General features: G+C 35.5%; 4 protein-coding genes across 5 annotated transcripts in view; 2 read left to right on the plus strand and 2 right to left on the minus strand.

Moving 5' to 3' along the window:
* Positions 1-7,664, plus strand: part of LOC128244059 (protein flightless-1 homolog) — a 9,006-nt gene extending 1,342 nt beyond the window's left edge. Inside the window, exons 2-5 of the mRNA XM_052962075.1 lie at positions 3,304-3,414; positions 3,659-3,811; positions 3,996-4,081; positions 7,430-7,664. Coding sequence (XP_052818035.1) covers positions 3,304-3,414; positions 3,659-3,811; positions 3,996-4,081; positions 7,430-7,664 — 585 coding nt within the window. The remainder of the gene's footprint in view (positions 1-3,303; positions 3,415-3,658; positions 3,812-3,995; positions 4,082-7,429) is intronic.
* A 15,510-nt stretch (positions 7,665-23,174) lies between these two features.
* Positions 23,175-27,139, minus strand: LOC128242873 (uncharacterized). Its single transcript, XM_052960273.1, has 3 exons — positions 25,873-27,139; positions 25,420-25,620; positions 23,175-25,116 (listed from the first exon to the last, which is right to left on the minus strand). The coding sequence occupies exons 1-3, from the start codon at positions 26,753-26,755 to the stop codon at positions 23,684-23,686; spliced, it is 2,517 nt and encodes an 838-aa protein (XP_052816233.1). The 5' UTR covers positions 26,756-27,139; the 3' UTR covers positions 23,175-23,683.
* Positions 27,140-27,974: 835 nt separating this feature from the next.
* Positions 27,975-42,482, minus strand: LOC128242872 (patched domain-containing protein 3-like). The gene is made up of 6 exons (XM_052960272.1): positions 42,263-42,482; positions 32,658-32,744; positions 31,639-32,497; positions 31,282-31,413; positions 30,816-31,016; positions 27,975-30,681 (listed from the first exon to the last, which is right to left on the minus strand). The coding sequence occupies exons 2-6, from the start codon at positions 32,670-32,672 to the stop codon at positions 29,081-29,083; spliced, it is 2,808 nt and encodes a 935-aa protein (XP_052816232.1). The 5' UTR covers positions 32,673-32,744; positions 42,263-42,482; the 3' UTR covers positions 27,975-29,080.
* On the plus strand, positions 33,595-58,299 carry LOC128242871 (phenolphthiocerol/phthiocerol polyketide synthase subunit C-like). 2 transcript variants are annotated; one of them, XM_052960271.1, is made up of 11 exons: positions 33,596-33,835; positions 37,489-37,579; positions 38,636-38,763; positions 39,065-39,225; positions 41,333-41,536; positions 47,187-47,265; positions 47,381-47,483; positions 47,911-48,085; positions 55,200-55,301; positions 55,654-55,836; positions 56,300-58,299. In XM_052960271.1, exons 2-11 carry the CDS (start codon positions 37,499-37,501, stop codon positions 56,422-56,424), a joined length of 1,341 nt encoding a protein of 446 aa, XP_052816231.1. In that variant the 5' UTR covers positions 33,596-33,835; positions 37,489-37,498; the 3' UTR covers positions 56,425-58,299. The 2 variants fall into 2 exon arrangements, with proteins under 2 accessions (XP_052816230.1, XP_052816231.1); XM_052960270.1 differs by lacking the exons at positions 55,200-55,301; positions 55,654-55,836; positions 56,300-58,299 and adding an exon at positions 48,593-52,841 and having other exon boundaries at positions 33,595-33,835.
* Positions 58,300-72,089: the final 13,790 nt, after the last annotated feature.

Genomic DNA, 72,089 nt, shown 5'->3' on the forward strand with positions numbered 1-72,089 from the left:
GAAATTAAGACCTTTAATTTGATATATTTATAAATAAAATCCATCAACAAATGACTTTCACATGTTAAATTTAAGTTCAAAGGTCACGATCTTGAGCGCGTGACCCGAGGTGAGAGTTCGACGCTATGTTGTCAAAAATTGACTCGATGATAACATATGTTGGAAAACCAATAACTCCGTCCCTATATATACTTTAGGTATATTATATTACGAAGTTACCCATCTATATCCTATCCAGTACTGAAAACAACAAAAATGATGCCTTTATATATAATAGTTATTACGAAATGCCCACAAAAGTTACATGCCCTAAATAAAAATCCCGACCAAAAAAAAAATTCTAAAAAATACTCGTAAATTCGTTAAATGAACGACTGCAATGTGTACAATAAAGTTTGTTATGTCAGAAGTAAATCTTCATCAAATAAACAACTGTTTTTATTGAATATATGAAAATTCATGCTGCAAATTTATCTTGGACATTGACAACTTGTACGCATTTCGGATATGAAATAGGATAGGAATTTTACACATTTTGGGAAATTTGCATTTTCGTTTTGTCGATTACATTTATAGACAGTATAGAGCAGTATTTTATCATCCAATAGAACAATCAATCAAAATACATTATACTGTCTTACACACATTTTATTTGTTTATATGAAATGTGACATGAATGAAATAGATATATATTCTTTAACAATTCCAGGACGGCAGCAAACAGTCACAATTGACCCTTCGGAACAGCATCGGTCACCATTGATGGATCATCCTGGACCGTTCTGTGAGAACACCAATTTCACATCCAAAGACTTGGACCTTAACCGAATGCGCTACCAGATGGGAAACTAAAACGATGTGTAGTGGTCAAAGTTCACAAGGATGTGATGAAAAACAAACAGACTAATGCGAAAATAGTTGAGTGGATATGATCCTTACAACCTGGTCTCAAACTCTGGGAGACAGTGGTTTTTTCCTACATACTGTGCAGTTGACCTTAAATATCGAGGATATTAAGAGTTGTTTTTTTAAGTTGAATGTCATGTGATACTAGTATGTGCTTTTTATAGTGTACTGCAGTAGCTTGTATTTTTTTTGCCAGAGATGGCAATTGGCAATTTTGTTTCTGTGATTTAGTGCTATTTTATTTCAATAAAATGTGAATAGCATTGTTAATGACTTATACAATAGAAGAATTTTGTTTAATGTAATTAAAGTTATAAGCTATCATTGAAATAATTTCTTTTGATATTCCAGTTGATTTTATATATGTTTTTTCCAGTAATACTATCGATTTGATCACCTTAATAAAATGTAAAATCTGTATTATTTTTGGGTGTGTTTTTTTTATTTTTCTATATTAAGCTATGTCTTAAGAAATAAATAAGTAGAAACAATAGAAAGAGGAGAAAAAACAACACAAGACTGCCAAGTTTCATGAATATAACTTTGTTTAAACAAAAGTTATGAAAAAAATTGTGAAAATTCTTGAAAAACGAGTTCCGCGACTCGCGAATCGCTATATAGGATTGTATAGGGGCAAAAATTCATAAAAGCCGCCCGAAATTGTTGACTTTAAAATGCCATATTTTTTTTATTAATTAAAATATTTAAAAAAAATCAAAATGTTCTGTAAAGGTCTTAATAAGCTGCTTCCAATGGTGTTCATGAATAATCTATTTTTTACTTTTAAAAAAATGGTCTGGGGTTGCTATAGAGAGTTGTAGCGTTACAGAGATACATAAGAAATGTCAAATAATGAAAAAGGATCCCTGATTGCTCATTATTGTAGCTAAACCGAACCCTAACATAGCTTATCCAAATAAGCTGGCAGAGCGGCTCATCTTGTAGTCCAAATAATTGTACGTTTACGGATCTTTTTATGATTTTTCATATGGCAAATCCTTCACATACAAATTGTTTTGTACCGAAAGTGGGTAGTTATTCAGATTGGGATTCCTGGTTAAAGCATATTGTGTCTTTAAAATATCATAAAAACAAGAAATATTACCAGATGCTATTTTACATTAGTTCTGTACACACAAAAAATAAATATCCAACAAATTATTATGAGTTTGATGCGTTTTTCTTCCTCAACAAGAATGCATTAATTTAAAAAACAATATGTACATTCAACTCAAACTATTCTTATTAAAAGTTAGATTCAGAATGGATCATTGAAAAATAAATTGCCTAGTTTTAACTCGGGTATTTGTATGTTTTTGTTGGGCAAGAAGACAAAAAGGTATTTCACTAAAGTTTTGTTCCAGAATGCTTTATAAATATGATATTTATGCACTTGACATCTTATTGTGACAGTCTACAATGAAACGAACGCTGGGCTACATAAACAGCCTAAAAATCTTGGGAGTCATGTGACAGTGGTCAACATTTGCACTAGCCCTGTACTGGTGAAATTCTCTCCAGGCTTGCTCAAATTCTGAATTTTATATAGCAGGGCTTGTTTATTATTTTTTAACAATAGGTTCAGGCTTGTTCATCCAAAAGTTAAATTTCAAGACAGAAATGAAATTAGACATTCAGCATATTAATAACCTTGCAACTCTTAATCCAAGCAATTTACTTCTCTGGTCAATGAGTTTACAGTTAGCCTTCTTTTTTGTAGTGGAAATAGATGGAGGAATTTCTGTAGGTAACTTCCAAATTTGGGGGGGGGGGGGGGGTGCATGTTTTCAAAGAAACTGTTATTCTATAGAGTTAATTGAGTAAAAACACTGTCTGTGGTAGGAATTGGGAATAGAAAATGAATATCAGTACTTGCCTCTATTCATCAAACAGGCTCAACCATTATCACAACCAAGCTTAATTGAATGTGGTTACACCAGTTACATTGAAATAAAATCCTAACATTTAGATAGCATTAATTAAACTGTTGAAAAACTACATTCACACGTTAAAATACAACAACTAATAGTATTTAATTACGTATATAAATGCCATGTATATACAGCTTTCCTAGGGTATTTTGTTTAGAATTCCTTGGGAATTTGACATTAGCCCAAGATTTATATTTTAATAATTATAAATCAAACAGAATTTCAAGATAATTGTAGACGCCAGACCAATTTAATCTGTACACAGTTATTTTTTGCCCTGAGATAAAATTGTATTTAAACTAGCTTTGAAAAGCACTGTATTGAGTATAAATATTGTAAAAAATATTGTAGTGTCATCCCCAGGACGCATAAAACACTTGGGTGATTTTCCCTCATCTTTGCAAGGGGATTTAGTATGAACATGTATGTATATATTTATTTATTTATATAAAAACATTTTTTTCAGGAGTCCAAATTTCCTAAGCATATTGCTGATATGACAGGACTGAGATGGCTCAAGTTGAACAGGACTGGGCTCACAGAAATGCCAAAAGAAATGGGAAATCTAACAAAACTGGTAAAAAACAGTCAGCGAGGCTTAATTTCAATTCATTTTAAATATATTTTTTCAATTGGGTTCATAGTAGGCTGATGAATGTTACTCTCTATTGAAAAATAGTTTGAGAATTATGTATAAAGCTATTTTGAGTCTGATAAATAGACTATAGATCATAATACTATACTGAGCATAAGTAGTATGTAGCAAGGAGCTGCCCGCCACTTCATGTTTATTTGTACACTTAATGTCTTTGTATCTACAGGAACACCTGTCTCTTATAAAGAACAACATCAGCTCTCTAGGTAAATACGTAGAGAAGCTTACATCGTTGCGCACCATCAACTGTAGACACAACAAACTCACAGACAAGGGTATTCCTAACAAAGTCTTTCAACTGCAAGATCTTTCTGTGGTGGTAAGGAACTGTCTATATTCTGTGACCGTAGCAAGCTATTACTGGTGTTCTCTTTCATTTGTATCTCAGCCTTTTCATTAATTAAGCTATTTTATTGGATAAAACAGTCAAATTATCAAAGTGTATACAGTCATGTATAACATACACCTGTGTTTTCTGATGCATTGTTTTTCTCCTACTTCAGAACTTCAGCCACAACGAGCTGAATGAAGTACCCCCTGAGTTAGAAAATGCAAAAGGGGTCATAGTGCTTAATCTTAGCAATAACAAGTAAGATTTTATGTTGAATTGCTTTATTTTAGCAATATCAAGTAAGGTTGTTATGCCCCCGAAGGTGGGCATATTAAAATCGCACCGTCTGTCCGTCCGTCCGTGTGTCCGGCTCAATAACTCGTGTCCGGGCTGTAACTTTCCCTTGTATGGACGTATTTTAAAATAACTTGCCACATGTGTTCCATATACAAAGAGGACGTGTCGCGTGCAAGACCCATGTCCCTACCTCTAAGATCAAGGTCACAATTAGTGTTTATTCACAATGGAGTGCTGCATATCGTGTCCGGGCTGTAACTTTCCCTTGTATGGACAGATTTTAAAATAACTTGCCACATGTGTTCCACATACTAAGACGACGTGTCGAGTGCAAGACCCGTGTCCCTACCTCTAAGTTCAAGGTCACATTTAGTGTTTATTCACAATGGGTTGCTGCATATAAAGACATAGAGTATCGGTTGTCATGTCCGGGCTGTAACTTTTCCTTGTATGGACAGATTTTAAAATAACTTGTCACATATGTTTGACATACTAAGACGACGTGTCGCGTGCAAGACACGTGCCCCTACCTCTAAGGTCAAGGTCACACTTAGTGTTTATTCACAATGGAGTGCTGCATATAAAGACATAGAGTATAGGTTGTCGTGTCCGGGCTGTAACTTTCCCTTGTAAGGACAGATTTGAAAAATAACTTGCTACATGTGTTCCACAAACCAAGACGACGTGTCGCGTGCAAGACCTGTGTCCCTACCTCTAAGGTCAGGGTCACACTTAGGTGTTTATTCACAATGGAGTGCTGCATATAAGGACATAGAGTATAGGTTGTCGTTTCCGGGCTGTAACTTTCCCTTGTATGGACAGACTTTAAAATAACTTGCCACATGTGTTCCACATACCAAGACGATGTGTCGCGTGCAAGACCCGTGTTCCTACCTCTAAGTTCAAAGTCACACTTAGTGTTTATTCACAATGGAATGCGGCTAATAAGGACACAGGCTATAGTTTGGCGTGTCCGGACTGTAACTTGTTGTTTAGATGATTCCACGTTCAATCCTTGCCGCTTTTCGGTACTGTTTTTCGAACTGTCCAATCAAATCCCGGTCCTTGGACTTACCGAAATACGATTATTTACCGAAAGACGGATACAATTACCGAAATACGCATGAAAGTTACCGAAAGACCCCTCCTAATGCATTTATTTTATTGTTTTTATATTAATATTATACAAATACATTACCAAACCAAATTTTAGAGAAAAATATTAAAATATAATGATGTAATAGGCAGTTGAAATTTCAGTGTTCGAGATCGAATTCCGCGTGCCGACTCGCCAACGGAAAGACAGATAAAAGCTTCCAAAATAAACAATTATTCCAATTTATGATGATCTCATAATATTCATATAACTATGATATTGTCTTTATTCAATTGAACAATAAGTAAATATTTTCATGAACTTTTTCATTTTTATGAGTGTATTTTAGTTATATGAATATTATGAGATCATCATTAATTGGAATAATTGTTATATATTATATGTCATTGAAATAGTTGTCTCCCTTAGCCAACCGAAAGACGATTTAACGCAGGTAAAAATAACTTATTAGTTGTTGTATTATTAAAATGATTATGAATTTGGATTCAAATAATAGCATTTATATTCTTATGGAAATGTTAGATCAATAAACAGCATTTGAAAGTATTTTGGAATATACTTGAAACATTGCCTTTGAAATAGGTCGAAAATGTCGCTAAAATCATTTACTTTTAAACTAACTTAGATCTAAAGTATAGTTTAGGGCTTTCAAATTATAATATTGTTTTATATGAAAATTGAAAAAAGAAGTTTTTAAACAGCAAAGTTCTCATCTTCAGATAAATTAGCTTACTTATGGACAATAATAACCAGACCACACCAAATACACAAAATCAGGCGTTGTTTAAAACAACATAATTATCACCCGGTATATGACACCCCACAAAGTAGCGGCACGTTTTTGGGGGACAGTTTGGTATTATTGAAAGTGTGTTAATTTGGGTACTAAACCCTTTTTGGCTCTGTGTCACGTGTTGAGTAAATACCATAATAATTACGCGATAAAGGACCGAAGTACGTGTACATTTATAATTGCGGGTGATTTCACACAAATTGACGGCTTCATTTGAAGATTCATAAATAACAATCGCGAGTAAAAAGGTAAGTTATTGCTGTAAGTATTAAAGAAGTCCAAATTAATAGAACGTTACACTCTGAAATCATTAATGATGGATGAGTTTCCTTGTGCTATATGTGTTGTTGACTGAAGTAGTGATCAATGCATACATTGTTCTAATTGTAGGAATTGGGTTCATGCTAAATGTTCTGAATTGTCCGAGCAAGACCTTAAGTCTTGGAGTGCCAAAAACCTCAAATTTGTTTTTAAATCGTGTGCATATAGTGGATTATCATATGATGCACTTGCAAGGTAAGTACCTGTTATATTGAAGGAGTAGACATATAGAGTGTCTTCTCATTCATTTTGTTATTGCAATGATATATCTATATATATGCCATTAGAAGAAACTTTTATCATATGATGTAAATGTTAATAGGTAAAACACAATTTTTTTATAATTTTTGGCTACAATGCGTATAATCATTATATATACAAGATTATTTAAAAATAAATGCATTAGAAGGCGTCTTTCCGTAACTTTCATGCGTATTTCGGTAATTTTATCCGTCTTTCGGTAAATAATCGTATTTCGGTAAGTCCAGGGACCCGTTTACATTGACCTCAGACGAACTTTGATCTATTTACATAGTTAATACTGATTTTTGGGTCGACCAAAAATGAAAAGATGGATGAACTAAGTGATATGACATTAGATCAGTTCAATTTGTGGTCAATTCATGCATTGAAGGTATAATTAGCCAAACGAAAGCAGTCAATAAATGGCACCTTCGAAGAGCTTGCTGCGAGGTATCTTGAATTTGATTATTTATGCATATTTTGGATAATATTTGTTAACTACATTGTGTTTTTATTTTTTGTTGATATTACTGAATCTTGAATTTTTTTATGATACAGGAAACTGCATATTTAAAGAAATATATTTCAGAATACGATTTATAACTCCGGGTCTTCCATAGTGCCAAAGTGGGTGGGGAAATGATATACAATTTTAAACATTAATTTGACTGTAAATCTTGCCTCAGATAAAAGTAGCTTTAATTTAGCTCTTAAAACATAAGGTAATGTGTGACGTATACAAATTTATTGAGAATGTCACTTTAATAGTTGTATAAGAAATGGGAAATGACAACACCAAACATTCTTTTTTTAAAAATGTATGCTATTTTTTCAGAGCCTTCTGTGCATGGGAAAAAGACGTTCCAGTAGACCATGATGGAAAGGAAATCGAAATGGGACTGCTTAAGGAGTACAAGGCCAAGCTTCTTGTGGATGGAGACGTCATACCAGATCCAGTCTCATTATCTTCCGGGTGGATAGGTGAAAAAAAGGCAACCAGCAATGGCCATCCATTTATATCACTGACATATCTATGTATATTGAGGGATGTGGTCATAGTGCAGTTATGAACAAGTTAATGAGTGAATATAAGTTAGGGAAAGCATACAGATATTTTGACAGTGGCTGGGTCCGGGAAGTGTTCATTCATGAAATAAGACATAACAGTGACAAGTGTGTGCTTAAGGCCAAAATAACTCCCTCACAAGGCACTAACAATGCTTGTTATAATGTGTGGATATGTGTGAGAAAGGATCTGCCAGACAAGCCAGGAGGTGAGATCCTGAGTGCATACTGTACGTGCACAGCAGGGATGTATGGGACATGTAACCACATTGCACGGGTGCTGTTTCGGTGTGAACATTAAAAAAGAGAGTTTAGAAATGCCGCCAACTGTTTTGGAAAATGCAAAAACCTCCTCCTCAAAAGAAGACTTCCTTAATAAAATAAACTTAACAAGGAAACAAATTGACCCCCGTCTCCTCTTCCAGCATGCATGCAGGGGTGCATGGATGACCAGTAGACTGTGTTTGTCTCACCCAAAATCTGTACCACATAATATTCTCATTAGGTTCAAGTCCTTTTCACACCTTTCTTTTATGATCTTAAAATGTTGTACGAATGAGAGACGTGGGTCAAGATAAAGGCCTAAAAACCATACAACTTTTTCAAAAACGATCTTTTGACCTCCTTAAAATACGTCGACAGTTTGCCTAGGATTATTGCCAAATAGCATACCTATAGTTTTAGTTTTTTAGTTTTTATCCCCCGCCGAATCGAAGGTTTCGGGAGGGGGATATTGTTTTGGCGTTGTCCACCCGTCTGCCATTCCGTCTGTCATTCCGTCCGTCCGTCCGCTACAATATCTTGGTAGGCATTAATCAGAAAATGTTCAAACTTGGTCAGAATGTCCCCCTTGGTCAAATCTCGCTGCTTGTACAAGTGGGTCACATGGGGTCAAAAACTAGGTCAAAAGGTCAAATCTTAGAAAAATCTTTGGAACATACTAGAGGCATTATACATGGTCAAATATTCATGAAATTTAATCAGAATGTTTTCCTTGATGAACTCTTGGTCGTAATTACAACTGGGTCACATATGATCAAAAATAAGGTCACTAGGTCAAATCTTAGAAAAATCCGAAGCCATATCATAGGAATGATTGTTCAAGTTATGTTCAAACTTGGTAATGATGTACCCCTAGTTTAAATATGGACCACTTAAAAAAGTGGGTCACATGGGTATTAAACTAGGTCACTAGGTCAAATTTTAGAAAAATCTTTGGAACATATTAAAGGCATTATACATAGTCAAATATTCATAAAACTTAATCAGAATGTTTTCCTTGATGAAATCTTGGACTTATTAAAAAACTGGGTCACATATGGTCGAAAATTAGGTCACTAGGTCAAATCTTAGAAAAATCCGGAACCATATCATGGTAATGATTGTTCAAGTTATGTTCAAACTTGGTAATGATGTACCCCGTGATTAAATTTGGACCACTTAAAAAGTGGGTCATATGGGGTCAAAAACTAGGTCACTAGGTCAAATTTTAGAAAAATCTTTGGAACATATAAGAGGCATTATACATGGTCAAATATTCATAAAAGTTAATCAGAATGTTTTCCTTGATGAAATCTTTGACTTATTAAAAACTGGGTCACATATTGTCGAAAATTAGGTCACTAGGTCAAATCTTAGATTTTTTGTCCGGAATGGTAATGATTGGTCGGTTTATGTTCAAACTTGGTCATGATGTACCCCTTGATAAAATATGGACCGCTTGTAATAATGGGGCACATGGGGTCAAAAACTAGGTCACTAGGTCAAATCTTTGAAACACATTAGAGGCATTATGTATGGTCTAATATTCATGAAACTTGATCAGAATGTTTTCCTTGATGAACTCTTGGACATGTTTTAAACTGGGTCAAATGTGATAAAAAATAGGTCACTAGGTCAAATCTTTTAAAAATACTGTCTGAAACTATTAGATGATGTTGATTGGTCAGATTATGTTCAAACATGGTCATAATGTTCTCTTGGGTTAAATTTCGACTACGTTTTAAAAGTGGGTCATATGGGTCAAAAACAAGGTCAATAGGTCAAATTTTAGAAAAAATATTGGGAACACATTAGAGGCAATCTGATACTCATGAAACTTAATCAGACTGTTTTTAGCTCACCTGAGCACAAAGTGCTCAAGGTGAGCTATTGTGATCGGTCTGTGTCCGGCGTCTGTTGTCCCTCGTTCGGCGTTCAGCATCAACAATTGGTTATAATCATCTTCTTTTCCTAAACCACTTGGACAATTTTGATGAAACTTCATAGGAATGATCCTTGGTTGGTGCTTTTTCAAAATTGTTCAAAGAAATGAATTCCATGCAGAGCTCTGGTTGCTATGGCAACCTAAAGAAAAATGTGAACAATTGGTTAAAATCATCTTCTCCTAAAGCTTGGACAATTTTTATGAAACTTCAAAGGAATGATCCTTGGTTGGTGCTTTTTCAAAATTGTTCAAAAAAAGAATTCCATGCAGAACTCTGGTTGCCATTGCAACATAAAGTGGTTGCATTTGCAACTTAAAGGAAAAATTAATTTTTACTCAATAATAAATTTAATAATCAGACTTTTCCATTGAACTTCATGTAGATTATTGTTCATGCAGATGCTACAATCTTATATTCTGTGTGGATAGTGTTATTCACTTATAATGTATTTAAAGAATATTTGATTTATTAACATTAGAAGGAATGTGATGTTGTCCTAGATGGGCAATTGTGATTATATTAATTGAAGGTGTTGAATGTGATCTGAAGTTTGATCTTTAGAGCTTAAGGCAGTTTATTGATTTTATTGGATGGTGCACTGTTTGTTGTTTGTGTATCTGTACTGAAAGTTCTTTCAGTGTGCAAGCAGTTTAACATAGTTTTGTCAGTGTGCAGACAATTGAACAAAGTCCTGTCACTGTGCAGGCAATTGAACATAGTCCTGTAAGTGTGCAGGCAACTGAAAAACACCTGTCAGTGTGCAGGTATCTGTACCAAGTGCTGTCAGTGTGCAGTCAATTATCAAGTCCTGTCAGTGTGGTGCGCAGGCAACTGAACAAAGTCCTGTCAGTGTGGAGGTGAGAATCAAATTCTGTCCGTGCGCAGTCAATCATCAAGTCCTGTCAGTGTGCAGGCAAATGAACAAAATCCTGTCAGTATGCAGTCAGTCACCAAGTCCTGTCAGTGTGCAGGAAACTGTGACAATTCCTGTCAGTGTGCAGGCAACCGTGACAAGTCCTGTCAGTGATTATCCATGCAAGAGGTTTGACCAGTATGTTTTTATGCCCCCAAAGGTGGGCATATTAAAATCACATTGTCCGTCCTTCCCTCCGTGTATCTGGCTCAATAACTCGTGTCCGTGCTGTTACTTTCTCTTGTATGGACAGATATTATTATAACTTGCCACATGTGTTTGACATACCAAGATGATGTGTCGTGTGCAAGACCCGTGTCCTTACCTCTAAGGTCAAGGTCACGCTAAGCATTTATTCACAATGGAATGCTGCATATAAGAACATAGAGTATAAGTTGTCGTGTCTGGCTGTAACTTTCTCTTGTATGGACATATTTTAAAATAACTTACCATGTGTGTTTGACATACCAAGACGACGTGTCGCATGCAAGACCTGTGTCCCTCCCTCTAAGGTCAAGGTCAAACTTAGGTGTTTATTCCAAATGGAATGCTGCATATAAGGACATAGAGTATAGGTTGTCGTGTCCGGGCTGTTTCTTTCTCTTGTATGGACATAATTTAAAATGACTTGCCACATGTGTTTGACATATCTAGACGACATGTTGTGTGCAAGACCCGTGTCCCTACCTCTAAGGTCAAGGTCACACTAAGTGTTATTCACAATGGAATGCTGCAAAAATAAGGACAAAGGGTATAGGTTTTCGTGTCCGGGCTAAAACTTTCTCTTGTATGGACAGATTTTAAAATGACTAGCCACATGTATTCGACATACCAAGACGACATGTCCCTACCTCTAACTACCTCTAAGGTGAAAGATACACTAAGTGGTTATTCACAATGGAATGCTGAATATGAGGACATAAGAGTGTAGGCTGTCAAGTATGGGTGGTATTTCAGAGGCAATTTATAACTTGCCATATGAATTTGACACGTAAAGGCAAGATCAACTTTTCATGTACTTGTTCATAGGTCAATGTCACGTTCGGGGGCATTCGTCACATACTGTGACAGCTCTTGTTCAATATTCTTTGAAAAACAAGCTATATTGATAACAAAGGTTAAACTCTTTTACTCGGGTGAACGAATTAGGGCCATCATGGCCCTCTTGTTCTTGATTGGTGTTAAAAAGTTTGAAACTGAGTCACATGGGGTCAGAAACCAGGTCAGTAGGTGAAATCTTTGAAAAATTGTGTCCTTAACCAAACATTGGTATTGAATAGTCAGCTATGTTCAAATTTGATCAGAATGGTTGCCTTAATGAAATCTTACAAGAGTTTTAAAATTGATCCCATGGGGGCAACCACTAGGTCACTAGGTCATATCTTACAGAAATCTTGGGAACACTCTAGAGGCAATACATCTGCTCTTATTTCCATGAAACTTAACCAGAATGTTTGCCTCGATGAAATCTTGGAATAGTTTGAAACTAGTAGGTCATATGGGTCAAAATTGAGGTCACAGGGTCAAATCTTAAAAAAACCTTGTGGACTCTCTAGAGGCTATTTTTTGCCATATATCTGGACCAATCTTCATCAAACCTGATCAGAATGTTTGCCTTGATGAAATCTTCGATTAGTTTGGAACTGGGTAATATGGAGTCATAAACTAGGTTTCTTGGTCAATTCTAAATGCTACAATCCATGGACATATTCCATATGGAGTCCAGACCTTCTTGGGCTCTTTCTTTTAGGTCTTACAAGTTGGACCCCATTTGCTATATGCCCCAGTCATCGGCAAACTGGCTTACAACCATCCCAGAGTTTGTTTACTATTTCAGGAAAACTTAAGGATATTAGGGAAAGTTCTTTATTACCGTGGATAGAGCTCTTAAATGCGGGGTTTATGGTCTTTATTTCACAAAAATTCTCCAAATATTAAGAAAGTTATCTTTAAAAACCTTACCTGAATTGAGACTTGTTGACATTTGTTGCCATGCACTTTATCAAATAAGTCACGTGGGTTCTCCACCGTGTCTAATGGTAAAATAATTTTAAAGCTTGTCGCAGTGATAACTCAACAATGCCTAGACCTATGGTCATTAAACTTGATATGGAAGTTGGGCCTGACCAGTACATGACCTCTATTGTTTTGGGGGTCATCGGGCCAAAGGTCAAGGTCACACTGGCCTTGAATGGTAAAAGGTTGTCCGAGTGATAACTCAACAATGCCTGCACCAATGGCCCTCATACTTGACTTGGAGGTTGGGCCTGACCAGTAGATGACCCCTTTTGTTTTTGGCGGTCATCATGCCAAATGTCAAGGTCACAGTGACCTTGAATGGTAAAAGGTTGTCTGTGTGATAACATGACAATGCATGCACCCATGGCCCTCAAACTTGACCTGGAAGTTGGGCCTGACCATTAGATGACCCCTATTGTTTTTGGGGGTCATCACGCCAAAGGTCAAGGTCACAGTGGCCTTAAATAATAAAAGGTTGTCCGTGTGATAACTCGACAATGCCTGCACCCATGACCCTCATACTTGACTTGGAGGTTGGGCTGATCAGTACATGACCCCTATTGTTTTTGGGGTCATCGTGTCAAAGGTCAATGTCACAGTGAGCTTTAACGGTAAAAAGTTGTCCGTGTGATAACTCGAAAATGCCTGCACCCATGGCCCTCAGACTTGACTTGGAGGCTGGGCCTGACCAGTAGATGACCCCTATTGTTTTTGGGTGTCATCGCGCCGAAGGTCAAGTTCACAGTGACCTTTTATACTAAGGTTGTCCGAGTGATAACTCGACAATGCCTGCACCCATGGCCCTCAAACTTGACTTGGATGTTAGGCCCGACCAGTAGATGACCTCTATTGTTTTTGGGGGTCATCAGGCCAAAGGTAAATGTCACAGTGACCTTCAATGATAAAAAGTTGTTCGACTGATAACTGAACAATGCCTGCACCCATGGCCCTTAAACTTGGCTTGGAGGTTGGGCTTGACCAGTAGATGACCCCTTTTGATTTTAGGGGTCAAAGGTCAAGGTCACAGTGATTTTGAAAGCAAACACGGCAATTCTTGGATCTACGTTCATCAAACTTGACATGAAGGTTGTGCCTGACCGGTAGATGACTTCTCTTGACTTTGGGGGTCATTGGGCCAAGGTCAAAGTCACAGTAAACTTTAACACACAAAAAGTTAACAAATCTTCTCCCAGTGATATCTCAACAATTCCTGAACCTATGATCATCAAACTTGACTTGGCGGCTAGGCCTGGGCAGTAGATGATCCTTATTGATTTTAGGAGTCATCCGGTCAAAGGTCAAGTTCACAGTGACCTTGAATGCGAAAATGTTTCGAGTGATAACACAACAATGCCTGCACCCAAGGCTCTCAAAATTGACTTGGAGTTGCGTCCGACCAGTAGATGACCCCTTATGATTTTAGGGGTCATCGAGTCAAAGGTCAAGATCACAGTGACCTTGAACAAAAAAAGCTTGTCTGTGTGATAACTTGTCAGTGCCTGCACCCATGGCTCTAAAACTTGACATTTAGGTTTTTGGTGACCAGCTGATGACTTCTATGGATATTGAGGTCATAGAGTCAAAGGTCATGGTCATAACACACTCTATCCGTACACTTTGAATGGTCATAATCTTAAAATTGCCTCAACAGCATCCAATGTCAGTGAAAAATCAGCTGTCTTTTTGGTCCATGCATATTTCATTCAAATGTCCATATAATCCTGACAAAATGGCGCTCAGGGGGGGGGGAGGGGGGCATAATGTTTGACAAACATCTCTTTTTTATTTTTAATTTATGATGTTATTGTTTTTAATACTTATATACTTAATGAAATCTGTAGCGTGCTCGCCAAATGGGTATAACCCGATGGCGAGGGTAAATAAGTTCACCCCCGCCCCCATGTCGTCTGTTTTGTCTAGCACGTCATATTTCTTCAAATGCATATGAAATGAACGTGTTTATCATATAATTTCTACTTTATTTATACTCACGATTTTTTCTAATTTACTGCTGACAATTTAACTTAAATATGAATTCTACCGAAACCACAAAATACAAATATGAACGAATCGGTCGGATCTTACAAAATATCTAATTGTTATATACATACAATACCAGCAAATGTTATTGAAAAACCAAATAGCGTATGCATTTTAACAATACGACAGATAAAATATTGTATTAATCTAACTCAAATCAGATAACATTAAACACAAAACATCCTGGTCTTACAAATAACCATAAAGTAATGTAAACACATCCGTATTAAAATGACTCAAAAAGGTAGCGTGAGGTAATTACTTTTTGACGGCTGTTTTACGCCTTCGTAGTTACCATTGTATTCTTGGTAGTATGATATAACAAAAATGTGTTTTGTTGAATCATTTAGACCTCCTCACATTCACTGCCGCTAAATTAGTATTTTTAAGTTTGCTTGTTTTCTCTCGTGGTATTGTATAACTTGATTGTAAATAATACAATATTAATATAAATGAATAAATAAGACTGAAGGAGTAAAACATGAGATATTGTTTGTAATATTGATGTTCAAATATGCCTTTTTTTCATACTTGTATATTGTCCATAAAATAAAACAGTCATATGTTTAGAAAAAGAAAATGAAAAATTCGGTAGTATTTTAAGGCTCTTGCTTAAAAAAAATATTATTAGGAAAGTGAATTTAAGTTTAAAATTAAACATCCCTTCTAAGAATTTAGTTTTCTGTGTAAAGTTTGGACATGATTTTTAAACAGGAAAAGAATGTGTGTTTTTTACAAAAATATTGTTTCTCTTAGTAGTTTTTATTTGTAAATATTTATTATTTATTTCATGGGCTGTTTATTGTAAAATGAGTTTGCATGTTAAAACTTCATATTTGGGCAATATTGACATGTTTTGTAGACAGAAGGGTAAACTAATGAAAAACAAAGGCAATTGATCTTGTGATTAAGGGGCATCATGAATGGTGAAAACACAAATTAATTCCTCTACCATTTCAAGCAGAATGTTATTTACTTTAACTGAATATTTCGTATCCTGTAACACGCTTATTTTCAGCGGAAAACTTTATCCAATGGAAGCTTTTTTGCAACCAATTTATTGCATTTCTTTACACTCTTGTCAAAATTAAATTCCTTCTTTCTTTTTAGCCGGATTTTTCATAGAAAAATTATGGGTTATAGAATGGCGAAAACCGGGCGGGCGGGCTGGCGTTAACAATTCTGCGTTAAAGTTTTCATTTTATGTAATAAAATCAAGAGTTTTTATCCAATGGTAATTAAACTTGGTCAGACTATTTGTCGGCATGTTATCTTGAATATATTTGAATATGGGTCATCCCGGGTCAAATTCTAGGTCACTAGGTCACATCTTAGGAAAATCATTCCACATCATAAATTCGACAATTTTTGTCAAATCTTTATGAAACTTAGTCAAAATATTTGTCTTTATAATATCTTGAAAGTTTTTTTTAATATGGGTCATCACTGGTCAAAATCTAGGTCACAAGGTCAAATCTTAAGAGGAAGAATTCCACGGCCATAAAAAATTATTAATTTTTGTCAAATCTTTATGAAACTTGCTCAGAATATATATCTACTTGTTGCCTTAAACATTTGTTAATATGGGTCATCTCAGATCAAAAACTAGGTCACTAGGTCAAATCTTAGGAAATATTTTCCTGATGTCATAAAAATAAAATAAAAATGAAACTTTTACATTTTTTTTCTCCAGGATATCTTAGTCACATTAAAGTATAATAGATTTTCAAGAAACTTTTACATTTTTTTCTCCAGGATATCATAATCACATTAAAGTAGCATACCGGTAATTTACAAGTTTTGTCCTGCAGGATATTGATTTTTTTTTTCAATTTTCATGACATTTGGTTACTTTACATACATACACAGTATAAATATGGGTCTTTTTGGTTAAAATTCTAGGTCACTAGCTCAAATCCTCGGTTTGCAAAATTGCAACGTCAAATAAAAATCCGGCTTTAATGCGGCGTTGCCGCATTGGCGTCTTGTTGTTCATGTGATATTCATTAGCTTTCGCTTGATTGAATGATCGTCAATAGCAAAAAAGGAGATCTGTTGAAGTCATTTCGACATTCATAAGTTTTGAAGTTTGAATTCATGCTGATGTGAACTAAATCTTATGGGTGGAATTCTGATGTTCATGAGCTATATAGTTTCAAGCCATTGTGGTGTTTGAGACTAGCGAAGATCTAGTGAAGTCATTTTGATATTCAAGATTTTGGTATTTGAAGTCATGCTGATGATTTGAGTAGGAAGAAGTAGATCTATTGATTATTTGGATATTCATGAACTCTGTAGTCCAGTTCATGCTGGTGTTTATAAATTTCTGAGAAGTAGCTATGTAAAGTCATTCTGATATTCATGAGCTATACAGTTTGAAGTCATGCTGGTGTGTTTATGACTAACAAAGAAGTAACTCAATTTAAGTCATTTTGGTATTCATATGCTATGTCAGTTAAGCCATGCTGATGTTTTTGACTGGCTTATATATAAGCAGTATGAATAGTTGTAAGTCATAGAAAGCAGATGGTGTCATCATTTCCATGGTTGTCATGCTGGTTACTACTGGTCACTACTACAATTACTGCTGGATAAGAAATAGATAGAAGTCAGATAAGATGGAAATCATTCTAATATTGATGAGCTAAGTAAATGGAAATCATGCTGCGGTTAATGATTTTTTTGGAGTGGATGGAAGTTATTCTTAAATTCATGAGCCAATCAGATGGAAAACATGCTGGGGTTAATGATTTGTTTAAGAGTGAATGGAAAGTATTCTGATATTCATGAGCCATTTAGATGGAGATTTTGTGCTTAGGTTAATGATTTGTTTTAGAGTAGATAGAAGTTATTCTGATATTCATAAGCCATTAGTAGATAGAAATCTTGGTGGGGTTAATGATTTGTTTAAGAGTAGATAGAAGTTATTCTGATATTCATGAGCCATTAGTAGATAGAAATCATGCTGGGGTTAATGATTTGTTTAGGAGTAGATAGAAGTTATTCTGATATTCATGAGCCAAGAAGATGGAAATCATGCTGAGGTTAATGATTTGAGAAGATTGAAGACATTCTGATATTCATGAGCCAAATATGCTGCAATTAATTATTTGTTTAAAATAGATGGAAAGTCTTCTAATATTCATGAGCCAAGTAGATGGAAATCATGCTGGGGTTAATGATGTGTTTCGAGAAGATAGAAGACATTTTGATATTCATGAGCCAGGTAGAATGAAATTGTGTTGGGGTTAATGATTTGTTTAAGAGTAGTTGGAAGTTATTCTGATATTCATGAGCCAAGTAGATGAAATCATGCTAAGGTTAATAATTTGTTTAGAGTAGATGTAAATCATACTGGGGCTAATGACTTAATTAGAGAAGATGAAAAGCATTCTGATTATCATGAGCCAAGATGATGGAAATTGTGCTAGGGTTAATGCTTTGTTTAGAGTACTAGATGGAAGTCATTCTGATATTTAAGAGCAAACATGAACATTGTGCTGGGGTTGATGATTTGTTTAAGAGTAGATGGAAAGTATTCTGATATTTATAAGCAAACTAGATGGAAATCATGCTGAGTTAATATCCTTTGGGTAGATGGAAGTAATTCTGATATTCATGAGCCATTTAGATGGAAATCATGCTGGGGTTAAAAGATTTGTTTAGAGTTGATGGTAGTCATTCTGATATCTATGAGCCATGTCGATGGAAATCATGCTGGTGTTAATGGCTTGTTTTGAGAAGATCAATGAAAGTCATTATTATACTTATGAGCCAAGTAGATGGGAATCATGCGGATTAATAATGTTTAGTGTAGATGGAAAGTATTCTGATATTCATGAGCCAAGTAGATGGAAATCATGCTGGGGTTAAGGATTTGTTAAGAGTACATGGAATGTTTCTGATATTTATGGGCGAGGAGATGGAATTTGTGCTGAGATATTTATGAGCTTTTGAAATATCTAACGCCTTAAATGATTTCATTGGGATATTATGTTTTGGGACCGGATTTGGTTATTGTTAATTTTAATGCTGCACTGACACCTTTTTAACCAGGTTTTCACATAGTAGAACCTGGTTATTAGAATGGCGGGCGGGCGGCCGGGCGACGTCAAACTCACCTATGAAACTGAATAACTTAAGTAAGGATTGACATATCTTGAACAAACTTGGTCTATAGAAAGAGTTTACGGGTACCTTTCAAGGGATTGCGTTTGGGGTTCCTAGGGTCAAGGTCAAGGTCACTGTTACTATAAATAGAAAAACGGTTGAAACTGAATAACTTTAGTTAGGATTGACATATCTTGACCAAACTTGGTCAACAGGAAGAGTTTATGGATACCTTTCTTGGGTTTGCGTTTGGGGTCCCTAGGGTCAAGGTCAAGGTCACTGTTACTAAAAATAGAAAAACGGTTGAAACTAAATAATTTTAGTTAGGGATGACATATCTTGACTAAACTTATTCTATAGGAAGAGTTTATGGATACCTTTTATGGGATTGCGTTTGGGGTCCCTATGTTGAAGGTCAAGGTGACTGTTACTTAAAATAGAAAAACAGTTGAAACTGAAAAACTTTAGCTAGGGTTGACATATCTTGACCAAACTTGGTCTATAGGAAGAGTTTATGGATACCTTTCATGGGATTGCTTTTGGGGCCCTAGGGTCAAGGTCACTGTTACTAAAAATAGAAAAATAGTTCAAACTGAATATCTTTAGTTAGGGTTGACATTTCTTGACCAAACTAGGTCTAAAGTTAGAGTTTATGGATACTTTCATGGGATTGCATTTTGGGTTCCCTAGTTTCAAGGTCAAGGTCACTGTTACTAAAAAAAGAAAAACGGTTGAAACTGAATAATTTTAGACAGGGTCTACATATCTAGACCAAACCAGGTATAAAGGAAGAGTTTATGGATACCTTTCATGGGATTGCGTTTGGGGTCCCTAGATTCAAGGTCAAGGTCACTGTTACTAAAAATAAAAAAATGGTTGAAACTGAATAACTTAAGTTAGGGTTGACATATCTTGACCAAACTTGGTCTATAGGAAGAGTTTATGGATACCTGTCATGGGATTGCATTTGGGGTCCCTAGGTTCAAGGTCACTGTTACTAAATATTAGAAAAACAGACACAGGCTGAAGTTCTTCTGTCAATTCTTAAAAACCTGGTTTCGTCGCATTGCGGCGTTTCTTGTTTATTGTTTGTCTTGGAACAAGCCATTTTTTTGCAAAAATCCATGGAAACAAGTGATATAAGACTGCTGACAAAAAATTAAATCGTTTTATGCAGTTTTCTTGAACAGTTAGTAACAGTCTAAGCCATTAAACATTAATTTTCGAACGAAAATATGCAAATCTGCGATCTGATCTTTTGTCAGCAATCTTTTATTATTGGTTTGCAGATATTTACGCAAAAATTTGCTCTTTCCAAGACAAAAAATGAACAAGTTGTATAAACAGTAAATCTATGAGAGTGCAGCTTTAAAAAAACTCATTTATTATATATATAACTTTACTTATTAATAATGATTATTTATATTTCAAGTTATTGTATATTTTGTAGACTATGGTGGTCATTATAAGAGCTGATGTCAATAGCATGCTATGGTGATTTATAAAAAATGTTTCTTGATATCATTTTAACTTAAAAACTAGAAATAAGAAATATACATGCATATCTTGATTAGTTAATGAAATTGCTATTCACTTCACCATTGTATTAACAATGCTGTTATTCATCATTATAAGTTTGAAATTAAAGCTAATTATTAACTAAAAATATGATGTTCAAGATAATTGCAGTATAAATTATTGTTGTTTAAATAAATTATTTTATTGTTTTTCATATAAAATAATTTAATTGTTTTTCATATATAATGAATGTGACTAAAATTTTACCCAAACCCCTGTTTGTGATATGTATATTAACAAAAATATACAAAGAATATAAGATGTTCTATACACAACTCAATTTTCAAAAAATATTAGAAAAAATCATAGATTTTATCATCTGTTAGTTGATGTATTTAAGTATAATTAACATTGCAAGTAATAAATTGCGATTAAATTTTTTAATAAATAAGATTCAGTTACAACCCTATTGCGCAAATGTATTATAAAATATCTTCAATTTTTCAGGCAAAACAGTCGTAACTGACTGTTACAACCCTTTTGCGCAAAAATAAATTTAGAAAATTCCTCAATTTTGGGTGCAAAATGGTTCTAACTGACTGTTTTACTAATATCTCTCTTAGAAATTGAATGCAAGGTGTTATTATGATTTATTCATGAAAAGTACAAAAAATTAAATCCATAAAAAAAAGAAGTGAAAATGATAGGAACAAGGAAAATTAATCAGTTTTTATGCTCTCCTGAACATTTTTCAAAATGTCAGTTACAACCGTTTTGCGCTAAGCCCGCGATATATTTAGTTTTAACAAAAAACTTGTTCGTGCAGTATACTTGCATAATATTATTTCACTGTTTTTTTCATTACGGATATCTTGTTTCACCCTGTTTGAAATGCATATTTGCTGCAGAATAAAACTATAAAGTTTTTCATTTGTTTGCAATGCATATCTATAAAACAAACTTTATTTCTTAATTGTGTATAGCTAAAATACAAATTGTCAAAAACAAAAATTAATAATTATTCTGAAAACAATACTGATGAGTCCTACTGAATGCAATTAAGACATTCCTAGTAATCAACAGTTTGAAACTCGGAAGAACGAAACTAACTGTAAGTCATTGTTTAACATAGTATTAAAAACATAGTATAAAAAGAGGGTCAGTTTCCTCAGCATTCATAATCCACCTAAAATGGCAAACGCGCTTGTAAACATACGGTTCATTGAGAATAGCAGAGGAGGCCAGACTTTAGTTCTAAATGCCTACAATGTACATGTACAGCCTGAAAATCAGAAAACGTGGGAACCACTACGACAATGAAGGTCCACGCACTACAAATCATGTCAAATAGCGGTTGGGAAAGTGGGAACACACCTTGAAAACGTCGTATTTCATCGAGGTTAGCTGTGATCGGTTACGATTCTTTTAACGTGGTTTACACTTGTTTTGTTTAGATCGATTGTAATGAAAGCTGTTAGATTATAGAATCACTCTAACACGCTCGAGTCCTTTTCCTGGCAGAAATCAGTACAAATGCAATTTGGAAGGGTGAAAGATAAGACATAGGTCATTTGCGTGACCAAATTCGAGCCTTTATGACCCAACACCTATGTCTAAAGATAGGTATGTCAATTATCATCGAAGGAGTCCTTCAGTATCCATGTAGTATCAATCACTTTTTTTATAATTTCAAAACATTGAATTTTTTTGCAAAATAATAAAAAATACAAGGGCATTTCACAGAAGTAGTTTTTGGTTTTCCGGCATTAACCTGTATTTTTCATTGTATCATTAACACGCATCTCGGCGGCTCGTTATGATTGCCTGAACAAATACCGCAATTAAGATTTCCCTAAATCACTATTTATACCAACTTTATATTTACGATGTATAAATATTAACTTTCAAACAATACGATAATTCTTATAATACGACCCCTTGACTCAGTTGACTGAATGATTGTACTACACTTGGTCTACGTTATTAAAACAAAGGAAAGAAAAAAAAACAAGGCTTAACATAAGTTATTTATTGATGTTATAATCGTAAGTGCAAATACAAAAATATTCCAAAAAAAGTACAATGCGAATATTGCGCAAATAAAGGGATGGCATTAAAACATAAACACATGATCAATAAATTTGAAAAGGTGTTTAAAAGGTAAATATTACATAATGATAAAATAATGCAACACTCTCACAATGCTAAAAGATAAAGCATAAATCGCAAACGTGCAGTCTGAAACAGTTATGATTTATAGTTCTTAAGTGCCATATATATGCATTTCAAGGGTCAGTTTGACATTGAACTGGCACGATGAAGACATTTCGGAACAACACCTATTACATAAAGGTTATCAAACGGCAAGTGTCTCGCTTTTGGAATATAGCGCTAATGTTGACATAGCCTCGGGTTATGTTATTGGTCTCTCATACTTTGTATATAGTAAAAACTCGCTATGTCCAAGTCGTTGGGGCTCGGGAAATACTTCGATATATCAAACATTCGATATAACCGAAATACAAAACACGTCTAACTAAACTTATTACATTCGAAAAAAGTTCAACATAAGCAAAACATCGAGATAACAGCGTTCGACTGTATTTACATAAGGGGTTCCTATGTATTATACTTCATATAAAGGTTAGGCGAACTTATTCATATTAACTATCCATTTGAATAGAGAACTGTATCAGCATAATGCATAAAAAGGTAACATATTTTATATTCATAAATATTTACATACATACACTAACATAACTTATAATAAATGGTGCAGATTTACGAAGTTCACTATAAAAGCGTATATCACGAGTCGTTATAATGTCTTAAACTTGGGGCACAGATACAGAAGTAAAAATATGATTACTTTTTTACAGAACTTCGTAAAAACATTAAGAGGACGAAAAGGAGATATAGAAAACAAAATGAGTATGTTTAAAAAATCAATGTACATGTTCATAGCAAATTTAACTCAATAACATAGAGAGTGAATCAATTATTTCCTGATCTAAATTGCCAAAAATACCTGACGACAACAAGTAATAGCAATTGAGGAGGCTGATTCCTTTAGTGAGAAGGGTTACAAAATTCGAAGCTCTCATTTTATGGGCCGATTTTGGGCGCTAATTGTAATTCGGTAAGCAAATTTGGCATATTCGTTTTATGTAACTAATGGTATTTATTTATAAATATAATTAGGATGGGATCATTTAAGTTACAAGTACTCTGTGTTCTCCGCTGTATCAATGAAAGCGTTATTTGTTTGACCAAATTCTGTCTCATGATGCCCATTCGCAATCACCGTCATATCTATTTTCTTTTCTACATTTTCTGACCATGTTTCTCCTGTACTCGACCCAAAGATACTGAGAAGTGTTGGAATAAATAAACAACCGACAAACAATGATACCACAATGCTTGAACCCAACCCTTTGAAAATGGTTATAAATACAAATGATTCATTGGTGAACATAACCATAAGGCCAAGTAATGTTGCAAACAGCGTGTTAAATAATGAGGAAGTTGTCTCGACTAATACATTATAGGTTCTGGAAGCGATATCAGTGCCTTCTGACTCCAAATACGACAGGTGACTATAGACAATCACATTGCAAATGTAGGTTGCACCAAATATTAGAATGATTGAACAGACAGACGTGATAGAAACGTCAAGAATATTGATTAAACCAAATATTCCTACACAAGCGACAACATACCAAATACAGGTATAAACTGTAAGTAAAGGGTCTCTGCATATTAAACCCATGGACACGCAAGTCACAAGAAACTCAATTCCCATAAATACAAGTGTTTCCCAAAAGGCCTTTTGATAGGAATCAACCCAAATAAAGTTGTGGGAATAAACAAAAAATACTAGTTCACCTAGAACTGCTTCATTGCCGATCTCCGAATGCAATTTGATAATATCTTGCTTAGGCCTAGTTTTCAGGTAAAATCGAAACGACTGGATTTGGGATCCGTCTTCGCTAAAAGCAACGTCCTGTTTGAATTCAGGAAACATAGACAAAAAACTACGCACTGACGATGCAAAATCGTGCGATCTATTCTCGTGAACGGCGTTGATATATTTGTCAAACCAAAAAATTGTCTCATTACTAAGAATCGCTTCCTTCGTATTAATAAATATCTCGAGGCTACTTCGCACAGATTCACAGTTTTCAACAGTGATTTCGGATCTACGTTTTGTGGCAAAAGTTATGAAAATATGATCAGGAAAGTATTTTTCATTTAAAATATTGTAATCGTAAAAATAAGACCCTTCTTTTATGAAACTTTCATGGTAAATATCGGCTCTTGTTTGAATCGCATGGTATATTGATACTCCGAGAAAGACAACACAAATACATGTTGACAATATTTTGCAAGGCAAGGAAAGAACTGCTCGAGAGAGAAAGAATGTAGGAATCTTCTGTAACGTGCTCTGTGTGTCTCTATATGACCTAGGTGGACGGCCAGTACAGCAACACCTAAAGCATGAACTTCTTTCTTGAACATTTTCGTCGTCGGGCAAATTAATTTTTCTGCATGTGCAGCAATGGCGGTTTGCATCGATGCGTTTTTCATGAATAACCAAACACCCAAGGAACATCGTCCAATGATTGATATAGGAAAAACACATTGTCACCACTGAAAAAATAAACATCATAAAGCAATTATATATCTGTTGTAACAATGGCAGTAAATGGTGCACTTTCCTTTATCTATAACACAATTCATGAAAAAAGTCGCATTGTTTAAGATGGTTCTTTTGTGATTGTGCTTTCGTCTATTGTTTAACGCATTTAATGTAATATGACTTGATTAGTTTATGATTGTCTGGTCGGTCGCTTAATAATAGCTCAGTCATTCGTCTGCAAACCATTCATCTGACAAGTCTTATCAGATGTTTCTGCACCATAGTTTATTACTGAATTTTTTTTACTGAGTTACCTGTGTACAGGCAGACTAGTCGAGTTGACTTGTAGCTTGAGAAAAGGCCAGCAACTAAAGGTACGGTAGCGGTGATTGTTGCCGCACATACAGAAACTGTACTTTCACGGACAGTCTGTTGAATGCGAGTCTTGGCATCAGGAATGCCCGAGGTTCCAGCCAGTTTCATCAGTGTGTACTGTACATTGTTCACCTGTAAAACTAAAACAGTACCAAGGTTGCTAACTTGCTGTTGAATTGCATGGCTATCATTCAATACTGCCTTAAAACTAACGATTGATTTTGTGTTTAGATGTATTTCTGTTGAAAATGCAGATAATGGAACAGTTATGCATAGTTTTCTAGGACCATCATCATAAGTTTCTTTGATATCGTTTTCCTTAGAAAGGTGGAAACATTCAATTGATTACAATAAATTATCACCTTTTAAAATTAAATTAAAGTAAAACTTACAAAGTGCAACTAATGGCATCACTCCAGTCATATTCGTAAAGGGAACACCGCAACCAGACAAGAGACCCCATGCGCCCATAACACTCAAAGGGGTGACAATCAGTCCCATTCTACCGACATGTGCTTGCTTGGTCAAGCAGTCGCCGCCCGAAAGAAGGAATCCGCAATATGTCATAAACACAGTAAACACTAGACCGAAATATCGAATGTCTATGTAAGTGTCCGAATTGAGGCGATCGTAAAATGATAATGATGTGCTGAACACGAAGCCAGTATTCTCAGAGGTAAGAGTTGTCATCGTTTGAGTGAATTTATCAAGCCAAAGAGTCGATTCTGCAAGGCGCCCCTCAGTGTCCTGTCTAAGGAAGATAGACATTTTGATGTATGTATTCAAAACACGTTCTTCTTTGGTCATTGACCGAAGATTCGTCGTTGCACTCGTGTTAGTTACAACACATGTTCCATTCCAGGTTGCACAAACGCTTCTCATCCGTGCGTTTCGTTGGTACAATGTAGATGTCTCGATGCTTTCAATCCGGCTGAAAACATCTTGTACGTCACTCCAATTTAGTGGAATCGAACTGTTTTTGCTGTAAAGTATAATGTCCGCCTGCAGACTTGGTTTTATTGTGGTATGAGGTATAAAGCTCAATTCAGATTGATTCGAATACGTTTGAACAATGTCACTTTCCGTTTTTTCCGTTTGTGTATTCTCTGGTAAGTACAAATCTTTAATGTCATTGTTCAGATTTAACGACAGAAAACAAAGACCAAAAAGTGTTTGAATAATAAAACTTGCCAGAACTATCGGCCATGGATTCTCGAAGACGAACGTGGACACTTTGTCGAAAAATCTGTGAAAACATGATAATTTGTATTTCATTATTATTAATTTATTGTTTTCCCGTATATCAAACACTTAAATTATTGAAACACCCGGTTTGAACTTTTGCTTAACCAAAACAGTATTCTCTCACAAATGTAAAATTATCCCACCTCGATAGAATGATTAGGCGTGTACTTTATAATTGCAGTTTTGCTCCGCCCCTTATTTGAAATGCTACCAACGGGTTGTTGATTAAATTTCACATTTTTTTTGCACGCAGACATAAGCGGGTACCAAGAAGGGAAGAAAGAAAAGAAGTATTAGGTTATTTTCTGAAATTTTGCTGATGTAACGCCTGCGCAATTTACGATCATACACCGAAGACGTGATCGCATTGCGTATATAATTGGTTTATTGAGTTTTGTTAAAATCCCCTTCGGTTTTCGCAGTGTTTAACAATAACAGTGTTTATACCTGCTAGTTTCTAAAAACATTATAAAGATTAATGACTCATATCTATCGTCTGCAAAACAAATCGAAAATGCATGTTGCATACATGCGTTCAAAATAGGGATGGTAACGAGTAGTAAAATTGGTACTCGAGTACCCGGACCATCTTCCGATCGAGTACTCGATTACTCGGATGACTTGAATTTGTTTTTAGGAAAGACAAGTTCGTGCACATGTATCGTTCATGTACATGTATATTGTGCGTTGACCGCCATTTTCATCTTTAAATATGAGAAATTAGCTGTAAATAAGAACTGGTTCAAAGCAAAGCAGATAAACTTCAAAGTGAATTTAAAATAAACACAAATATGCAGGCTTGAGAGCATGTATCTGAAGTAATATGGACTGTTTTAGTTCGTAGTTCGTTTGCAATGTATTCCAACATTTTTAGGATAGCTATATTATGAGTCATTCATTCTCCGAGAATATAACAAAGAACATACAAATACAACTTGTTTTTTATTTTAAATCAATGTACATGGTGAATGTTAGTTGATGTTAGTAAGAGTATTTTAATATATATCAATATGCATAACCAATGTGACAATTCTTTCCTATCTACATTAAAACAACGCATCGACATAGCAATATCGGACAAAAATCAATGTACATGGTGAATGCTAGTTGATGTTAGTAAGAGTATTTTAATATATATCAATGTGCATAACCAATGAAACACTTCATTCCTATCCACATAAAAACAACGCATCAAAATAGCAATATCGGACCTAGTTATTGATGTGAAAATTTGTATAGTAATTAACCAATGATTTCATTTTTATTTTAAACAAAGTAAGATAGGCAAAGCTCGTGTCGAACAGTTTTTCATAAACGAAATCCATGTTTACCATGACAAAGGCACAGAATAAGATATATTCATCCCCACTCTTCATGTATTATGTTGAATGTCTTATATGTGAGAGTATGTTTACAGTTTATTTTTCCATATTAATATAATGATTTTAAAATAGAATTGATACCAGTGTATGTTTGTCACTATAAAGACCATGTTTGGAAAAGGCAAATCTAACCCACATAAATTTCAATTTAAATGCAGAAAACACAATAAAGGATAACATGATTGTACTAGTAATAGAAACATGTTGGATAATCAAAAATATAGACAGGTTAAAAGCCAAACTCATGTTTACAATCTCTTGAATATTTCGTACATGATGATTTTAATTTTAGTATATTAATTTTGTCATGGTTCTGTATTATTATTTTCCTTTTTTATTAAGATTTCAATGTTTTATAAAAGAAACGGCCCAACCTTTAGTTTTAAATTGTCAATAATAATAATAACAATGTGATAATTACAAAATCTTATTTACAGACGATGGCACATACATGTTTTACAATGTGGTTTTCTATGCAAACATTTCACCATGCAATAAAAATGATCTCTAAACGTGCAAATAATTTCTACGCAAATCATACAACACGCACTCCGATAAAACAAGTGGAAAGATCATAATCAATCGACAGAAACACCCTAAAAATTCGCCTTTTACTTATTTCTTACATTATAATAACACCATTGATGTAGAAGCAATTAATTCTAATATTTCTGCTTTAATCAGGCCAAGAAAGCGATTATTCCATATTTCTGAGCATCATGCAGAGGGAGTTGTACGAATAGGTTTTCGGCGATTTATTTCAAAACAACGTTTTTGGCAGAATTGCTATTGTGGAAGTGCTGGTCTTATTGTATTGACTTGATATACTCATAAGTATCAGTTTTATAATTGTGATTGGAGATACAAGTTACGCACACTACAAGTTATCAATAAATAGGGATTTTCTCCACTTTTCTTGATTGCGATCGACTTGAATAGAGTTTGATCATTTGTAAATTTCCATTGTATCATTTTATTTTCCTGTATATATTACAATCACGGGCGAATTTTGCCGCATTTGCGTTAGGATATCCGATTTACCTACGTTAGAACGAACACTGTGGCCGGATAATGGCCTATCACGGTTATATGTTTTATCACGGTTTTGTACCGGTGGTGGAGATGGCAAATCTCTCTCACCAATTGCATTGCGATAAGGCGTACTTCTTGCTTTTAAACTTGTGTTAGAATTGCTCATCGATAACTCCGTTGAGGAAATGCGTCCAATGTTCTGGGTCTTACTATGGCTTTTATTTGGCCCAATAAACGACAATACAACGGGCAAAAACAGAACCGAATGACATAAGCCAAATGCAATTACCAAAAACATAACTTGAAAAAAGGATTTGAATATATATGACTTGGCGATAGACAGCATAATTATACCAATTAGAGAGGAAACAGCGCCATTAAATATTGGTGCTCCGGCCGTCTTCAAAGCGAGCTGTGCTCTTTCTTCACGAGTATTTCCGTCGGCAACCATAAATGCGTGACAGATGTGTGCAGTATAGTCAATAGAAAATCCCACGCTCATGATCAGATGAATCATTGTTATCGAACTAAGAGTTAGGCCCCAGTGATGCATAAAACCAACTATTCCAGTAATTATCATCACTATTGTGACCAGGATATAAAACAGAAGTAGAGGGTGTGGCATAAAAAACAGGGTGACAAGAAAAACAGCACCGAGAGACATTCCAAGCGTCTGTAACGTTTGAGGCAAAATCTGTACATACTGTTCATAGAAAATAAAAGATGGGGAAAACGCGGTAACTGACAATTTCATTTCGTCATTTGCAATTTTTCTCATATCTGTCATCATTTTCCCCGAATCTTGAGAATCAGCAATAGTAATGGTGAACACATAGAAGCGAGATGCAACAATAGTTTGGTTGTCTTTTGAAATCTTAATGTCATGCTCAAAACGGGAATAAATCGGATCTGCGAGAAAAGAATTAATACCAACTATGAAAGATGCTTCATTGGTATCGTTATAAAATATTGAAGATGTGTATGCATCTAACCAGGAAATGGTCGTGTTTGTCATAAACTCACTAGAAGACGCGGCATTTAAGAGGTTCTGAATTTCATTTTGTACTTCTGCAGAAGAATAGGTTACTTTATTGTCAACGACGAACATGATCGGTATATGTTCTGAAAAATAATCTTCCTCCCATTTGTTAAATTTGTAGAAATATGATTCTTTAGAAACGAGATTACTTATCACAAGACCTTGCTTCAAATTGATAACGCCCCAAATAGCTACTCCTAAGTAAGCAGCAAAAGCAAACAAAATTATTATTTTCATTGCTAAGGGCTTCACTATTTTAGGGAGAACCCATTTTGGAAAACGTTCCAAGAAGCTATCAATGTCTTTTTCCTCGGACGGTTTCTGACCTGCACAGCAAAATATTGTCATCTTTGATGCTCTCTTCTGTTTGTACTGTGTCTTTGACATTGCTGAATTACAGCAAAGAACAACGTGTTTTCTTTGCTCAATTCGCTTTTCGTTCAAAGCAATCCATGCCGAAAAGAAACTTGCTTGGTTTATGTAACAGAAGATGACTGCAACGCCTTAAATTGAACAAAAACAAACAATGTTTAAAAAACGAATACAATCAAGTAAACGTAACTAGAAAACAAAATACAGTTTAAAGTATCAAACAATCTCTTAACGTTAATAAATGGTACGGCATAATATGGTATACCTGTATACACACAAAAGTTTCGAACACTTTTGAATGAAGAAGAAGCGCCGCATCCGAATGCAATGATGTTAGTAAGCGATGTTATTGTAATTGCAACTCCACTATGCCTCATCATTGTTCCAAATCGTTGTTCCGAGGAGTCGGAAAATCCAGCAGTAACCAGACCAGATAGTAATATAAACATGTCGTCTACACCGATTCCTAAAGTGCATATGTAAGAATTTAATCTATTTTGAAAAAAACACACTATTATTTGAAATTTCCATGTCAATCTTTCATTAACAACAAACTCGTTGATTGATTTTATTTAAGGAGACACAATAACCTAGCATTCGATTATTTTATGTCCCTTTAAGATACTGAAGATTACAATTAAAATTATGTATTAAAACTTAACACTTTCGACACTTATTTGTCAAATAATAATACTATTTTTTTAACGATTTTATAATAATGAATTGCAAACCCAGAATTAAGAAAGGAGAGTTGCCAACAATGCTGACAAAGCTCATGCCGCTCGCGCTGACTAAACCGAAGGAAGCAACGATACCAAGACCAGCAGCAATCACACCAGCAAAACCCAGCATCATTCTGTTGGCTGAAAACAGGAAATACAGACTGTCTGAACTGCTAGCTGATTCATTTTTTGTTATATTTTTGAGACTCAGATCAAACCCGTTATAAGTGTACTACCAGCAGTTGTATTAATGGTATAATCAGACTTATTCTCCAAGTTAATACAATTATATAAGGCGGTTTATTATTGTGTATTTTGGTTTGCGAGTATTTACATATCATACACGTATATAAATCGGTGTCATACCTACACAGTCGTTACTGGCCGCAAATGTTGCAACGCATGCGTATGTGATCATCAATGTAAAGGTAGCAGAGAAAAGTGCAATATCTCCGCCAATGTTTGCATTTAACTCATTCCCGAGCGAATCTGTATGAGCGTAAGCGATTTCGAGATCAGAGCTTCTAAAATTTTCCATATTCTCTATGAACTTGTCCTGCCACGCTTGAATTTTTTCTATGTCATATGAACTTTCCGAACGCAAATAAAACTGTAATTTAAGGTATTTAGCCTCTTGAAGAATTTTGTCCCTGACATTGGCTTCACCAAGCAAGGGCGCTATGTCAGTTGGAATACCGTTTTCATCGTTGAAATATGGATATGAAACGTTGTTTGCAGCTGCAAATGCGCTAAAATGGTTTGTAAGTAAAACTGCGCCATCTATCACACAAGCGCCACTGCGTCTTGCACATGTTTGATCGAAAGGAACTTCACCTACAGTACCGTTTACAATATCAACAATGGTTTTTAGCTTGTAAAAGTTCGACTGGCTTACTACATTGCCATCAACTGCCCTGACATACACAGTTGCATATCTCGGCTGGTTTACAGTCTGGTAGCTATAGAACTCTGTTCCACTTTGGTCGGGAAACAACGCAATAATAAATTCCTCGTCTTTCGTTGCTTGACTGTTCATAGGAGTATAGACTCGGCTGACATCGATATCTTCTTTTAGCTTTATCATTCCGGCCCCAAGAGCCCCGTTTAATATCAAAATCATTACGATTATTTTAACAGGATGGCGAAAGATCAGTCTTCCATAACGGTGAAATGCTTCACCTATTGCATTTTCTACTTTTTCATGGCAGACACAGTTGACTGTTTCCTAAAGAAACGTACAAGTGGTGTTAATTATATTACATAAAGGTTAAAACCTTCCAAGTCAAACATGAGTATTATGACAATACGGTGGTTATTTCTAATACAGTTACTCTTTAAACCAACTCAAATAAACTCAAATACATGTAGTATATATCATTACTTACCTCCTTTTTATCCATATTTTGCACCGTCCAAAGCGAAATTAAAACTGAATGTTAATGGTACACAACTTTGCGTCTTTATTCTTCGATCTGGAAATTTGCCATTATATAAATCAATAAAATAACGCAGCAACCGCTCTGTTGTATACGGAAGAAATCAATGAGCGATTCATTGTGCACGCTGCAAAAACATGCCGATATTTAGTCACAAAATGAATAGCGATCTAAACTAAGATAAGTTCCTGGTATTGATTTAAGATTGGAGTAAATCTACTAGCGATATGAACGTTAACTTATGTATCATTATTGGCATAAGGTTGTAAAACAATAAAGAACGCTAATTATGACAGCTCAGTTTTGTGTTATAATAATAAACATTATACAATCATGATGTCCTTTATTTTTATATTGTGTCGCGAATATTACAAACTTTGGTCATAAAAAATACTAGTACACGTTTATTATCTTTACAATTGAGAGCATTTGTTCCTTTTAATAGTCTTAAAAATGTTACGACCAACACATTTAGCTGTTCTTGTGAAATATCAAATTAAAAACCTTTTTCTAGGCACCTATGTTATGCAAAATCTTAACCATTTTTTTCGATTTGTTTATAGTTAAACACTAAATTTGTTTGAGAATTAGGCAAATAGTTGAAGGCAGTTTATGTTTTCAACGCGTTCGTTATGGTTACCGATTAGAACTATTGATCTCATGAAGCAGATTGTAAAACGAACAGTTGTTAAATCGAAATGCATTGAAGCCGGTAAAATATGGGGGATTTACCATGTTGCCAAAACTTAGTCATCGATAAACTATGTAATAACAAAGTCAATTGTGTAAAACTAGCTCCACCTCCTCGCAAGAGATTGGTTTAGACAGACCATTGGTAAAAACCGTGAGCATGCTTTGGCTGTAACTATAAATAAAGCCCGAAAAAGATCTACCAAACAACAATAGACGATGCAACATGAAAACGAAACGACTTTCGTGCTTTGTAATGATAATTATAAAAAAATAACGAGCAAATAATAATTAAAAAATACAAAAGACAATAGTGGTAGACCTCGTTATTACTTATATGTTGCGGACACTTTTGGGAGCTACGTTGAAAACGGCTTTAAACCGGCAGTTATGAAAAATGCAGACACAATTTATCTCGATCTTTATCAGTTAGAAATGTAAGTATCATAGTAAGTTAAAATTCTTCTATATGTAATTATTATATTGTATTTTTACCATACACATCTTTAATAATTTTTCAATGGGTATAAATTGCTTGCATTTATTTATTTTCATAGTTTTCCTCATTTGCCTGTATCATGCATATATTGTTTATGATGGTTTCATTATGTTTAACATTTAAAACACTTTTGGTGGAAATAAAGAGTGTATATATTTTACTCAGAATTAAACATCGATCCGAAGACAAAAAATAACAATACTATAAGGCCACACCAAATTGATAATTTGTTCATCGGATTTTTTCCAAAAAATAATGGAGCGAGCGAGCGAAATAATGATAAAAATATTTGTTTTGCATTTAGCAAAAAAGAGGAGCGAGCGAAGAGCGAACACATATATATAGTCATTTAACTCAATTTTTTCACTTATTAACTAAACAATGATATTGTAAACAGTACAAGGATAACATCCAGTGAAAGAATGATAACAATAAAAAAATATTCTAAACAAATATTAGTTTTGAGATCAAACAAATGCTATTTGAGATCAAGCAAATGTATTTCTTTAAAATAATTAATAAATGAAAGAACTCAAAACCACAGTTTTCCAGTTTTTTTTTTAAACCTTTTTGATTTTTTTTCCAAAATACCCTATGCATGGCTAAGTTAAAATCTGGACACAAGCGCCAATGGTCACAGCCACCTGCCTGCTCAATGGCATATCCAAATCCAAATTAACTAGGTTTTCCACTTTTCCTTAGGAAAACTGGTTAAAAATAATTCTCTATTAAAATACATTGTCATATCTCATGCCATGGAAATGACTAGACAAGGTGACTTGAAAAATAACTCACAAAATAAATATAGGCATTTGCAATCAAATATAAACTACAGCTATCACTCTTGCAATGACTACACGATTGGCCTTGTTAGCCATCTTAGTTCTGGAAGAGAATTTACAAAAATCCTACACCGTATTGTAAACCATTTCAGCACCATATATGTCACAGAAAATTCCAGCCAGCGCCAGATTGATTTTAGGCTTTCTCAGAATTTAACTTTTATCTTTTATAAACTTGCAGTTTCTAACGATGACCGCATCGTATCTTTGAAAAGTATTTGCATTAGGTGTTCTGAATTGTTTCCCTCCGTCTGCAGATAGAGTTGGGATCTCTAATCATTGAAGTACTTGGGGTTTACTTTTTCGTTTTTTATTATTATTTGTTTTATTGATTGTTTCCTCAAGTTAATGCATACTTTAATAAGATTTATCTTTAATTTGCGTTTTATCTTTATTAAGAATTATTGGGATAAGAGTGAGGTTTGTGCACATAAACTGGTTTAAACCCCCAGTAAATTTACATTTTACTGACCGTTCCAAGGCGGTACCTAAAAATTCTTGATAAACATACCAACTATATATATATATATATATTTATAGTATTTATGCACTGTGTTGTTTGTAGAGTTGTGTGCTGTTCTATGTTTCTTGTTTGTGAATTTGTGTTCTATGTCTTTGGCGTTGCCCATTGCCACTAAACCGGGTTTATGTTTTAACTTTTTGCTTCGGAGCATGTTTCTGTAGCTTTTTGCATATATATTGCAGATTTTCCTTAATTTTTTTTAGATATCTTGTTCAAATTTAGACAAGTAATAGACATACAAAAGACACTTTTACTTCTTTTGTACTGCAAATACTGATTAGGTCAATTTTCTTATATAGCAAACAAATATTTCAAGAAAGTACAAGAATATGCAATATTTTTTTCATAGACAAAAACCAATCAGCATACAAATTTAACACTTGAATGATTTCCATATATAGTTTAAATATACACATGAACATCTAAAAAATCTACAAAATTTTATTCGCAACACAAAGTGTGATTAATACCTTTTTCCAATCATAGAGTCTGACACAATTTTTTTTATCCTTTTTGACTAATATTTACAAAATATACACAATACAATCCGGCTTGTTTGATGTTTTTTTGTGAATGGTAAAACTCATGGGGTTGCATGTAGCACATAGGAATGTCAGTCAGGTTAATTTTTAGCGTCATCCTACTGTCCACGAACATTGACTCATCGGCGACCAAGGCCTCCAACACGAACACGCCCTTGTTGCCTCATGGGGACAGGAATTTCATGATCCGCTGCATCGGAGAAATCTGAAATTTTAATAAGCAATCTTATACATAAATGTTCATTGTAGTATAATGTAGTATGCATTACTGAAACAGTTTGATGATAACAAAAGAAAAGTGGTGCTCGTTTCTTGGTCATACATTATGTTTCTATTACTGTACATGCATTGCATATAAATTAAATAAACACTATACTCTGATCTGTAGCAAAATAAAAACAAACATGCATAAATCATTAAATGTTTATTTTTGAAGGCAACAAATCAAACAAAAAATACATCATATTTGCTAACAACAAAGAAGTTAAAATACACACCTGAAGTTTTTATCTGGACAGGTGTATTAGGAATAGATGACCGTCTTTTCAGGGTAACTAACGGTCATCCGAATTCCCGTCAAACATGTCCGAACCAAATTCAAACTTTGGATAATCACTGTCATTCACGATGAAATTCAGCACTTCTTGTCCAGTATATATACGTTTACTTTAATCGGAAGCCAAAATAAAACAAACACATTTGTCCAAAATTTAACCAAACTTTAAATGGTGGTAGAATTGTCATTTGTTCAGGGCGTAATTTTCAAGAATCAGGAAAAGAAATAAATGTTTTCATGTTGCGAATTTAGTCTCGATCATCTAGACGCTTGTATCCGGGTCTATATCTTTCATTGACTCTAATTAGAACAACTGCATGATTGAGACTAGCCGGTGCTTTGATAATTGTTACGATCGAAAAACACGGGTATAAGGGAAAAGGCTACATTTTACTAAACAAATTAGCGCTCGTAAAAAAATAACTATTTTTTTAGATGGTGCGGGCGCAAGTGATAACAAAATAAAAATTATTTTTTTGCTTTTCTGAAGAAATAGGTGCGGGAAATCCGATGAACAAGTTATTAATTTGGTGAGGCCTAACCCATGAATTACTATTGAAATATAGGTTAGTTGGATGCTGTAGTTTCGAACTGAATGATGATCTGGAAATTTTCCTTTATTAATGCTCCATCATTTTCAACATCGAACTGCTATCTATGTTACAACTCTTCATTCATTAATAAAAAGTAAATATTCAAAACAATTTCAATTCAGTAAGAACTTTCCGGCTGTGTTGAAGCGTGTTCTTTGTTGATGGCTTGCTTTTTGGAACTGGACGTATCTGACCCAATGCAAAAAAAATATCATGTGATATAATTAAAACAATGCAATGAAACGTCGGTAAAACTAAAGTCGAACATACATCCGCTGTGTCAAAAGCACTAGGCTATGCCACTGACTTGCTTATAGTCCAGGAATGTAGCGAGGATGGACCGAGGATAAATATAGCGTGTGCACTGACCGTGTAACTATGCACCTAGTATGACAGTTTAAATAAATATTTCAAAACTTGTACTATTTTTCAAAGATATAAAGAAAACGCATGTTTAGTCATAATTACCTTATTTTCCTAATAATTTTCAACAATGTACATTTTAGTGTTAAACATTATTTCTTAAATTTCAAAGCTAAGGAACGATGGATGACAAGGTAGCAATTGCTGTAGTTGGTTTAGGCTGTAGGTTTCCTGGAGCAGACAATGCTGAGGAATTTTGGCGCGTAAGTATTGTTTTGCTGATTAAAGCACTCTCACAGATTGACCATTTTGACAACTTTATTTTTATTTTTTTGTCTTGGAAATTGCAATTTTTTGCGTAAATATCTGAAAACCAATGATATAAGATTGCTGACAAAAAATCGGATCGTAGATTTTCATATTTCCGTTCGAAAATTAATGTTTTATTGCTTAAAGCTGAACTCTCACAGATTAAACGTTTTGACAACTTTTTTTTATTTTTGTCTTGGAACCAGCCAATTTTTGCAAATTTCCATGGAAACCAGTGAAACAAGACTGCTGTCAAAAAATTAGATCGCAGATTTTTATATTTAAGTTCAAATATTGATGTTTTATGCATTTTTCTTAAACCGTTAGTAACGGTTTAAGCCATAAAACATCAATTTTCGAACGGAAAAATGAAACTCTACGATCTGATCTTTTGTCAGCAATCTTTTATCATTGGTTTGTAGATATTTATGCAAAAAATTGCTCTTTCCAAGACAAAAAATAAAAAAAGTGGTAAAAATGGTCAATCTGTGAGAGTGCAGCTTTAAACCGTTACTAACGGTTTAAGAAAAATGCATATACCATCAACTTTTGAACTTAAATATAAAAATCTGTGATTTTTTTTTTTTTTCATGTGGTCTTATATGACTGGTTTCCATGAATTTTCGCAAAAATTGGCTCGTTCTAAGACAAAAAATAAAACAGTTGTCAAAACGTTCAATCTGTGAGAGTGCATCTTTAAGATTCCAGCTAAATATATTACTCAATTTTCTATTTCACTGTCATTGGAACTCGCGCTCTAACACAAAAATGATTTATTTGCAATTGCAAATGAAATATAGTATTTTTGTTCTGTCATTGCGATGCGGACGATATTATATACGTATTGACTACCTTGAAGAGCAAAAGAGCAGTGCCATTCCTATATTTACCCGCTGACCCTAAGTGAATAAAAGACGAGACGCGACCATTTTAATAAATATTTTCACTATTTCAATTACCTGGAGCCCCATAGTGTATAAATGACGCGTACTATTTATGTGTTTACTTAGGTGCTTGTAAATTGTGAAAACCACGTGAAGGATATCCCGAAAGACAGATGGAACAACGAGACCTTCTACAATAAAGACAAAAATGCGGTTGGGAAGAGTTATGTTACTAAGGCAGGTTTTCTTAAAGAGTGAGTATATCAGTCTGTTTCGGAAAAAATATCAATTGAATAAGGCTTATTGATAACAATACCTCAAAGAAATGAGAATAAACGAATGTTCTAGTAGAGTATACATACAAGCTATGTTTAACCTTAGGGTCTATACATTTTTAAACGAACATTTATAAGGTAAGCTTTCTTCGAAATCATTAATACTTTCCTGTATATACATTTGTATATAGTTGTGATATGTGATCGCCAATGTTGTTAGCGCAGTTGTTATTAATGAAATGTTATACTGATTAATATATGATTCAAATCATTTTTGAAGCCATGATATGTGGGACAACAAGTTATTTGGAGTGAGTGATGTTGAAGCAGCAAGAATCGACCCTCAGCAAAGATACGTTCTTGAATGTGTCCACATGGCTATGGAGGATGGGGGCTTTACAAGAGCCAAGATGAGCGGTACAAAGACAGGAGTCTATATAGGTATGTAAACAAAACTGTTTTTACAGGAAGATACATGGGAGAAACCTACTAAAACTTAACCTGGATAGGCCAAGATGTTTGTATCATTCAGGGGACTAATATGTTGTAGCTTTAAGATGTAGTCAAACTAATTGTACTGGAACGGATCAAATTTTGATATGGCAATCCTGTCACGTACAAACTATATTCTATGAACTATATGTCAGTAGTTCCGCTCAGAATTCATGGGGAATGAAAATCCACAGAAAATATTTGCGTTGTTTGGCATGTATACATATACTTTGAAAATGACATATTCGAGCTTCTACTAAATGACCTCCCCTTAATAAGTACCAAAAACTAAATAACTTTACTATGGACACCATCTTCAAAAGTTAAAAAACAAAACAATTCTGTAACACAAAACCTTAAACTCAAATATATCAAATTAATTCACAATATTTTTTTCAGTCCATCAATATCCCCTATTGTCTCATTTAAACGGTAAATCACACCATTGACCAAAGAAGCAAATTGTAACTCATAGTGCCACAGTAGTCAGCCACTTCCTGTTATTTTCCATGATATTGATAAAGTTGGTTGATTTAATCCTCAATAACTGCCCTAATGTTCTCAAAGGGATTCAGATTTGGACTATAGTTTGGTCACTGAAAAATATTGCAACCAATTTGGAATGCTTTCAGAAGTGTTTAGGGGTTATTTCATTTCTGCCGACTGTAACCATCTTTTAACAATATCTGGGTGGTTTGGACCAGATGTCACTTCACACATTCAAATTTAGCTGGTGTCAATGAGCCTTCTAACCAGTATTGTTCCACGTTGCCAGGTGGTTTGGATAGATACATGTTATTATCTCAGTTGAAGCATATGTGTTCCGAATACGTCTCTGATACTACTATGAATCCCTTTTTTTCTGCAATCCAATAGACTGCAGCTCATGTCTAAAGTTCCCATAGAAACAAAAACAGGCCTCTAGTCTTTTTCTGTCACCGACTGTCATTGTCATTGGTCTACCAGCCCCCTTCTTCTGCTTGATACTCTTTTTTACCATTGTCAGTGCTTGTTGTAAAACCAAGTAGACTGTGGATAGTGAAATGTCTGCTTTTATAAAAGTCTAATGACGATGTTAACCTATATTGGTTTACATTGATGCGTACAGGTCGACTATTTCACAGTTAATCAAGAGAAGTCACTTTTATCTAGCATGGCAATACAATACATGGCATCGATACAAATTCAACCTTAATTTATGTTTATATGCTTTACATTACATTGACAAGGCAAATACAAAGGATTATTAACAATAATGTTTGGACAAACTTTAAATTTGTGCAAAGTTAGACGGCAATAAGCCCAACAACACGCCCAACCAAGAAGGCAAAGAAATGTATTGAAATCTGAAATGGCAATGACCAGAACAAATATCATCCAATAAAGAGATTTAAACCGTATGATGAAATAGCGAAAAAAAGAGAAAATTGTCGAAAACTGACATATCTTTGGTATCGATGTGTACAATGCATTGAAACTAACTAACTGAAGTACCACATAATTTACAATTAAGTAATTTTTCGCAGCTCTTTCGTATATTTCCATTAAAAAAAACTAGGTATGTATACCTAGTAGAATTCATTCTAATGCGTGAATGGCTCGTCGACGTTATCACGTGATATTACCAAGTTAGGTACATATCTTAAATATGCCAAATATATCGGGTGAACCTCTGTAGCACAGTGGATATAGCACTGGACTGCAATTTTGGCGACCCCGGTCTCCGACTCGATTATTTTTTACATTTTGGTATTTTTTTGCAATTATGCTATGAAATAATAAAACATTTTATTAAATAATTGTCCTGAGATTCGTTACTGTTTTGGTGCCAATCTTGTGTATAGTCCCTTTAAGTTACCAACGAAATAAACAGACACAACCGGTGATAACGATTAGATTGATTCGTCCTCCATTTCCAAAAATCAATCTCCAATAAAATGTGATTGAAATTTTATACCCTGAGGGTTTTACTAAAATTAATATATCGATGGTTCAATATTTTAGTTTCAGAATATGGTTAAATAAGAATGTGCTATTAGTATTTTTAAAATGGCAGGTTGCATGAACGACGATTACAAGATAATGAGCATGCAGGACTCATCAGGCAACACAAACTACAGTGCAACTGGTTCGTCCACCACAGTAATATCTTCAAGGGTATCCTATGTGTTCAACTTACAAGGGCCTTGTTTAACCGTAGATACGGCGTGCTCCTCTGCAATGATGGCTATTCACCTTGGATGCCAGGCTATTAGATCAGGTAATGCTTTAAATAAATATTCATGCACAGTAAAAGTATTGAAACTATCATTTATCAGAACAATGTATTTTAGGTGCATTCTCAGCTTTGGCGAAATAATTAATTTTATTTATATTAAGGAACAATGAAAATAAAAAAAGAAACGGGTTGAATTAGGTCTCGTGAAAGTTCTTATTAAACAACTACCTTATAGAAAAAGTGCCGACAAAAAAATCCTTTGTTTTTAAGTATCTTCCAACAACCCACAACAGTTTTCGATACAATAACAATACACATTAAAATGTTAATGTGCACTTCAAATAAACTTTACCCCACCCTGCATTAAAAATATTGGCTAGCTGTGAATTATTTAAAGCTGTTTTTCAAGTTAAATGTTGTGCCAAGATCTTCGGACACGAGCAACTTTAATTTCAAGTTAAAATTCCTCTTGTTATTTACATTGGCGTTTTATACATACCTGAATATTATAAATATGGCATATTATATTGTGTTTGATGTAATTGATCTTATTTAACAAATACCCGATTCCATTGAGAACATATTGACATTAGGAGGGGTAAAATATCATGAACTGACTCTGGATTTGCATTTGTCAAAAGTGCACTTCAGATAGGTAATAACAAGCTTGTAGTGACCTTTTTCAACATAGGCATGCTTTAAGATTTAAAACGTTAACTAATAGTTTCCTTCAATATGTTTATGTTAAAATGCATTTGTTTTACTTACCGCTGGTGCGACGTTATATCCATAATTCTTGCATTATTGATCGTAAGTTTTTTGTACTCGCACAATGTCAGCCATTTTGTTATTCTGCGCAACTTCCGCTGTTTTAAGGTCAAGAGCAGTCATGTATAAGGTGACTCATTCTTTTGATTTGTTTATATTTACATTCCAAAACTAAGGGCTATATTTAGAGCTTTTCTTTGTATCAGTTGCATATTTTTTAAAGATGGCTGCCAATAATTTCTTTAAACGTTCTTTGTTGTGGCGGTCACATGACTGCCATTCAATTTGTTGTCACTGCCATCATTTTGGTTGGCACTGCCAACGTTTGGGGTGGCATTGTCATTATTTTCATGGCAGTAGCGTTCCGCCACCCTACGGTTGCAGTGCGAGTATAAAAGGGACACGATTTTCGTTGGCAGTCAGTCTGAGTCAAGCCTTTGTTCAGAGATCACGTTACGTTCGACAAAGTAATAAAGCTGAGTTTTAATAAAAAATAATAACGATAGTAATATTATAGAAGGGCTTTATATAATAATTACTCAGTAAGCATATAAGTTATGTGGCCTTGATTCAATTTAACATTTATTCGTATTTTTACAAACGTTTAATCTGGATACAATTTACATAGGCCTATAGCATTTACAGGACATATATGTATTGAAGTTATCAAGGACAGACAACTGTATTGAGCAAGTAGCGTGACTTGTGTGTGTTATCTTGCTTAGATTGCAATTACTAGAACAAAACTGTTTTCAATACATGGTTGGAATTGGTACGGACTATAGAATTGTCTGCTTAATATCAGAGTTGAGTCGGTCACCTGAGAGCCAAACTGAGCTTGTTAGCACAGTTCACAAGAAGTTGAAACGGAATATTGCGTTTTAGATTGCGTCCACATACATTTGTGACAAGTAAATTTCACTAGCGTGAAACTAGGGTAAGCCCCCTACAATCTAATGTCAAAAGTGTGATTGGTTATTCTATACCAATCCAGTGATACGCATCTACGCATAACATTGCAATCCACGAAAGCGACGAAGAGGTAACCTTCCAAAGAACTAGAAGCCGGACAAGGACGGGAGCACGAGATCAATTCGGCGAACGAGAGGAGGGTGGCGACTGCAGCACATACCGCAACGCAAATCCTGATGAGCGACATACGCATCCTGACGTTAGCGAACCAGCCAAGACTCAAATGTCAGCAATGATGTCAGACATGGCTGGTGTTTAAAAGAGGTGGTTACCGAGCTACTGGTATTAAAAGCGGCCCAGTGTACCTATGTACTAGCGGAAGCACAAACACCAGCGAAAAGTACCGACGAATGATGAGACCGGAACCAGAACCATGAAAACAGATGGGAAGCTGATGCAAATAACTCCCATTACAACCGGCGGGGTGAGGTTATAAACCAAGAGCATATGAGAGCCGGCCACATGGACGACAACTATGGCGCTGAGATGCCCGACCGGCAAATGGCGTTTGAAAGGCAAGGAGACACGCGGCGAGAGACAGGCGGCAAAACCAGCCTAACTTCAAATTGCAACCATTTACGGGAAAAGAGAACAGGAACGTCTGGTTGAAAACGTTTGATAAGATTGCTTTTATGTGAAGTACGAGGGTGCGTTTTCCAAACATGATTGGGAATTGGGACTCACTAATCTAGCAGAGCACCCAATCAACACAGGTGAGGCCCCGCCAGTAAAACAGCGGCACTGACGAGTTTAACTTGCGCATGCCGATAAAGAGAAAAGAGCGGTTGAGGAATTACTTCACAAAGGTGTAATACGCAAGAGCACATCCCCTTGGGCCTGACCAAACGTCCTCAAGAAAAAAAGTCGGTAGCCATACGACCAGGTGTAGATTACAGAAAGTTCAATGAGCTGGTGAAACCAGACGGCTTCCATTTGCTTAGAATACAGGACTGTCTCGACGCAGTGGCAGGTTCCACCATATTTAGTAGTTTTGACCTAACAAGAGACTTATACCTCTCCAGATACCAGTAAAAAAGGACATCGCGAAAACTGCATTTTTCTGTAAATACTGACATTATGAGATGGTCCGTATGCCATTTGAACTTAACAATGCAAGCGGGACTTTCCACTGTGTTATGGAGCTCGCGCTGCAAGAACTCCATTGGGTCACCTGTCTTGTATATATAGATGACAATATCGTCTTCTGTCGCAGTTTTGATGAGCATGTGACCAGAGCAGCAGAGGTTTTAGACAGTATTGTAGCAGCCGGTCTGAAGTAAAAGCCAGAGAAATGCCAGCTATTGCAGACCGAAGTAACGTTTCTCGGACATGTGGTCTCTGCCAAGGTTTGGCGTCCCGACCCGACCAATGTGGCCAACATTCTAGCTTGGTCGCGGCCAGTCAACGCTAAAAAAGTAAAACATTTTGTAGCCACTTGGTCTTATTACCGACGTTTGTAGGAATACCGCAAAGATCGCTCATACGTTGACCGAGCTGACAGAAATCGACAAGCCATATGTATGGAGTGATGGATGTGAAAAGGCTTTCGCCAAATTGCAGAAGTGTTTGACAAGTCCTGATATTATTGGTCACCCTCGTTAAGATGCTGGACAGTTTATCTTAGATGTTGACGCTTCCGGTACCGGCACAGGTGTGGTCTTGGCTCAAGTGCAAAATGGTCGAGAACGAGTATAGCTTTTGAAAGTCGTGGTTTTAACAGAGCGGAGCGCAATTATTGTGTTAGAGATCCGGAATTGTTAGCAGTCATCTTTCTTCGTGCAGCATTTTTGTCAATACCTGTTAGGCCGGAGGTTCTGAGTTCGAACAGATCACCAGGCCCTTGTTTGGTTATTCAGGCTGAAAAAGCCCACCGATTTAGTTACTAGGTGGCTAGAAATCCTGGTTTAATATCAATCGGAGATTAAGTACAGACATGGTCGTCTTCAAGGTTATTGTGAGGCTTTGTCAATATGTCCTATGCATAGCGACTGCACGTGCGTCGCAGTTGACACCGAAGAGCCACTGAAATGCGGTCCATGCTCAAAGTGAAACAGACGAGCGCAGCTTATGCGTTTAGAACCACCGTCTACGGTCAGAAGTGAAGTGACCAATACCCAGAAATCAATCGTTTCAGGAAGGGCTCCAACTGTCAAACTCCAAGACGTGTGTGGCGTAGACATTGTATTGGTGGTCAGAGCTGTCGATGATGAAACTCCGTCAACATCATCCATCGAGCCATCCAAGGCCACAGCTGTTTGCAATTGGGTAGATGGTTACCAGATGCAGAGATCGCCAACATGCAATCCCGCAACAATGATCTAGTACTGGTTTACACTGGACTGCTAGAGGCGCGTCAACCAAGTAAAGAGTTTGCACTAAAGAGCCTGCGACAAGGCACTTTGGTATAATCTGGCGAAATCTGTCCTTAGTAGACGGTATTTTTCCCGTAAACAGTGTCCGAAAAAGAAACCGCAGATGGTAATACCAAATAAACTCAAAAATGATGTCCTGGGCCTTGTTCACGATGGATTGACCGATGGTCATATGGGGTTAAGGCAACTAACTCTTGGAAAGCTTTTATTGGTATATGATGAAGGAAGATGTTAAGCTTTACGTCGGTGCTTGTGACGTTTGTGAGGCGGAAAAACTTCCACAGAAGAAGCCACGAGCACCCATGGGTCATGTAAGGGCAGGAGCACAATGGAACATCCTAGCATTGGATGGAACCAACAAGATATTATGCAGGATCAAACGGAAGAGAAGGAATACTCTAGACCGATGAAGATACAGGTCAGCAGAAAAAGTAAAGGTTGCAGGAGCATCGCCTTTATTAGCGGGGAAAATATTATTCCAAGATTGTAGTGACCCTTTTCAAAATAGGCATGCTTTAATATTTAAAACGTTTGATAATAGCTTCCTTCGATATATTGGTGTTAAAATGCATTTGTTTTGCTAACCGCTGGTGCGACGTTATATCCATATTTCTTGCATTATTGATCGTAAGTTTTATGTACTCGCACAATGTCAGCTATTTTGTTATTCTGCGTAATATCCGCTGTTTTAAGGTCAAGAGCAGTCATGTATAAGGTGACTTATCCTTTTGATTTGTTTACATTCCAAAACTAAGGGCTATGTTCAGAGCCTTTCTTTGTTATAGTTGCATATTTCTCAAGATGGCTGCCATTAATTTCTTTACACGTTTTTTATTGTGGCGGTCACATGACAGCCATTCAATTTGTTGTCACTGCCATAATTTTGGTTGGCACTAAAAATCAAATGTATTATTATATGTCATATCTATAATTTTCAGGTATGTATTAAATGCTAATGTAAGTTACAAAAACAATTTTAACTTTAATATCACAACAATATACAACTATTATAAAATAGTGTGTTCACGAAGATAATGATTCAATAAAAACTAGAAACGCCACAATGCGACAAAACAGAACACACATAATCCAATATTCGCAAGAGAAACTGCGAACAGATTTGAATGCTAGCTAGGCCCTACAGTTCCCATTATGCTTTAGAGGCGAACCTGAATCAAACTTATATTTTCTAAATTTTTAATCACGTTTTCATGTAAAGAACTAGTACCTATAAAAATAAATATAATTGAGGTTCTGCATAATTGTATGGTGCTTTGAATTCATATGGATTAGTTTTAGTTAGAATGTGTCGATATCAGATAACGGCTACTATCATACTTCTTTGTATGAACTGATACGTTAGTGCACAGTGAGATGCCTCCGTATGATTCCCACGGTGGGGATCGAACCAAGCACGGGTTCGATACAGACATATTTACATCCCTCTCTCACCGGCGTTTTGTCACCTGGTTTAATATATGAAAAAGAAAATATAGTTCCTTCCTATATTTCTTATTAAATGTCGGTGTGGTAATGTCTCGTTAGTTTGAAACATAAATTTTGTTTCACTTTCTTTCAAGGTGATTGCTGTCAGGCAATTTGCGGTGGAGTGAGCAGCATCATGTATCCAGACATGTTCATAACATTAAGTAAAGCCAGGTATGAATGATATACTCGAGTTTATACAAAAAGATTAATACTTGTCGTTTACAACGTATTAAACATTTCTTTCAGTATTGTTTCAAATGCAGAAAAAACTTACATTTTCAATCAGAATGATGTCAGCTGTTGGCCAATGCCAGACCTTCTGCGATACAGCCGACGGATATGCCCGAGGTGAAGGATGCGGTGTGGTTATTCTCAAACCACTTAAACAGGTTAACATTTTATATGCATGAACATTTGACAGCAAACAAGATATAAACAAAGCGTAGAACAGCTATATAAGATATACAAGAATTAATCAATAATTGTAGCAAACACACCTGTCAGCGAGCCTCTTTATGTTATGTCTTCTTTTAGTCTTAGTCTGTCTAACCTTTATGCATAAATATTGTACGTATAGTCAATTTTATTACACTGAGCGAGTATTTAAAACTTTCCCGGTTCTCCATAGCAATGGGATAAACTTGAATGACTTGATAATGCCATTTGCTATTAATAAACAGTATTTGGCATTACACCAGGCAATTTAGAACGAAAAAACATCAACAGGAAAACGATTTGTTTCTAAATGTAGGTTGTTGTCGACGTATAGCCATGTTTTCAAATAACACACAATAATGAATGAATGTTTTTTTAAAGGCACAACTTGATAATGATAAAATATGGGGAGTGATAGTAACAGGCACAAACCAAGACGGTAGAGCAGCACAACCCATGACTGCACCATCTGGGAGCCAGCAGCAGGCTTTGTTTAAGCACGTTTACACAAAATACGACATCGATCCATCAACAATTCAGTACATAGAGGCTCACGGTAAATTTATAATCTCACTTTATTCATCTATACATATCATAACAATACTATTTAAATATATACTAGACTACGTGTTGTTACACGTAAGAAGCGTAAGGCGTTGCGCAGCTGTTTCTCATTATTCATCCTCCACAAAGCGGTGGATAAAAGAAATATGTTCTCATCATAAACTTATCAATGCGACATGCACAATTTCATATTGGAAACATGCAAGATGGAGGTCATTATCATATCTTATCACAGATTGATGTGGAAATCCTTTTCTAACTATAATTATATTTGTAGCAGCGAAATATACCTGTCGCTTAGATTGATTTAGTAATGATACGATTATGTTTACAGTGAATAACTCAGTAAGAATCAGTTGCCAATACAAAGGCTGTTATGCCAAACAATCAGAACGTATAAGCTACTTTGTTCATAGCCGCAATTGAAAATAGCCTTATATTGGTTTATTGCTTCTAAATATACTGAGTTGTCAGCTGATACCGATGTAATTTTTCACAGGAACTGGAACACCCATCGGTGACCCTACGGAGACAAATGCATTGGGATCGTTCTTTTCAGAATGTCGAAGTCAAAAAGCAAATCCTCTATTAATAGGATCAGTAAAAACGAATATTGGCCACACTGAATCCGCTGCAGGGGTAGCTGGTCTTATCAAAGTACTCCTAATGATGAAGGAAGGAAAATTTGTTCCATCGCTTCATCTTCAACGCGATAAAGGGAATATCAACAAGGGAATAGACCTTGAGAAGCTCAACATCGACATTCCCGTTGATGTGTCAGAATGGAAAGCAAACGAAATGGGGCAACGTGTTGCTTGCGTTAATTCGTTTGGGTTTGGAGGCTCGAATTGTCATGCTGTTGTTAAGAGTTCTGAGATGCATGGAAGTAATTGTTCTAGAGTAGACACAACTCCACTTTTATTCGGTATATCCGGAATTGACAGGAAATCACTTGAAATGAATTTAGAAGTATTTATCAAAGACATTTCTGAAAGAAAAGTTGACCTCCAAGATGTCTCATACACTTCTCTAATACGGAGAGACCATTTCCTTCATCGCACAATCGTTGCAGGCTCAACAGTCGAGGAAATTAAAAAAGATGCACATCGCAAGATAACAATGCCCCCACAACGCAAACATACAAATATTAATATTGTGTTTGTCTTCTGTGGCGTTGGAACGACATGGACTGGCATGGGATGCCAATTTATGACAAACTTGAAATTCAGAAAAACAGTTCAAGAAATCGATGAGTTTTTACAACCTCTCGCGGACCTACGACTTTCCGACCTGTTTAGCAGCCAGGAAACGCAATACGACGATCCATTTCTCAATCACGTTGCAATTTTTGCTGTTCAGGTTGCTCTTGCAAATGTATGGATAGGCTTTGGAGTAGAACCAGACGTCATTATTGGCCAGTCCGTTGGAGAAGTCGCAGCGGCTCATATTTCTGGGCGCATTGAATTGGAAGAAGCTGTACGAATCATAGTTCATCGATCTAAGATACTAGCCAAACATCAAAATGGATCAATGATGGTGGTCAAAGGAGTAGATATGAATGTTTTAGAGACGATTTGCTCACAGTACATAAATACCAGTATTGCTGTTTACAGTAGTCCCGTTGGTTGCACATTGTCGGGCGACAGTTCAGAAATAGAAGTCATTAAGACACGTCTAGAGAAATACAAGGCTACAGAAACAAACACAAATATTTTGATTAGAAAGCTTGGCGTTGCAAGTGCATATCACAGCCCTTTGGTTGAATCTTGCAGAGAAGAAATCATCGAAGCGATTGGTAAAATACAGCACAGACAAAAAATCAAATATAACATCATTTCGACCGTGACGGCAGAAGTTGCTTCGGAAACAGATTTCACAACAGGCGAGTACTGGGCCAAGAATGTCCGACAATCTGTTTTGTTTTATCAGAGTGTAAAACGAGCTGCATCAAATACAAAACATAACATCTTTCTTGAAATTGGACCAAAGCCGGTGCTGAAAGCTCATCTTGCAGATATTTTCGAGGAAGGATCATTTAATTGTCAACAGTCAATGAACTTCAACAAAGAATTCCAATGCATGTTTGATTCGTTGTCGAATCTTTTCCAGACAGGGGTTGAACTAAATTTGATGAATTTGTTTTCTGGATGGAGAAACCCAATCTCTATACCGAAATACAACTTTCAAAAATCAAAAACATTGCATGTGTCTGAAAAAATGAAACAGTATGTTGAAGGTATAAAATCCGACGGCAATACTTCACATATGTTTATGACATCAATGTTAAATGGAACACAATCAAAATTTGAAGCTCATCTTTCGAATTCAAGGACACCATTTGTCTTTGACCATCGCATGTCAGGTACAATTTTGGTACCTGGTGCAACATACATCGATGCTGCACTTTTCGTTGGAATGAAGGTTCTGGGTAAAAGTGCATTTAGTTTGTCAGTCTCAGTTGACTTTGTCAATCCTGTAACATTACAACCAAACGATGAATCTATCCTTGACATTTCAACAAGTATAGAACAAAAGTCAACTGTCCATTTCCGGTGCCAAAACAAATTGGGGGTTGTTGTTGCAAAGGGAAAAGTATTTCCTAGAGAGACGAAGGAAACAAAACATGTACAACTTCAATCCCTTTTCAACAAATGCCAAAAAGTTAAGGATAAAAGCTCAGTTTATCAAGCGCTGAGAGGTTTGCAGTTTGAATATGGCCCTTCACTTGCTTTGATTGAAAAATCATGGTGCTCTGCTACTGAATGTATTTCTGAAATTTTCATCCCAGCCAATATTGCAAGAGAAATACAAAATACCATTATTCATCCTGCAATTGTTGATGCAATGTTTCAGACTTTTGCAAATTTTATCAATGAGAACATTGATATTGCTTTGCCAAAGGGCAGTGAAAGAATCACCTTGTTCGGACCAATCGATCCAGAACAGAGAATGTTATACGTGTACGTGAAGTTAGTAAGTCAGACTTACAACGAGTTCCACTTCAATCTAGTATTGGTGAATCCTGCAGGATTTGTTTTACTAGAGATTCTAGACTTTTACACACGCACACTAGACGAAAGCACCAAATACAAACATACCTACGTTGTCGGAAATACGTCTCTTGACGTTTCTAGAACCACAGAAAGAAGGGGAGGTATGTTTTATTCCGCAAAGCCGCTGGATAATAAAACATGGTTTTCAAAGTTTGTTGAAACTCAAGGAATTCTTTGCATAGAAGAAGCTGAAAGCGCTATCGAACAGCAAAGCAATCTTAAACCATTAGCAGCTCTTTTTTACGTCAACCAGCCGGTTGTTGCGCAAGACAATCTCTCATATTCTGCTGCTAGAGGATTCTTTAGATTCCGAGAGTTTCTTGGTTGGTGTCAGAAGAACGAACTACAATGCCCTATATATGTCATCACAGATAACACTCAAGACCATTTCTACAAAACTCAAACGTGTGTGAATGTAGAAGGCAGCCACATGTGGGGAATGGTACGTGCCTTACGCCACGAAAAAGTTCATTTGGATCTCCGCTTAGTTGATGTCGATAAAAACGATTTGGATTTAGACACGTTGATTACCGTGTTTAGGTTAATGGATAGTGCAAACGCAGAACTGATTGTATCTGGAACCTCTGTGTACCATATCAGCATTTCCCGTTTTCATCTTAACAACATAGGCAGAACAAGAGAAATATCAAAGGACTTGGAATCAAGTGCATGTTTTCTATCGAAATCACTTGAACAGTGTCAAAAAACCATTTCTAGCTGATACAAAGATCCGGGATGCACCAGCACATGATCTTAATGCATCAAGGGTTGCGATAACATCAATGTGCCTTCACCCTTTGACGACATTTTCCCAAACGACTGGAATAGATATTCCCGAAATTTGGCCTGACATAATTTTGCAAAGCCACAATGTTATAGCCTTAGAAGGAAAAGGGCTCTTGAAAGAAACCGATTCCGGTGATATCGAGATAGGTTTCTTATACCCTGTTCCAGTTCAATATCCAATTGTTCACATACCGAAAGAATGTACTTGGCCTTTGTCAAAATATTCCCCGACACCTGGTGTTTTACTACATGCCATCCTGCTAGACCAGATTATCCAAAATATCCAAGACGGATCCCGCGTCCTTTTGTTTGGAAATTCAACTATGAATGGACAATGTGTTAAAGAAGTTTTTGTTCAAATGAGTGCAACGAAATCATGTGAAATTGAATTTGTTGATATAAAGAGCGTTAAACATATTCAAAGCAGTAAGGTTGGTATAACTATTGTTCCACTCGTACGATTTTCATCAATTGACATCGACAAAGTCATTATCAAATGCAAAAACAAAACAAGCATCGTGGCTTTATCAGGAAATGTATCCGTCAATCTCCAAGCGTATATTCGGATGACTTATCCAACAGTGGCCGTTGTGGTAGTTTCTCCAGCAGACATTTTCGTTTCGCAAGGATTGCGTAAATGTGTTCAATCCACATTGCAAAACATTTCAAGAAACGGTTTGGAATCCAATACAAACATAGCCAATATGTTTGAAACGTCCGTTGTACAAACACTTGATATTCAACTAGACGCAAACATACCCCACAAAGTCGAAATGTCAAGTCTGTTTCGAAAGTGCGGTTGTTACATTGTAGTTGGGGGGTTGACCGGCCTTGGCCGTGTTCTGGTGAAACATATTGCAGAATCAGGAGCCGGTCATATTGCAATATTTTCTAGGCGCCAGCCAGGTGCTGAACAAATTCAGTATTTCAAAGACTTAGAAACAGGGTGTTCTTGTACGATACATACACTGCAAGTTGATGTTACCGATTTAGAGTCACTGTACCTGGCTAGAAAATCACTATGTTTCGCATTAAACGGTGTCCCAATACGTGGTATTTTTCAAGGTGCTGGTGTTCTAGTCGATGCAGTTTATGAAAATCAGACAGAAGAAACGCTTGTGAAAGTTCTCAAGCCAAAACTTGATGGGACGTGGAACTTACACGTATCTTTTAAGGACTTGCCTCTGGATTACTTCGTAATGCATTCGTCAGTGACATCCTTGTTAGGAAACCATGGACAAACAAACTATGCAGCAGCCAATAGCTTTCTTGACAGTATGGCACTATATAGACGATCACAAGGAATGAGCGGCCAGTCGATAAATTGGGGCGCATTGGCAGTAGGGATGTCGGTAGAAGACGAAAAGGTTGCCAATAAATTGCAAAACCTAGGAATAGGAATTTTATCCGAAGAAAAAACAAAGGAATATTTTACGGATGCGCTTCTGTGCAATGAGACAAACATCTGTTTTGCTGACCTTAATTGGGAAGTTCTATCACATTCTAGTGCAGTTAAAGAGGAAAAGGTCAAGTTCAGTGGACTACTCAAAAGCGGTGTGACCGATGCTGTAAAACTCCATAACCAAGAGGAGAAAAACCGTTTGCATCAGATAAGAAATCTGACTTTACGTGGAAAGAGGTCTGCAGTTCGAAAAATCATATTGTCAATTATTAGTGAGCAGTTTGTTAGCGATACTACAAAACTTGAAGATGATCAAACATTTTTTGACCTAGGAGTTGACTCCTTGTCTGCAACAGGGTTTCTAAATAGCTTACGAACGATTTTCAGTGTTCAATATCCTGTAGTCAAAATAATGTCAGGCTCAAGTACAATACGGGATGTTGTAGACTTTTGCTTCGAGCGATTGGAAGTTTCGGAAACACAAGAAAACCACTTCACGGAACACTATTCAGAAGAGTCAATCGGAAAACCTGCAGTCACCCAGATTCCCGATTTAATGAGTTATCGCCATTTTAAGTACGACCCTGGCCTTACGTACATGACTGATATCGAAATTAGAGGAACGGCATTGACAATTGAAAATTTCAAGAACTATATTGCACATTTATTGTCTCGTTTCCGTGAACTTCGATGCCATATAAAGGAAGAAGGTTACGATAATTATGTTGTAGTCGAAGATGCTGCACTCAATATAATTCCATTGGAAATCGTTCCTTTCAACCAAATGCTTGACAAATTTACAGAAGCTCGTGATCAGAGAGACACTATAACATTTGATTTAGACACTCAGTATCCAATAAAATTTCAGATTGGCCAAACAAGCAGCTGCACACTCGTTCGTCTAAGTGTTCACAAGGTTGTGTCTGATATGACGTCAATTTTGTTGATTTTCAAGGAAATGAAAACATATTTAGACTCACTACAGCAAAACAAGTCCATAGATGCTCACTTCAGCGAAATTCACCCGAGGAAAGCCATTAACGAAACACTTCGTGCCAAAAGAAAAGCATGTCTAAATTACTGGAAACAAAGGATAGAATTTGCCACTCCATGTTCTCTTACTAAGGAAGTGAGTGAACCGCAAGCCAAGTTTTTCAGGTCTACATCAAAAACAATAGGTCCGAATAATTACAATGAAATTTTAGCGTTTTTGCGTGATTCGGATGCCACATTGTTTCAGCTATTTGCTTCGGTCTACCAGTTATTGTTAGCTGTTGAAACAGGACAACCAAATGTGACAATACTTACAGATATCGATCTACGGGCAGAAATACCGGCAATAGCAAATGAGGTAGTCAGAGGGATAAATGTTATACCTATATCAGCTCAACCCTCCAACGATATGACGTTTAGTGAGTTTCTTGAAGAAAACAAAAAACAAATGATAGCAGACATAGAGCATGGACAGTTGCCGTATATAGATATAGTAAATTTGCTGCAGCCGGAAAATAAGGCCAGTTTCGGTCGCCATTATCTCATTATCAATGACTTGACAAAGTTAGACATGATCGCTAGTGGAACACCTGACTACCCATACACAGTATCGATTAAGAACATTTGGCTTGCAAAGTTAAGTAAGGAAACAATTTGTCAGGTGGTGTACAATAAAACTAAACAAAGCATCACCGTTCACTTCCACTACAATGAACGTATATGTGGAGTAGAAAGAGGAAGACATTTGGGGGAAAAGCTTTTTCAGATATTGCATCATGGAATAAGGAATAGACATCAAACAATAGGAACTGTTTTGCACAAAACAGATTGTTTCCACGGCCCAAAACAATTGACACAGACTGACATTTCAGATAAAAGTCATTCATATCCGGCTGAGAAAATCGAGCTATCATCACCAAACAAATACAGACCTCGAACACATCTGAACGTCCAACCTATGGAAATAATCAATGGTACATTTTTTTTAAATGATACTAGTATATGGTGCACGTTTTTAAAATGTAATTATACAGTTCGCATACAAGTATAATGTTTAAAAAGTTTATTATAAGCGACGTACATTTAAAGGTGTAATAGTTAAACTAAATAAAAATATGTTTTAAATTGTTTTAGTACTTTTTATTTATGTACAAAAAAGAGTTGGCTTGCAAATTTGATAAAATATATTTTGATTTTAACAAAATATAATCATCAGATTATATTCTTATTAAAAGGAATAAGAATATTTTTATTGATGACTCAGAAAGCGGACGGTGGGTCACATGGCATATACATAATGTAAGTTGTTTATATCGTTTAAAACAGGTTATTTTCAAAAGCAAACAAAAGCTGGTTGGAGTCACCGTGTCTATGTCACTTTACTGGAGCATCAGGACACCGACAATGACGCTAAATGGATAACGATTCAGTGGTGCAAAAAACCTGGAAGGCCAACGAAATCGCTTTCAGTGTCCACCTGTGATTCTATCTCCATGTTGAATCTGAACCGTGAGTTCAAAATAGCCATAAATCGTATAATGTTCGTATGCTGTTCTTAGTCTCTGGTTGAGCAGTTCCAGAAAAAAACAGTTTAGAATAAAAAAAAAATGGATTAAATGAACTACATTATGTCTCAATGTACTTAAACTGTCCTAAATTACCACGTATCGTTCGTAATTTAAGATAAACATATGTCCGAAACATATTATTTTTCTTATACATTTTAGTTCTACTACGCGTATTAACAAAATAATCAAATCATTATTATAATACCGGTGAAATGTTGTGTTTTTTAGACATTTTTCTGTAAATGCGGTAGTCTTGTCATTGTATATAACAACATTTGTATCTATAAAGCATTTGCCTTACTGTTAATCAGACATAAGCATTTCGATTTTCATTAAAACGTATTTTATGCGCTAAAAATTTCGATAAAAAAAGATTGTTACTAATTCGCAATATAACATTTCAGGTCAACACTCGATAGTTGTGCAGGCACGCGATAGGCAACTTGTCATATGCACCCCGGAACACGAGGTTGCGCAACGGTGGATGACTGTGCTTGAGAACTGCGCAAAAAGACCAACTATACTTTAATTGCATGGCTCCCTAAGCAAAGGTTGATAAACATTCTTTGGCCGAATAAGTCCGAAGAGAACACGTCGGTAATTACGTGATATAACAAAGAACTGTTTGTTCATCATTTTTGTTATAAATGATTTGACTTGACACTTACTAAGGCTCGTGAACTACAGTGTTTTGGCTAGTTCTGATATAGTTTTTTCTTAAATATAATCAAGCCGATATATTGTAAAATGTGTTCACTATGTACTCAGTGATGTTGACTGAGTACACAGTCAGGCCTTTCGAACGGTCGTACGACGAGGTATTGCAAGACAAATATTTTCAGAGTTGAAAGTTTTAGACGTACATTTGAGATATTTGTTTCAAAATAAATATAATCAATACTCAATTCGAGTAAGTATCGTACGGTGAGTTCTTTGATTACCATACATCAGAGCCAGTCAGATGCTAGATATTTTTTATAATATCTTTATAATATCTTTTATAAGAATAGAATGTCAAAGTTATAAACGCTAGAAACCAGGTTCAATTGAAACATGTTTAGCCTCCTGTATATATGTATCCGTCGTCAATATAGTATGAAAGAATCAAAAACTGGAACATGTCCGTGGAGTATTGCCTATGCTTCTATTTTAAGACCGTACTTTAAGACTCTTATCTGTACAAATAATGGACAAATATTTGCATGTGTTGTGTATGTATAGTGCACTTATTCTGTTTTTCTGAAATTATACATTTGTAAATAGCCGACAAATTCTAATACAGCTGCAGCCAATTGTATACAACTGGTTAATTATTTTGTTTGGTCAGTTAGCAAAAATGTTTATTGATAGACCAATGTTTTTTCCCAATAATTACTATAAACCAATTAAATCATTTAAATTTTCCAATTGGCCAAAAGACAACCTTTGGAGAAGGTTTAATACAATTGGTTGCGGTAGATCTATGTCCAACACATACGTATGTGAGTATTGAATTATATAATTGACTAGTCGCCAGTTGTCAAACAATCAGATTGTATTGTTAATAAATAGGAGCACATGGTTGCATAAGCTAATGCATTGATTCGAAATAATTGGTTTTGCGACTGGCCAGTTAACTGGAATTCAGTATATGATACACGTTGATATCGTGATTATACTGTGATTAACTGGTATGCAACAGCTCCGTATGTCTGTTATACACCCATCTCTTCTTACAGTAGCAACAATAATAAGTAAACTGTTCTATTTTGTCGGTTTAAGAAGGTTAAAACAAGAAATGAAGTTAATCCATATTTTTTTTCAAAAAACATCACATAATATTAACACTTAGAGATAATGCATGTAATACGTTTGTAAAATCGCAAACTATATGGATAAAACGAATTGGTAAGGTGTCCTTTTACAAGACGAATGTGCTTGATATGGTTTTATGTTATAAAATGTGCTTACATGTCTTGTTTTTCTATATTCATATTATTTAAGGATATTGTTTAGAATATTTTGCTACGAAGTGGTAACTTCGATTAGGATCTTGTTAATATGATAATTGTTATTGTAAATTTTGTAGACACTTTTTTATTGTAGTCATGTTGAATTTTTTGCTATTCTGGTGACTTTTACTTTCTAATGTTTTGGTATTGATAATGGTTGTACAACTTCGGTGTTATAACATCATGCTATCAAAACACTTACATATAGAAGATGGTCTTACAACCATTTATTGTTAAAACTTAAATGCCATGCGTTTTACTGATGTGGTTGTCTGTATATGCCAGATTAACATCATTAACACCATATATTCTATAGTGTATTTGTTATGACTATTATATATATTTTGTTTATGTCTTTAAGTTCTTATTAATTTAACAGAATTACATTCATAAAATAAAATATTGTAAACTTCTTTTGTTGTTGATTTGTTGTATTATCATGCTTAAATTTCCATGAGCGTTTTTGTAAAGCAACAACAATTTATGCACAGGATTTTAAATTGAATGAGTAAAAGGCATATGCACCATGATACTATGTATTTAGATAAGTATTTGGTACCAGAAACAATAATGGATTCTAATTTCCATAATTCAAAAGAAATGAGGGTTTTGGTTTACCGTTTAGTAGGTTGAAATATCTAGGCATATTTGAACAACTAGTACAGTGGCCACTTTGTTATTAACATACATGTAAGGTTATTTCACATTGATTAATTGAGGTATTGCTATGGAACGCATCGGGCTGGTTTCTTTACTAAAATGCTATAATAGAGCGCTATAATAGATGGTTATATTACCAATATAGCCAGATAGGTAAAACGTTCGTGTCTTCTCCTGTGTAAGATCAGATTTTCTTAAGAAATTTCGCGCTAATACTTCATTAAGATATTTTAACTTAATAATTACAACAAAAGCTATTGAATACTCAGAGTATTCAAATAGAAGGTGTGCCACTAAGGTGATTAAATGTTCACTACAGGCTCAACTACGGATGCCAACGCGGCGCAGTGACTTCAAACACGACTTCAAAACCATTTGAACTGTGAAGTCTGACAATTATGTTTATTTATCTATAATCAGGCCCTGATTTCTCGAAACTTCTTAAACTGCTTAGATAAGCAACGAGTTTAAACCCGTTATTCGGTTTAACTAAACCGGTTTGTTAAACCGAATTTCACGAAAGCGCTTAACAACGGTTTAACTAATCGAGTATAACGCGATTATCTTTTCGGTAGTTTGGGTAAGGTATGACGTCACCATTGCGTCATATGTACTTCCGTTGTGTGGAAAATTCTCAATAAAAAAATAATGCTTTTATGACTGATAGACATGTTTTCACATGCTGAATACACTGTAAATCAAAAATATCATTATTCCTGAAACTTTTATACCTTGAGTATCTATTATTTCTTGATTTATCATTTAGAATAGAGATTTAAGCATAAACTGCTGCCCTATAGTTGAAAGGTCATTTTGGAAGAACTGTCATGGCGGACTGTGCAATTTTTAGAGTTTGTTTTTCAAGTGGAGAGATTTTTCTTAGGAATAACTTGACCCCCCTTTTTTATTGGCTTAAAAGGTAATTAAATGCTTGTACTTTAAGAATATATATGTTTATCATAGTCTGCATTTGCTCGAAATACCTTTAAATGTTGTCTAAAAATAATAATTTCACATTGAATTATAGAGGAAATGACAATGGTGGTGTGTAACCTAAAAAGCATGGATACTCTTTAATTGAGGTAAGGCTCGACCAAACATCAAATAGCTGTCAAGTCGTCTGTTTAGAACAACGATGGCGTCCTGTAATGAAATAGCGCAAAAAAAGGTGTACAAACTGGACAGACAAGGAAAAGGCAACGGCTATTGGTTTGATTGTGGAAGAGGAGGGCAGAGGACTGTTCTCAACGTTCTGTGGGGCCTCTCAAGGCGCCGACGATAAAAAACAAATGTGGTAGTTCTGGCTTCCATAACTTTAATGTTGATACAACACATTAAAGTTATGGCGTAACCCCAATAGTAAAGTCAACCAGAATGCAATGGAATCACAAGACCGTGATGACGTCGATGGATTCTATTTATAGTATCGGATTCACATTGTTCATTTAGTGGAATCCGATTGCAGTACGGATGAAAATACCTTTTGATAAGTAAAAGCAATTGATTTATTCCAAATTTGTTATTAGTTATTTACTAATTATTCGAAGTAGAAAAAATAACAGCAAAATAACCACAACATTTGTGAGTTCAAATGTAGGTCACATGTGTATTTTCTGAAAATCTTTGTGTCACGTGATTAAATTTGAACACAACTATGACCTAGTTAAGGAATGCTTGTAAAAGGATTTATTAAAATGCTTCATCAACTATCTTTAAAGCGTTTTTTGGTGTTGAAAATGTGTTTGTGAACTACATTTTACTTCATTTTCCTGAGGATAGGCCTACAGTTATTTTGTATGTACAACGAATACAAGTGAAATAACAGCGTGACATAAAAATGTCACGAATTCTGGTAGGGTTTGGATGATTAACAGTCAAAACGTCCCCAGGTCAAAACGTCATATGGTCAAAACGTCCCCATTTTGGTCAAAACGTCCCCAGTAGCTGGTCAAAACGTCCCCAAGAACGTCCACATTTTTTTTTAAATTTATACATCAACTTCAATGTATATATGATTAATTAAAAACAAGAAGTAATAACTACCGAATATTTATTTGATGTCAGGGATTATATTTGTAACAATAATGACAATAAGTATACTTTGTAGTATAATAATACTTTATCTATTTGTTCACAGGAAATATAATATTATCAATAATGATATGAGGTGTTTACTTTCATTGACTACAATACGCTATTAACAAAACTAATAACACAAGCATATTGCAGACAATAAATAAGCAGTTAGTCCTCATCCTCAATCTCCTCTGTTCTTAGAACTCGATGACCACTAATAACACAAGCATATTGCAGACAATAAATAAGCAGTTAGTCCTCATCATCAACCTCCTCTGTTCTTAGAACTCGATGACCAAATATGACCGAAACCTTCTTCAGGAGCCCTGAAGTTGATATGTCGCCGGCAGTGTAGGCGTCCCACGCACTAACTGCCTCGACTGCATCGACCGAGTTGATTTTCGTTGTATTCTCCGAAGACTGAGTTCTGATACCAGATGTATCTGCTCTTCCACATCCTTGGCCTCGCGATGTAGGATTTGGAGGAGGACCTAGAAGGGTGGCGCCGCTCCCGTCTTCATGTTCAGTCGACGATGCCACCCTGGAGGAGAGAAATTTAATTCTAAAATACATATACTATTAATTGAATAGATGCAAGTTATAATTCTAAACATATTTTGTAAATTTCTTTTTTTGTTTGCTTTACAATTGCGAGCTAAAACATTTACCTTCTACATCATTGTTGGTTCGGACAGCTTGTCCGAAGACGCGCCACTCCTCTATATATATATATATATTGCTGTTCAGTTTTCTTAATATTTTAATCAATTACGATCGATGTTTGAACATATTTGTCTATACCTATAGATGCACTTGATCGTGATTCAGGACATGCTTAAGGTATAAAATCAACCGAATGCACTCGTGTTACCGTTCGGCAAATCTTGATATTGCCACTTTTGTACTCAATGATGAAACTAAATGATAAGCAATGGCGTTGAAAATTACCAAGAAAACTCCTGGGCGGAAATGTGAAAGATATTTTGTCAAATTTCCTTCAAGAACTATAACTGAAAATTTGATCATCTCCGACTCACAATACGTAAAAACATTGAGTATACAGTCGAACCTCGTTGGCTCGAACTCCCAGGAACCGGCGAAAATACTTCGAGCCTCGAACAATTCGAGCCAAGAGGGAATGCTTACATACAGTACAAAGAAATTGGTCCTTTACAACCAGTTCGAGCCAACGATGAATTCAAGCCAAAGGGATTCGACTGTATAATGATCATAGCGTTAACAATATTATATATCTAAACGACAAAATTTTGCTTTTTTGTGCATATTTTTTTAAAAGTAAAAATAGGGCCCCTGTTAAAGAAAGGATTTTAGTCGTAGGATAACTAAAACTAATTGCCATCAACTAAACCAACCGTCTTCTACCACAGTCTCATCTCTCTCAACAAGCATCAACACACTACTTCAAGATACCACAATGTGCAACAAGCTATCGGCGCAATCTTCTTCCTCCGAACTATTAAGGAGTGGAACAGCCTTCCACTTGGCTTCGTATTAGCGGCCTCAGTTGATGTCTTTAAGGCGGAACTAGCCACTGTCTTTATCTAGACACTTAAATGCGCTTTTACTTGACACGCTTATTCAAAATTTATACACACACAAGTATAACAAACATAATTTTTGAGTGATAAACCTTTAACTACTTACTAAATAATGCATTTATGGAAAATATTAATTACTGCTAACAAGATTGTAACCGTGCATTTAATAGCAGAAAGCGCAAAAATGTTAAATGGTTGGTGAATGCTATAATATTTGCTGTGATCTACTATAGTCTCTTAAGGTAGAAATAGCGTGTTTTATGCTCATTTCTGCTCTATCTTTCAAACCAAACTCGGTATCCTTCATAGGAACCATTGTTTTCGACATTTATTCATCCTTTTTGGAATTTTAAAACAATATTATTAAATGTGATAAGTCTTATTTGGGAGTAAGAGTGCATCTTAAATATTGTAAACAAATTGTCAAGGCTGCCGGACTTCCCAACACTGGGAGTATCGCCTTACCGGTCCTTCTGTTCTGTCAAGGCGGTCCTTTGATGATTGATTAACATTTCACCGGTCCGGCCGCCATTGGCCAGTTTAGATCACGTGGGCTTCTTTTACTATATAAACAACATTCCTTTCGGCATCAATTGGGACCACTCTAGGTGTCCTTCATCGTAGGGGCCGCGGCATTTGGAGATCAAAATTTTTCGTTTGGCGAATATCCCACAAAACGGTGGGAATAAAACTCCTCCTTTGGCCTCAAAAATATGTTTCAGTCACACTAGGGGATGAGACGGGGTCACGCCATAATGCAGCCATAGGGCGCGGGCAGACCTTTATAAACCCAACAACAACAACAACAGCAATCCGTCCGGTTAGCTCAGTCGGTAGAGCGTTGGACTGTTAATCGGACAACCCGTGTTCGATTCCCGGGCGGACCAGGTCACTTCTGTTGTGATTGGTTATGAAATCCTTTCTACGACCATTCGCACTGTACCACTGCCCCTGGCATGTACAAAAGTTGTCAGTTCCTTGCAGAAGTGAAGGCACCTAGTACTGGTTCACCGCCCAGGATAGGTGTGCGGTGGTTGAACTGTCACTCTGGGACCCCTCAATGTGCTCACGCCGGGACCCGGAGTATAAACTACTACCACCACCCAACATCAATCAAAATCGGACCCCTGTTCTAGTAGTAACACATCCAAGGTCGCAGGTTCGATTCCCCGCCGCACCACTAAAAAGATACTAGTCGTCTTCCTGGAGATACCTTACATTTGTGTTAATTAATTGTTATTTACGTGCACCGATGGATTAGCATGATAGTCGAAATGTACATCATGATTATACCGTATTTTAAGAATATTTAAAAAAAGTTAATGATCTTATATATAAGTATTTTTTCAAAATGTTATATATATATATATCATTGTAATATTAAACGTCGCAGAAGTTTAAATATATTGAATACAGAAATGTTGAACATTTTATAAACGTATTTTGCTTTTAAAATAATGAGTTTAATACTTACAATTTGCAGATAACCTGTGATTGACGATGCTCGTACGGACGGACGGGTAGACGGACTCTTAGGAGAGCAGTGCAGCGACCATCCATCTGGAAACGAACAAACGACTAAATAATGAGACATTTACAATTAGTACGACTTAGGTGGAAGTAAAATTTGTCGGTAACTATTCTGAAACATATCGAACGGGAGCACGTAAAGTGTGCAGACTAAAAAAGATCGCTTTAACATATATGCAGACTTGAGACTCGCCCCACCCCACCCAAACCCCCGATGGTGGTGGTAATATTTGTTGGTGACTATTCTGAAACATATCGAACGGGAGCAGGTAAATTGTGCAAACTAAAAAAGATCGCTTAAACATATGCAGACCCGAATCCCGCCCCACCCCCACCCCAACTCCCTATGGTGGAGGTAATATTTGTTGGCGACCATCCTGAAAACATATCGAACGTGCGCACGTCAAGTGTGCAAACTAAAAAAGATCGCTTAAACATATGCAGACCCGAATCCCGCCCCACCCCACCCCAACTCCCTATGGTGGAGGTAATATTTGTTGGCGACCATCCTGAAAACATATCGAACGTGCGCACGTCAAGAGTGCAAACTAAAAAAGATCGCTTAAACATATGCAGACACGAATCCCGCCCCACCCCCACCCCAACTCCCTATGGTGGAGGTAATATTTGTTGGCGACCATCCTGAAAACATATCGAACGTGCGCACGTCAAGTGTGCAAACTAAAAAAGATCGCTTAAACATATGCAGACCCGAATCCCGCCCCACCCCAACCCCAACTCCCTATGGTGGAGGTAATATTTGTTGGTGACCATCCTGAAAACATATCGAACGTGCGCACGTCAAGTATGCAGACTCCAAAAAATTGCTTTAATAAAAACTAGTTTATTTCGGAAAAATAATTGAACTTGTTTGTATGGTCATATTAAACAAACACATACATAGCTTCAGTGCAAATATGTTATAAAAAATACTCGTAATATTTTTTACACTGTTCCATCTAATTTTAGCATGGCGAACTTTAAAGATATTGCTTCGTTACAGTTTTCTTAGCTTTTGTTTTCATTAAATTTAATCATAAAACATATTCCGTGTGATTGGCTGGTGTGTGTGTGCGTGTGCGTGTGCGCGTGTGCGTGTGCGCGCGTGCGTGCATGCGTGGTTTTTCTAAGTAAAAACTAGTTTATCCTGATAATCATGAACATAATTTCCTTTTAAACTCCGAAAACTCTTAAGAATGTGAATATTACACAAATTTTAATAAACAAAACAACAAAAACAGTGAGCTTAGCTTAATCAAGTTTTAAGGGACTTCAGATGTTTTGAGAAATTTGGGCGTGTAAGCTAGTTTGGGTGATTTGTTTCCTAAACCTATTTGTTAGTACTGTAGTAGCAGAAAAGTAAGCTGCTGAAATCGTGCACACCGTGTAGGAGATGCTTATAACTAACCGAATCATGTCTTAAAGTTGTGTTTTATTGGAGCTTACAGGTTAAATTTATTGTTAACTGAAAGTGACTGGCTATAATAACTGTAACATACCTTATCAGTTGTTAAAACCATTGTCTGAAATGTCACAGTTTAATAGCAATATAGAATAAATTACATTGGCAGAAACTGAATATTCAGTGGAAACTCACTGTGTCGAACTCTGTTATCTCGATGTTCTGGAAATGTCGAACTTTATAAATGTTTTTAAACACTGTTTGTTTTCGGTTATCTCGAATGCTCGTAATCCCGAAGTCATTCTCGAGGTCCCAACAGCTTTGAAATAGCGAGTTTTGACTGTATTGTAAACTAAGCCATAGTGTGGACATTGAAGATAAGTATGATTTTGTAGTAATATAAAGTAATACGCAGACGTTATTTGCCAAACACTATGATTAAAGACGAAATTCTAAGTTTGATGATACCAATAATTATAAACTCATTACATAATTGGTGTTTTTTTTATGAATTGTGCGCGTAAATATGTACTAATTGTCTAACCAAATGAAAGTTTATGTTGTTTATACATGATGTTATGTTTGCAGTATATAGCAGTTGATAAGTAATCTATATGTATATATGCTCTCCCATAAAACTCCACGACATTTTGTTATGTAGTATAAGATACATTGGGAACTTTGTTAAAGTTAACAGCGCTATTAATGTCATCGTTGTTAAATAGCAAGTCAATATTGCTCTGTAAGTTTCACAGATACTCTTATGATCTGTAGTATTCCTAACAAGAGGTGAGACAACTGTTCAGCTGTACTTGTTTTGATTAAATATTTGAGCACTTTATCAAATAGGTCACCTTTGAAAGTTAACAATGATAAAGTTAATCAGGTTGTTAATTTTAACGAAGCTCTGAACAATCGGGCCAATGTATGTTATTGTTTATTGAATATGATACACGTATGATGTATTTAAATCATGTCGGTATATGTGACGTTACACGTGTGATGTTTGATGTATTTTTGATGTAAATATGTATGACGTTAAGCGTGTGATGTATGATGTATTTTTGATGTAATTATGTATGACGTTACACGTGTGATGTATGATGTATTTGTGATGTAAATATGTATGACGTTACACGTGTGATGTATGATGTATTTGTGATGAATATATGTATGACGTAACACGTGTGATGTATAATGTATTTGTGATGTAAATATGTATGACGTAACACGTGTGATGTATGATGTATTTTTGATGTAAATATTTATGACGTAACACGTGTGATGTATGATGTATTTTTGATGTAAATATGTATGACGTTACGCGTGTGATGTTTGATGTATTTTTGATGTAAATATGTATGACGTTACGCGTGTGATGTATGATGTATTTTTAATGTAAATATTATGACGTTACACGTGTGATGTATGATTTATTTGTGATGTAAATATGTATGACGTTACACGTGTGATGTATGATGTATTTGTGATGTAAATATGTATGACGTTACACGTGTGATGTATGATTTATTTGTGATGAAAATATGTATGACGTAACACGTGTGATGTATGATGTATTTCTGATGTAAATATGTATGACGTTACACGTGTGATGTATGATGTATTTGTGATGTGAATATGTATGACGTTACACGTGTGATGTATGATGTATTTTTGATGTAAATATGTATGACGTTACGCGTGTGATGTATGATGTATTTTTGATGTAAATATGTATGACGTTACACGTGTGATGTATGATGTATTTGTGATGTAAATATGTATGACGTTACACGTGTGATGTATGATGTATTTATGATGTAAATATGTATGACGTTACACGTGTGATGTATGATGTATTTTTGATGCAAATATGTATGACGTTACACGTGTGATGTATGATGTATTTGTGATGTAAATATGTATGACGTTACGCGTGTGATGTTTGATGTATTTTTTATGTAAATATGTATGACGTCACGCGTGTGATGTATGATGTATTTTTGATGTAAATATGTATGACGTTACACGTGTGATGTATGATGTATTTGTGATGTATATATGTATGACGTAACACGTATGGGGTATGATGTATTTGTGATGTATATATGTAGTATGCATATTTCATTTATGTATGACGTAACACGTATGACGTATGATGTATTTGTGATGTATATATGTAGTATGCATATTTAATTTATGTATGACGTAACACGTATGACGTATTATGTATTTGTGATATATATATATATATATATATATATATATATATATGTAGTATGCATATTTTATTTATGTGTTATGTCTGATTTATGCTTGATAGATGATGCTTCTGAAAAAAATGTTACATATTTTTCTCGTTCTTTCATAGCATGAACCTACGATACTTATGCAAATAACATTTTTGACTGAAATTTATTGAAGTGTATAACTATGAATTTATAAGAAAAACTGCTCGAAACGGACGTATCCTTTTACTTTTCATCCATACTTTTAAACCCAGATTTGTAAAAGAAACATTTTTAATGATTAAGAATGGGCGGAGTGAGCGTAGCAGTACAAACAGTGGGATATGAAATAGTAACGGCACAAAAACAACAACAAGTGATTTGGATTATGCACGAGCGCACAATTATGCCCCCACCACACTTGTCCACTTTCCCATAACGCCCTCAAAATCTGGCAGGACGCAATCAAAACTTGGTCAACGTAATAGGTACGCATTAGACACCGATAAGGACGTGGTTCGATCTTAATGGACGTGAAGGACGTGAGCGGACTTTGAACATGTTAAAAAACGTAGAGCGGTTTTCCTGGTCTTCGTATAGTGTGAAAAGGGTATTAGGGCGAGTGTACAATTTCAATCCCGAGGGTTGCGGGTGCCGTAACTGTTTTTAACCATGTTTATTTTCAAGGTCAATGTTCAATAAATAGCGTGGGGTTTATGTGTATGGTGATCTAGTGTAACGCTTAAAAGAAGCACAGTAAAAAATGATGATTTTAGGAAAGAATCACAGGACTTCCTCACGTCAATTCTACGAGGCATTATGGATTTACAGACTGGACAGTTTGTTTTTTGTCTACCGTCTATCTTAATGGCCTAGTTTATTCCTTCTCTAAGTGACCCTCCCCCCCCAAAAAAATATAAAAATAAAAATAAAATAAAAAAATAGATAAATAAATAAATAAATAAAAAAATAATAAAACGTGTATTGTACACAAGCTCTGTGTATTGATCTAAATCAAATTGCCTAATTGTCTTATCAGATCTCTGATCTGAATATTCTGCTGTGCAGTTTTGGAGGTTTTATTATAGAAATGGACCCTAAATGGCACCAGTGTTAAGCAATGTCACACGGGACGCCTATTGAACGTTCCTCCCGGGAGACGATAAGTATAAGTGTAGTAGTGCGGCGGGGAATCGACCCTGCTACCCCTGGGTTGACAGTCAAGTGAGTACCATTGGACCCCGGATCCGCCACTTGTGGTGACCCTAAATGGTCCTGAGCCAATAAACTAATAAACAAGAAATTGGCCCCTACTGTGACATCAGTGCAATTAGTAGGAGATGCACTGCAAGGGATTGTCATGTCAAGCATTCCTTAAACTAGGCCTTTAACCTTTAGCATCGCTTCAAACGGCAGTGTTATGAGTTGGTACTCTTTTGAGGGAGGTTTAGGTTTTATAAGCATAGTGCACAGACAGAATGTAACCCTGGTTAGAATTACCCTGGTTCTTTAACGTGCACCATTGTAAAGCACTGTCGCACGGGACCCCTCATTGAACGTCCCTCCTGGTAGACAAATAGTATGTTTATAGTGTTGCGGCGGGGAATCGAACCTGCTACCCTGGATTGACAGTCAAGTGTGTTACCACTAGACCACGGATTCGCAACTTGTGGCGACAGGTTAATGGTGTGTAATATTATTTATACTAGCACTCGGGCATGGGCGATTCGGCGAGTGTTCCGATAAGATTTTAGGTTTTTGGAGCAAAGTGGAACATATTAAAGCGCACATACTGAATGTAACCCTGGTTCAAGCTACTTTGGTTTTTTAAAGCCGCAAAAATCCTTCCCCTAGTAAGGAGAATTTTGTAGGCTTGCAATGGGATGTACCTGTGCTAAATATAGCTAAAGTCATATTTCAAGCAACAAGAAAGTAAACACTGCTACATGTATTTGTTTACAATATGCAGTTCATGACCCAACAAACTCCTCCCCGGGATATGCAGGTCTTTGACAGTTAACAGATATTTTTCTCACAAATCACTAAATGCATGTTGTCATGATGTTTCCTCTGCCATTTCATTTGAAATGTTGCAAAGAAGCATGATGGAAATACAATTAACACATGCCCCGGCGCCATTTAGTGGCTTAAAAGGTCAGGTTGGTGGTTTAGCATGTATAGCCCTGTAACACGGAGCCCGATTTCAACCTCCCTCTCGGAAGACGATTAATAATATTCATATTGGTGCAGCGGGGAATCGAACTTGCGACCGCCGGATTAACAGTCAAGTGTGTACCCACAAGACCACGGATCCGCCACCCGGCTGGTTAATTGTTCAACACTTCTATAAATAGTCCACATGTTATCTCTAGGCAAGATTGGTCTGAACTGCTTTGATTGGTTAATATCATTATATAAATAAATATTGACCAACCAATGAACATTTCTGAATGAGCAAATTTTTGCCGATAAACTCGAGCTCATTATTCTTAAAGGGTAAGTGACGCTTTGAGCCATAAAAACATCAATTTTCGAACGTTACTAAATATGAAAAGCTGCGATCTGATGTTTGTTAGCAGTCTGATATCATTGGTTTCCAGACAAAAAATGAAAAAAAAAGTTGTCAAAACGGTCAATCTGTGGGGGTGCAGCTTTAAACAATGGTATTGAAGTCATTAATAAAACCTACATGCCATCTTTATGATACCTTATCTTTTATCTTACTTATAATTATGAATGTTGAATGTTACCGCCAAAATGTTATAATATTACATTTGTAATGCTTGTTTGATATGTTATCCCCAAGCGATTATTATGTATTGAAGAATCGATTTATAAACGTTAATGCAATTAAATTTGCTGCTGCTGTTGTTGTTGATGGTGGAGGCGATGGTGGTTATAGTGATGATGGTAAGTTCAACCCTTAAAACGGCCTCTAGTGTCTACTTGAGCAGTTTTATATTTCCAAGAAACACCAACCTTTTAATTCCAATAAGGTTAAATATAACTAAAATATGTATTAATCATGCTTGCCAAAGGCATTCAATTTCCTAGAAAAACCTGCTTTTGAATTAATTAAGTTTGAATAAGAGAATAACTAAAAATGCCCGAGGCAGCAATGTCAAAACGTTGACCAAAAGACATTTCCAGGTGCAAGAATCAGTCAGAGCTGGTGGATTTTTATTTTGGATATAGTCATGTATGTAAGAAGGGATGAAAAATTATGTCTCGAAAAACTACTAAATTCATTTAAACAGGGTTTCGTGTATATTAATGGATCCAAGCTTCTCAAGCAACGCAAAGCACTTATTGCGTAATTTTAAGTGTATCTTGAACATTTTATGTGTATGGATGGTCAAGGGTAAAAACCTGTTTTGGAGACCTTCCTTGCTTTATATTATTGCATTCAAAATAATTTTATCACCCTCGCTACTTGATACTGTCAACTATGTACTTTACCCATGCTTCGGTCAATATTACATTACATGTGATGTATATATTTATAAAGCATATTTATTTATACACGAGTTGATTTATTGGATTTTGCGCTGGAATGTAAGTTTAAGTTTATCTTATTTATTTAAAGTATATTTAATAACCATCATCATTATTATTATTAGTAGTAGTAGTATTATAATAATTATTATTATTAGTATTATTATTTTCATTGCAATTATTATTATTATTACTATTATCATTATTATTTTAATTATTATTATTACTATCATTTTCATTATTATTATTATAATTTCCATTGCAATTAATGTACGCGAACAGAGGACGAATTCGTGGACACAGCGTACGTGGAATATATCGGCCTTATGGGCTCTATTTTAGTCGTGCATATTTAATGAGGAATAAATAATATTTTCAATTAAAATAATTATTTAAGGAATGAATTGCGTGATTGATGTCTTTATCAGGGTATGAACGCAGTTGGGCTGGTTAAAGTGAGTTGATTCCGAACTTATTTCCCAAATTGTTAAAAAATACTTAATTTCATTTAAGAAAACATTTCAGTATTTTTTTCTCTCCCATTCTGTAAATAGAACGACCTGACCGTGATCGGAAACTTTTGATGCATTTCGTCTTTACAACGCAGAAAATGTCAACAACTTCATTGTTGATTTTTAACGTATAATAAAATTTTAATGGCAACAGTATATTTAACAAATCATGAATAAACACTTTTTATTGTGTTTATCTAAGAGTCTCGTGGCCTGCTTCACGATAAAAAACAATAACAACTTGAAGATAAACAATTTTCAAATTTCATGTATATTTATACTTGATCAATCACGATCATATCCGAATAGCTATACTGCGTTCTTAGGATGATAATTTCAATTCCCGAAATGCCGTTCATTAAAGGAATGGAAATTGAGGCGTAATTATACCTATATTGCTGTTCAGTTTTCTTAATATTTAATCAATTACGATCGATGTTTGAACAGATTTGTCTAGACCTATAGATGCACTTGATCGTGATTCAGGACATGCTTAAGGTATAAAATCAACCGGATGCAATCGTGTTACCCTTCGGCAAATCTTGATATTGCCACTTTTGTACCTAATGATGAAACTAAATAATATACGATGGCGTTAAAATTTACCAAGAAAACTCTTGGGCGGAAATGTGAAAGATATTTTGTCAAATTTCCTTCAAGAACTATAACTGAACATTTGATCATCTCCGACTCACAATACGTAAAAAACATTGAGTATACAGTCGAACCTCATTGGCTCGA

This window comes from Mya arenaria, chromosome 8, assembly GCF_026914265.1.
Source record: "Mya arenaria isolate MELC-2E11 chromosome 8, ASM2691426v1".
Classification (NCBI taxonomy): Eukaryota; Metazoa; Mollusca; class Bivalvia; order Myida; family Myidae; genus Mya; species Mya arenaria.

Excerpts from the sequence above, each read along its gene's own strand:
- LOC128242871 (XM_052960270.1), top strand. The coding sequence starts at position 37,499 with ATGGATGACAAGGTAGCAATTGCTGTAGTTGGTTTAGGCTGTAGGTTT. Across the intron at positions 41,537-47,186 it reads ATGCCAGGCTATTAGATCAG|GTGATTGCTGTCAGGCAATT; the intron begins GTAATGCTTTAA and ends CTTTCTTTCAAG. Across the intron at positions 47,484-47,910 it reads TTCTCAAACCACTTAAACAG|GCACAACTTGATAATGATAA; the intron begins GTTAACATTTTA and ends GTTTTTTTAAAG.
- LOC128242872 (XM_052960272.1), bottom strand. Across the intron at positions 31,414-31,638 it reads GGCCAGTAACGACTGTGTAG|CCAACAGAATGATGCTGGGT; the intron begins GTATGACACCGA and ends TCCTGTTTTCAG. Across the intron at positions 30,682-30,815 it reads AAACTTTTGTGTGTATACAG|GCGTTGCAGTCATCTTCTGT; the intron begins GTATACCATATT and ends GTTCAATTTAAG.
- LOC128242873 (XM_052960273.1), bottom strand. The coding sequence starts at position 26,755 with ATGAAATACAAATTATCATGTTTTCACAGATTTTTCGACAAAGTGTCC. Across the intron at positions 25,621-25,872 it reads GATGCCATTAGTTGCACTTT|TTTTACAGGTGAACAATGTA; the intron begins GTAAGTTTTACT and ends GTACTGTTTTAG. Across the intron at positions 25,117-25,419 it reads ACTAGTCTGCCTGTACACAG|TGGTGACAATGTGTTTTTCC; the intron begins GTAACTCAGTAA and ends TTATTTTTTCAG.